The sequence below is a fragment of the Megalobrama amblycephala genome, linkage group LG5 (genome assembly GCF_018812025.1).
Source record: "Megalobrama amblycephala isolate DHTTF-2021 linkage group LG5, ASM1881202v1, whole genome shotgun sequence".
In the NCBI taxonomy this organism is placed as follows: Eukaryota; Metazoa; Chordata; class Actinopteri; order Cypriniformes; family Xenocyprididae; genus Megalobrama; species Megalobrama amblycephala.
Window position 1 is genome coordinate 32,634,150 of NC_063048.1, and position 68,298 is coordinate 32,702,447.

The following is a 68,298-nucleotide window of genomic DNA, read 5'->3' on the forward strand; positions in this document are numbered from 1 at the left end:
GAACAAATTAAAAAATAATTATAAGCCAATTTTGCAACAACAACAACAACAACAACAAAAACTACATAGGCTACAACAGGGAAAAGGGTTTTCTGCTTATCCTTAGGATGGTAAGTAGACTGAAATCATAAAGCGACACATTCAAACAATAACAAAAACAACACTGATTTACACTTTTACTCTTCAGAGTAACTTTTGGACAGTTAAATATATTTAGGGCCCGAGCACCGATGGTGTGAGGACCCTATTGGAATTGCTCAGCCAATTATTCTTCTTCTCCAAAATGAATCGCATTTTTGAGGGCCTAAACATTCTCAAAAACTCATGAAACTTTGCACACGCGTCAGAAGTGGTGAAAATTTACATCTGATATGGGTTTCAGAATTAGGTGTGGCAAAATGGCTCAATAGCGCCACCTACAAAATTTAAATTAAGCGCCCTTTGTGCTACGTTTCACGTACAGTTATGAAATTCGGTAGACAGATGTAACAGCCCAATACCTACAAAAAAGCCCCTGGGTGCAAAGTTTGTAAACCCAACAGGAAGTGAGATATTTTGAATTTTCTCTACAAAATTTTGGCAGTTTTTGCCATTTCCACATGTTGTACTTTAACGAACTCCTCCTAGAGCTTTAATCAGATCAACATCATATTTGGTCAGTCTAATCTAAAGGCCTTTGAGATGTTAAATTGCGAAGATCTAGAGTTTTCGCTGAAAGGCGTGTCCGTGGCGGCCTGGCAAAGTTCGATGTTTCGCCATGAAACAGGAAGTTGTTGTAACTCGGGCATACAATGTCTGATCTGCCCCAAACTTCATATGTTTTATTAGAGTCCTGACCTGAAGACATCTATATGACAATATTCAGTTACAGTCATAGCGCCACCTGGGGGCAACAGGAAATGACATATTTTACACTGTGATTAACTTCTCATAGAGATTAAAGCAGAAGCACATCATATATGGCCAGTCTAATCTTAAGGCCTTTGAGATGTTAAATATCAAAGATCTTGAGTTTTCGTTGAAGGGCGTGTCCGTGGTGGACTGACAAAGTCTGATGTTTCGCCATGAATGATGAAGCTGTTGTAACTCAAGCATACAATGTCTGATCTGCTCCAAATTTCACATGTGTGATAAGAGTCCTGGCCTAAAGACATCTATATGACAATATTCAGTAAGCCATAGCGCCACCTGCTGGCAACAGGAAATGGCATGCTTTACACTGTAATTCACTACCAGATTCACGTTTCATTATACCACGTAGTACCAAACATGCTAGAAACACGTTAAATTATGCAACACTTGGCTGAGTGCTAATGTTTGCAAATAACGCCACAAAAGGAACAGGAAGTTGTTGTAACTCAGGCATACAATGTCCGATCTGTTTCAAACTTCACATGTTCGATGATAGTCCTATTCAGTGACGGCAATATTCAGTGACGGTCAAAGCGCCACCTGTTGGCCACAGGAAGTGTGGCATTTCGAAATGACTTTGCCATAATTCTCCTGTATTCACTCGCTTACATGCATGTCGCCCACTGTTCACTGTTTTCCTAAGGCCAACGGGTGGCGGTGAGCCCGGGTGCGAGGGCCCTTTCATCGCTGCTTGCAGCTTTAATTTGTTGTTGTTTCTCTTCCTCACTGTCAAACAGTTTTTCGTCTTGTTTTTTTCAGAAGGTTAAAGAGTCTTAAAGGGATAGTGCACTCAAAAATGCAAATTCTGTCATCATTTATCCTCATGTTATTCCAAACCTGTACGAGTTTGTACTGTTGAACAAAGAAGAAGATATTTTGAAGAATGTTGGTAACCAACGTAGCCACTGACCTCCATAGTATTTTTTTCCTACTCTGGAAGTCAATGTCTACCATCAACTGTCTGGTAACCAACATTCTTCAAAATATCTTCTTCTGTGTTCAACAGAACCAACAAACTCACACAGGTTTGTAACAACACGAGGATGAGTAAATGATGACAGAATTTTTGTGTGAACTATACCTTTAAAAATGTGTTCATAGTAGCAGGACAGGAAGAAACTGTGCATCTACAAACTGAACATGCACACTGAATGCCCACTCTCAGCTACAAGATGTTTGCAGACCCAAAAGATCAAACCACATCTCTGTAGAAAACTGACCGCAGACCACTTTCAGTTTGAACCTCGGAAAACTGGTACTGTGAGGTGGCAGAACAGTTATATTGTGTACTTTTCAAAAGGTACTAATGTGTACCATGTAAGTACAATGTAAACTTTAGGCACTCATATGTACCTTTGTGATACTCATATTAAAGGTGCCATCGAATGAAAAATTGAATTTATCTTGGCATAGTTAAATAACAAGAGTTCAGTACATGGAAATGACATACAGTGAGTCTCAAACTCCATTGTTTCCTCCTTCTTATATAAATCTCATTTGTTTAAATGACCTCCGAAGAACAGGCGAATCTCAAACATAACACCGACTGTTACGTAATAGTCGGGGTGTACGCCCCCAATATTTGCATATGCCAGCCCATGATTGAGGCATTACACAAGGGCAAAACGTCTGGATGTGCACAGCTGAATCATCAGACTAGGTAAGCAAGCAAGAACAACAGCAAAAAATGGCAGATGGAGCAATAATAACTGACATGATCCATGATAGCATGATATTTTTAGTGATATTTGTAAATTGTCTTTCTAAATGTTTCGTTAGCATGTTGCTAATGTACTGTTAAATGTGGTTAAAGTTACCATCGTTTATTACTGTATTCATGGAGACAAGAGAGCAGGCGCTATTTTCATTTTTAAACACTTGCAGTTCTGTATAATTCATAAACACAATTTCATTCTTTATAAATCTCTCCAACAGTGTAGCATTAGCCGTTAGCCACGGAGCATAGCCTCAAACTTCATTCAGAATCAAATGCAAACATCCAAATAAATACTATACTCACAGGAATCAATGTATGCATGATGAACACTTTGTAAAGATCCATTTTGATGGTTATATTGTTTGCTGTTTAAGGCAGTTGAGAGCTCGCGGGGGCGGGGGAGTGGGAGATTTAAAGGGGCCGCATGCTTAATTGGTGCATATGTAATAATGGCTCAAAATAGGCCGTTAAAAAAATTAATTGAAAAAAAATCTATGGGGTATTTTGAGCTGAAACTTCACAGACACATTCAGGGGACACCTTAGACTTTATATTACATCTTTTGAAAAGGGGTTCTAGGGCACCTTTAAGGGTAGAGTACAGTACAATAGTCTACATTTTGAAAGTGTGCCAACCCACATGTAAGAACAGTTACAGGGTTAGTTCACCCAAAAATGAAAATAAGCAACAGACAAGTGTTCTTGTCAATTTATAATATTAAGGTTGAACCACTGTAGTCACATGCAAGTGTTTTAAATATGTTCTAGTAATTTTCTGGGCACTGAAAGTGTAAATTAACTTGCTGGAAATAGAGGCCCGCCCTCGGCCGCTGACTGACAGTCCTGCAAAACCATAGTTTCCACCCTCAGCCCCTTCGTGATTCAGCTTTCCTGGATAATATTTTAATGGCACACATTTTTGCACTTGTGTTTTATTAAGCTCTTACTATGATTTTCTGGAGTGTAAACAGACGATGTAAACCTCTGTGTGAAGTACAGATGTAAACTCATAAAACTCATAAGTTATAACCATAATTAAACTCCATGGAGACAGAACTATACCTGGCATATACTCTCTAGCCCTGTAGGCATCATTGTCTGAATCTGGTTCAGACTGAACCATAGACTGTAAAAGACTGAACATTATTACTGACAGTTTCTGACATTATTAGTGTGTCCTGACTCCTGACACCAGAGAATGAGCTCTTGAAGCTCCGCCCTCTTAGGCCTGCATTTAAAGAAGGGACACACACTAAAACGGCACATTTTTGCTCACACCCAAAAACTGACAATTTTAACATGCTATATTAAAAAAAAAACTTTGCGGTATTTTGAGCTAAAACTTTGCATACACACTCTGGGGCAATCAGAGATTAATTTTACATCTTGTAAAAAAAGGGCCATAATAGGTGCCCTTTAATAACAGCCAGATGAACTAGTGTATTGTGCACATGCAGGGTGTGAATAGGAGGGTCAAACTCTGTGGTGGGAGGATTCACACTTTAACAGTTCTTCTGCATGTTTCACAGGTGGTTTTATTATCAGACACTGAACTGCTGAAGAAAATGTTTCACACGTTTGTTTTGTTCTGTTTGTGCTGCTGGAGTCTGATCGGTAAGTTATGACAGCATTATTATGGCTTATTTTTTGTTCCATTTTAGAGTAATAAAGCTGCTGCTACTGAATTTTATTTTTATTTTTATTTATTTAATTATTTTTTTACTAACTGATCCATGGAAATCTATAAGTCAGGAAAAAAAATCCAACACAATTAAACTTGTATAAACTATAATTATCATGTATTTGTTTTATTAAATTATGTTACGTTTTCTCTACAGCAGAAGAATTTTTTAAATTAAGGATGTTTTGCACCATAAGGGTTAAGCGTAAATTAAGTTTTAGCTAATAAATCAGTAATGTAAGAAGACTTACATTAAAACCAATCATGTTAATTTACATTCAAGATAGATTTACCTTTGACACTGTTACTTTAATTTACTTAAGTCTTATGACTGAAAAAGTTATTTTTATACTTACATTTTTTTAATGTATTACTGCATGTTGGGCCGTGTGCTTGTTTAAAACTGACATTTAAGAAATAATAACAATATTAACAATACTAATAATTCTTGCATAACAATATAGCATTAAGCTTTTTATTTTATTTCTTTTTTTCATTAATTCACACTGCCCTCATTCTAATAATTGCTGGGTTATTTCATAAAATATGGACCAACCCAGTCAATGGGTTAAACATTTAATTAAAAAAAATTTAACCCAATTTATGTGTTTGTCAATATTTTACACAATTTTGGGGTGCTTTTTTAAATAGTTTTACTATATTAATTGAAATTATAAATATATTTCCAGGCAATCCTTTTCTCTGTCTGCTTGATTCTATCAGTCATGGTAGCAGTTATTAAGACCGCTGACATTTTCCAAATTTATTTCAATCCTTATTGGTGCAAATCTGTGGCTCTCACACTTTTGTCTGTTCGTAAATCTCAGCTTTAGGTTTATTTCACCTTTCAGGCTTTCTAAAGTATCAGAAGCTTTAATCAGTGTAAAATCGGTTTGTTCTCCAGGTGTGTTTGGTGATTCAGTGTCAGTGATGGAGGGAGATTCTCTCACTTTATACACTGATCTTACTGAAATACATGAAGACGACATACTGTGGACATATGGAGCTAATAACTCTCTCATAGCTAAAATGAAGAAAAAGAACCAAACCTTCCACACATATAATGTTACTAATGACAGACTGAAGCTGGACAATCAAACTGGATCTCTGACCATCACAAACATCACAACTGAACATGCTGGAGTTTATGAACTAGAGATAAGTGGAGCGAAAAAATCATCAAAAACATTCAGTGTTTCTGTGAATGGTGAGTAGAGATGTCATTTATCCAAACATGAACATATTTACATACTCATATGATAAATCATTTTATAGTTTGAGATGACAGACACAATCCGTGGCCATCAACACACTAAACACTCTCAACACAAAATATATTACACCAGTTCACTATAACTCAAAACACTAAATACTGATTTTTGTTCATATGTTTTTCAGCTCGTCTGCCTGTTCCTGTCATCAGCAGTAACTCTTCGCAATGTTCTTCATCATCATCATCATGTTCATTGGTGTGTTCAGCTGTGAATGTGAGTCATGTGACTCTCTCCTGGTACAAAGGAAACAGTTTATTGTCCAGCATCAGTGTGTCTGATCTCAGCATCAGTCTCTCTCTACCTCTGGAGGTGGAATATCAGGATAAAAACACCTACAGCTGTGTGCTGAACAATCCCATCAGCAACCAGACTCAACATCTGGACATCACTCACCTCTGTCACACATGTGCAGGTACGACAGTGATGATATATGTGATTATTTACACATTCACTTACATTAATGACTGTCTCTCTTTTCCTCTCCTTCAGTTCCTCCAGTCTCTCTGATAGTGTTGATCTCTGCTGGATCTGTGATAATTATAACTCTATTCGGGATCTTCTGCATCTGCAGAAAATGTAGAAAAACTGATCAAAAAGGCAAGTGTTACTGCATTTAACAAGTGTTATAACAAATAATAATTATTTTTATTACAGTAAAAGTATGTTTGAAAAAATCTACTCTGCTGATAGTCCATGTATTAATGTACTGTAATTCATGTAAATAAGTCTATTTAGGTCCTAAATATTTTTTGTATATAATGTGTGTTAATATGTGTTACTGGTTTTTGCATTGATCTTCCATGAGCAGACACACACACACACACACACACACACACACACACACACACACACACACACACAAACAGATTCTGTATTTATTCTTTTACTTTGAGATTGTGTGAAAAAGTAATAGTCATAATAAATTATCTTGTAATTTTTAAAACTGCAGCATTAAATATATTTAATTAATTGTGTGCAGTAACACTTCAACTTTGACAGCACTAATAACACATGTTGTTCTTTTCTTGATCTTTTGTGGTTTTCATCTATTTGTTCAAACAGTTCAGATTTGTGAAGATGAGAAAACTTCTGCTCTGTTTCATCATCTAATGTTCTACGAAAGAAACTCACATAAACCGGTAAGATCATTTATTATTAATTTATGTTGAGTGTTTTGTTTGTTTGTCTGTATAATAATCATTAAGAGAGTAACACATATTTTCCTATCCAGCTTGTGTTATGACTATAATTTATCATAGTTAGGCCTGTGCAGCTCATGTTAATATTATTACATTTCAATATTGATATCAATTATTTTCCAAAACCACTGATATACTTTATTTTCTTGTGATCTTGTGTGTTTTCACAGAGAGCTGAAGAGTTCAGTCACGTTGAGTATGTGTCTGTCAGCATGAGAAGATGATACTGAACATGATTTGATATGCAGAGCTAATTTAAATAGTTATTTCCAGCAAGAGCACAAGTTACACAGTTATTATTAGGAATTATTCTTGATATCACACCATATATATATAATTTTTTTTTTAAAAGATCACGTCTCGCCTTTATCTGTCAATGTCTGAGAGTCATTTTAATAATAAATTCAATATTTATGGCATTATGCAGATGTTCAGTGGTTGTATTTAGTTTTGGGGAGAAACAAATTAAAGGAGAAACGCTGCTAACTTCATTTCTTATCCCTGCTGAAAAAACAAACAATAAATCCATCAGAATGTGTGTTATCTAACAAAATATAAGCCACATGTTTTTTGTTTAACTTCAGTAGGAAAATACTTTTTGATAAATTATTTTGCCTAATTTTATACGTAGTTAGTGTTCTGTCAAAGTCAGTTGAAAGTGTTCTAGATTCCAGTACCTTTTTAGTAGGCCTAACTATGCTAGTGTGCGGTTGTTTGCTAGCCAAAAGAGCCAACATCTCTATTCTCAGTCTATGCAAGACTTTTCACCTGATTCACCGTAATAACAGCACACCTCTCCTCAACAACAGACGGGAAAACTGGATGAGGAATCGATCATGTCTGGAGCACAGGACTGAAAACAGTTTAATTCATGTGGGACACAGTAGTTTGGTACATGCTATCCATCGTTTGACCTCCAGATGGCCACAGCCAACACATTTTGAAAATCTTCAAATGAAAACAGTTCACACAGAAATGAAAATTACGTTGTTCCAACACTCTATGACTCTTTATTCAGTGGAACAGAAAATAATATATTTTGAAAAAAATAAATAAATAAATAAATACATTGGAAGTGCATAATGTGTAAATAAATTGCATAAAACCTAGCAAAATATTATGCGATAAAGTTCTTTGGCGTAGGCCCCCGTCAGTAGCACACATCCTGAGGGACTTGGGTAAAGTTGGTTTAATATTCGCACATTCGGACATCCGTATTCTATAGCCTTGTTAATCACACTACATTGGACATTCAGTGGACATTCACAAGTAAATATGCCGTTAAAACAATACTTGCCTATTTTGATCGACTGTGAAAAATGTTGTAAGTTGACAATCGTTGGTTGTCAATATCATGTCGCTGCTTAAAATTCGCAAACATTAATTTATTGCACATTTATTGAGAAGTCTGAATTTATCAGAAGTCCGAATGTGCGAATATAAAACCAACTTTCCCCAAGTCCCTGAGGGTTGTAGGCTCTGTAGTTCCTGCCTGGAGATAAAGGCAGGGGTGTAGCCGACCTCCTGGGAGGTATGGACAGGGACCATCCTGGGGTGGTGGTGGGGAGAATGGAGGTGAGGTTGGCGTCAGTCAACATCTGCAAACTCGGATGTGTACCAATGTTTTATACTCCAAGTGTTACATAATGATTGGTTAGATCTAAAATAATAAGTGACGTAACATTTGAGTCTTCCCTGCAGAACTTAAGCTAGAGTTTTCATTTCAGCACAAAGTTTTCCCGAAACACGGTTGTTGTTGACTAACAGTTACGAAACTATTTTCTGTTGTTTACTTCAATATCCCACATCCAGCTTTATATGTTACTTACAGCTAATATGCTTCTGTCATGTAAATATCCTCTCGTGCATTTCTCTCCCAAAGATACATGATGCCATTGCGTTACCTCACTGCATGGTTTACAGCAGCACTTCTCAAAGTCCGGACTCCGGTCCGGATCCGGACCCGCCTCCATTTCGTATTTCAACAGCAGTAATTTTGTGTAAGGGATTCAAAATCTGGATTTCCTACTTTGATAAACGCATGTCAAAATCATTTGTTTAGTGTTTTATGTCTTTTTGGAGATGGTCCGAAATTAAAGCGAAGGCGAGATATTTAAAGTTTTCCTCCGTGATTCAGTTGCCATGACATCCAGTGAGCATATAGCCTACTTTTGATGTAATTGGGCGCGAGTCGCGCGACGCGACACTTCACGCGCAGTAAGCGTTTGAATGGGTGTGGAGCAGTGGTTCTCAACCTGCGGCCCGTCACAAATCTAAATTAAAGTGAATTAAAAAATATAGGCTAAATGAGTTATAATGCTTTATTTGTCATATAAAATAATTTTGGTGAGCATTTATTATTTTCAGACATCAGCCAATGTAGGCTAATGACGCAATCACTCAGTTAACGAGACAAACACAAGTGCGGGCTTAGGAAGAATTCAAACAGTAGCCATTAATTTTGTAAATTTAAGCCTCAAAATGGTCAAATTTGTTATTAAAGGAGAAAAACTAAATGTGGAAGATAAAATGAAGGAACACATGCAAACAAGAAGAGTCGCAGCATCAGCAGTAAAGGTAAGAAGAATGGAAGAATCAGTTTGCTGTTAGGCCTAATGAGCGAGATGGGCAGCCTTCCTGTTTGCTCTGTAGTAAAGTACTTGACAAGCAAAACCTACAATTTCAAAAGATTGAACTGTGAATTCGATGTGTTTGTTTGATGTATTTTAAATCAGTAAAAATAACCGCATCAGCGCACCCGCGGCTGGATGCAGGGTTCGAAATGACTTAGGACTCTTGGGGGGTCCCCTAAAATTTAATTATTAAAGGTTCTGAAGGTTTTGTAAAGTTCTAGGATGATTGGGGTAATTTTGTAGGGTGGGCCTAGTGCCTCTGCATAGAAAATAATAAAGTACAAGTATATATAAATGCAATAGAACAAAAATACATGTGAAATAAAGCAGTGCTTTTGGTTTTTCAGGTAAATTAACTGTATTAAGTTACAGACATCGAATAATCAAATGTAAAATAACACTGCCTTCACTGTATACATTAAATATGATTCATATAATTAATACAGTTTATCTTTAGCTACAAAAGCGTTTTTTCTCTTTCTCTTTTGTTGTTTGATTAACTTTGGTGACACAAACAGCTGCAGGTATATTGGGTTGCTTTCCCTTTAAGACGAATGCATGTATCTAATGCCGCGTTCCAAGCAACCCGTAACCCGTGTTTTTATCTTCTACCCGTGAAAGTGCACTGGAACGGCAGTCAAACCCGTGACTTCCCACCCGTGAACTCGTACTAGATCGATGTACTCCCAGTTCCGAGCTCTGACGTCACATAGCCCGGGAAACAACAATGGCAGCCCCTACGGATAATATTGCCTACGGATGCAGTGTTTATGCAAGTGGTACACGTTGAAAAATTGATTTTAGGACAATATAACGTTGCAATAAAATTAAAAATCTAGCTACAATTCCTTGCGCTCAGGAAACCTGGAACGCAGCATACCGGGAATGACACGCATCCGTTTTCTTTCTCTGACTGCGTTTACGGGGAAACTCGTTGAGACGGGCACTTTGACTTATTTTTTCGAGCACATCGTTAATTTGTTTTCGTTCAAACACAAATAGATAAGAAAGACAAGGGAATTCGGCGTTCACGAACTGCGTGGCTCTGTGCGCCGACAGACAGACCAGTCTACATTTGGATGTTTAACATAAATATATAGCCTACTGATACAGCAAAGACAACGTCGGCAGTATTGACGGCAAAATAAGCTACAGCATATTTCGTTCTGTATTGACAGGGAGTTTTTTTTAAGCAGAATTTGATGCCGTTGCAGATACCATAGAGAGTAAAAGAAACACTAGGCGGGAGGCGCCGAAAAGCGCGCTGTTTTTGCATCCCTGATATCTACAATTTCCCCCAACAACAGCCATGCTATCACGTACGCACACTTGAAAAAAGTCGGTGATCTTTCTTTTTCCTCTTTTTCTCTCCATGTGCAGGATTCTAAATTAAGAAAATGATATTAGCTTCCTAGATATCTTACCAAGCTCTCATGTACTGTACATTCATGCTCAAATCACATTCACTTTAATCAACTCACAGACTTGAATTAAGTCCTGATTTATCTTTCGTAATCACTGACTGGACAAGTAGGTTGTTAAGCTAGCTTTGAATAACTAGTCTAGCTGCTAGGTCTGCTGTTAGCTGGCAGATCATTTGGCTTCATACACATAGGCCTAAGTTACAGCTAGCAAAAAACGTTGACAAACGTACTCTTCTAATCATTACACTGGGTATCTAGTTAATGCAACTTTTGATATAGGAACTCGAACTCCTAATATTTTACTATAAGCAATTTTGGAGATATAAACACAATCGAAGCCCTTTTTCATTCAGGATTTCACTCTTTGTGATGTCTCGTTTTGCCGCGTTTATCTAGTATGAGTCTGCGGGAGCACCGCAACAACAATCTGTGACGCTGTATAGGAACTCACTCGGCTAATAGCTGCCCTGATTGCTGCCTCGCGCTAGGAAATAAATTAATTACTGTTATAAATACAAAACGTCACTAAAACCTATAATTTTCACAATCATTTTTAATGTTAAAATATATTTGTCAGGGACCCCCCAAAATCCAAAAATGAATTCTTATGGGGGGTCCCTAATGACTTATGGAGGGTCCGGGACCCCCCCAGACCCCCCTCATTTCGAACCCTGGCTGGATGAGCCCAACTCTGCGCGCGCTCGCGGATCCGATGCTGCGCGAGGGATTGCGACATGACAGAATGTTTGATATCGTCAGAGATTGTAATTAGCCTACAGTGCGCTCAGTGTTGTTTGTAAAAAGAGCTGAGTAACATTTGCTTATTAAGGCGTTTATGTGATTGTTTGGTGACTATTGCGATGATGTTGAAGAGAGTCATAAAGTCATACAGAATTAAATAGCAACTTAAAGTGATTGTATATAGGCTACAGTTTGTGTGTTCATTGAGCATTACTGATTATTATGGCTAATGTCAGTAAGTTAGTTTTGTTTGTTATTTATTGTGTGCAACATCTTGGTAAAATAATAGTATTATCTGCTAATACCATAACATTAAATCTGATTGGTTTGCATTGGTGACGTCATATGTAAATTATATGCGGACCGTGAGACTTGCACTTGGACCATTGTGCGGCCCACTGGGAAAAAAGTTTGAGAACGACTGGTTTACAGTATCTCACACGTTCCTCTGAGTATGTTGTCAAATTCATCACATTATCGCTCTCTAGTGTCCACAGCAGAAAGCACATCTCTCTAATAACAACGCTACTTTTAGAGCACATATCAAACTGCCAAAGTCACGCGATTTCAGTAAACGTGGCTTCGTTACGTCATAATTTATCATAACTGATAACAAATTTCACTTTTCCGGGTTCGCCGCTAGGAGGCGATGATCTCTGTGAACCTATACTTTAACATTTAATGAAACATTTATATAATAAAAAGAAGTTGTAGTCTCTAATCAACACGGTCTCACTCCCAACTCGTCACATATGGACGCTTGGTCAGGACCCCTTGGCGTCACATATTAACGCACTGGGTACCCCCTTGGCGTCATTTTTCAACGAGCAGGGCAGTCCGATAGACTTCAATGGAACTCTGAACCGGAGCCTGCGGCGTTGAAATTTGACGTCTTGGGTAAACACACCGCAGCCCGTTGTCTGCTGTGGATGGATCGAGACTACAATAAATAAGAATAGATAGGAATAGGCTGCAATAAATGATCTATGCCGAGTGTGGTCAAATGGCGGCCCCCATATCATCTTTATCTGGCCACCCAACTGGTTTTTAATGTTAAGAATTCCCTCGCAGTCTGATATTAAAGTGCCCTCTGAGAAAAAGGGGGAGCGTTCACAGAAAATGAACAACGGTGAGTTTAACAACGGTCATCGTGTGTGCGACAGCATTCAGCGGTGAGTTTAACAACGCCCCACTGCAGCTAAAGCATCATTCAGAGGTGAGTTTAACCAAAACAACGCTCAACTGCAGGTAGAACAGCATTCAGAGGTGAGTTTAACAACGCTCCACGGTGCGTGTAGTAAGAAGTTTAAGCGTTTTCTGGTCACAGGGTAAGTGACTAATTAGGGTGCATGCTGGATAATGTATTTTTATAGGACTCTGGTATTGATAAATAAATATGTATATATGCTTGTGTTCGATTAATCAATGTCTTGTTTGTTTGTTTGTTTGTTTATTTATTTATTTATTTATTAAAAATCCTCAAAATTAATAACGCTGACGTCATTGTATGGCGCGATCGCGATCCCAAGGTCCATTGCGATTTTCCACTTGGTAAGTAGAAAAGTTAATTAATAGAGATCGAGACTATTCTTAAATTCACACACTAAAAACTGTAGAATCAGGTCAAGTTGTGTTTAGAACTTTTAGAAGTGTAAGGCAGCAATTTATTAGGACGGTTAATGATAGAAAACTTTTTTATATATATATAAATTACTTGCTGCACCAAATGTGCAGTAGGCTAGCAAAGTTAGCTAATTAAATTCAAGTTAATTTTTTTCGCATATAATCATGAAGGTGCAATCATGGGGAATACAAGATTTTCAGTACTGATGTGTTTCCAGTTACCTATTTTACATACTCAGACTGCCACTTTAGCCAACATTATATAAATGGTCCGGTAAAAAACAGGGTTGCCAGATTAGTTTGTTTTCCAGCCCAGTAATTGTTTAAAATCCACAAATAATCTGACAATAAACGCCTAAATATTATCTATAATAAACAGTAGAAACAAATTCATAACAACAACATTATTGTGTCTCAGCACAATTTCTCAGTTTTCTATTTCTTTCTTTTGTATTAAAATAACAAAATTCCACCTGCCCAAGCCCATTTATTCACACATGGTGTAACCCAAAATCAACCAAATGGGTGGAAAACTGTCCAATCTGGCAACATTGATGAAGAATACTGGTGTAAAGTGTAAGGCACAGGTGTCAAACAGGGTCGCAGCCCTGCAGAGTTTAGTTCCAACCCTAAATAAATGCACCTTACTCAGCTAATCAAGTCCTTAAGGCTTATTTAAAAGTTAAAGGTATGTTTGTTGGAGCAGGGCTGCGGCCCTCCAGGAACAGAGTTTGACACCTCTGGTGTAAGGTATTCAATTCTTAATATATTTTTTTTCTCTCTCATCAGGTCTTTCGAATTTGCCTGCTCCTTATTCTAAACCCGACCACACAGACAAACACACACTCACTCACACAATAAAGGCACTTATAAGAGCCACGTCTGTCCTGTTTACCTGTCTGTGCTGTAGTTTACTTGTCAGTCTCTTTTTAGCTCTCTCTAATCTTTATCTCTGTTTTTATCTTTATTTGTTTTATTTGATCATCTCTCCAGTTCTCTTAATAGTTCCTAAAAATCCTCTTTATTGTAACAGTTTGTCAATCTGTTGTTTGTTTGTTATATTTCTTGTCTAGTCATGACAAGGCCCAAATTCAGGTCCTGCCCTTCTTGCCAGACTCCCAATCAGGCAAGCAGGAAAACCTGTCATGTCTGCTTTGGAAGCCTGTCCACCAAAAAATAAATAAATGAAAAAGTGGCATCACTGGATAGCCAGTGGGGGAAATCTGTCCTTAAAAGCAGAAATGCTGGGCGTCTAATTGATTCTGCCCGTATTGCAGTAAGTAAAAAAGGTTAATATTTCATAAATTAGTGTGAAGTAAAACTGAAAGGCCATGTTTTTCATATACTGAATATCATACTAATATGATCTGGCCTTTACAAACATAGTCTTATTTCATACATGGAAGAATCCATCTTTACTTATAAATTTTGCTAAAGAGTTACAAAATTGTATTCTGTGTCAAGTATTAAGTAAGTCATGATGGCAATGGCAGAAACTAGCAGTACCTCTGGCCTTACCTTATATTGATGATCGATTGTATACAGTTCAAGAGTAATGTGTCTTCTAAAATAATCTTAATGAAACGGGTTATGGCTCATTTTATTGCATTGTTTTTCATTAAATAAAATTGCTTTTAACAGTGCTAATGTTTCTAATACTTCAGTGGGTGTTGCTAACTAATGTGTGATAACTGCTTTTGTTCATTTCAGGTGCAGAAACTTGAGGCTGTTGGATACAAGCCAATTTTATTTATTGGGAAACAGGACAAAAGGGCTTCAAATAAGTGGGTGGCAGATATTATTACACATCTGCACCACACTCCTGTCACCAAAATTCTTTTGGAGAAGATGCGGAGGGCTTATGAGTTTATCTTAACAAAAGGTAAGAGTAATGTTTTTGTTTAGAAATTATGGTTATTTAAAATACATGTATATTTCTCTGTTACTATGTACAAATTAAACTTGTATTTTAGCAACCTCCACAGCACAGCAGCCAGAGAGTGTTGCCGCGGAGCAACCGGAGAGCGTCGCCGTGGAGCAGCTGGAGAGCCAAACCATGGAGCAGCCGGAGAGCCTCACTGCGGAGCAGCCGGAGAGCATCGCCGTGGAGCAGCCGGAGAGCATCGCCGTGGAGCAGCCGGAGAGCCAAACCATGGAGCAGCCGGAGAGGATCGCCGTGGAGCAGCCGGAGAGCCAAACCATGGAGCAGCCGGAGAGCGCTGGAGCAGCCGGAGAGCCTCGCCATGGAGCAGCCAGAGAGCGTCTCCGTGGAGCAGCTGGAGAGCCTCACTGCGGAGCAGCTGGAGAGACAAACCACGGAGCAGCCGGAGAGCCTCACCAAGCAGTCTGAACCCGTATTTGTTCTGAATCTTGTTCCTGTGTCTTCCTCACTCTCTCCAACCTTTCTCTCTCCTCCTTCCTCTGCTACTCCTACAACTGTTCTTCCTTCACTTTCTTCCCCTCCTCCACCTCCACTGCGGCAGAGGAAAAGAAGGTTAAACACCTTTACCGCGTCACACTCTACCACCCCTGTCTCTACTCCATATCCATCTCCCTCTTCCATTTCCAAGCCTTTGAGTCAGGAGGTGCCACTGGTAAAGAACAGAAGAAAAGGTAACTTTTTGCATGGTACATCTTACTCCACACTATTAATAAATTTGCTCCCAGTCAAAGCTGACTTCATGTAAATTGGATTCATTCAGCTAACCAGGACATTGGTAGCCAGTTCACAGTATTTTGTTATTTACGTAGTTGTTTAGCTGTGGTTTAGTGGCCAATGTCCAAGGGTTGAGGGAAACCAATCCAGTACATTTTGCTTGATTGACAAAAACGGGGACAAATTCACTTTGACACAAATGGAAAAGACTGCATATCACCTCACATGTGAAATTATAAATATGGGCTTGTGTGATTCAGCTACAAAGCATGGCATTCGTGGCTTAATAAACTTGTCTTTTCATTATTTCAGGTTGTCGAAAATGTAGTAGGCAGAAGGTTTTCCTTTTTGATAAAATAACTGGGGAACGGATAAATGAGGTAAAATGTCTTATTAGGCCATGTGCTGGACTCAGTGACTGATTTGTGACTGACTCTGACCTTTAAAAGATAATATCCAGTGATTGCTTAAACAGTTAAAGTAATTATTACGTGTGTTTGTTTGTGTCTGTGTAGGGGAAAGCTGAATTGAAAGTTCACTGGTTGCCTTGCACTGTGTGGTAAGTCATGTTTTATTTCCTTTTTAATTCCATTTCAATGCAATGGATTAGTCCATTCCATGACCCAATACAATGTTGGCAAAGTTCAACTGCTGTCTTAAAAGCAGCATGGAAGTTCATGTCAGTGATGTCCAGTGTTGGCAAAGTAATGCATTACAATATTGCATTACTCCCTTAAAAAATAACTAATTGCGTTACTTAGTTACTTTTTATTTGCATTACTTTTTTCACCTGGGCTTGTTTGTTTGTATTTAATAACAACAAAAAATATATATTTTGGCAAATGTTTAAGGCTCTTTCACACCAAATGTGAAATTAATAAGCCTTAGGCAGAAGGAAATGCATATCCATTCCTGTACAGTGGAGGGCGTAAATGTGAGTAAATGTTCACATTTAGTCTAGATCAGGGGTGGCAAACCCTGGTCCTGGAGAGCCTCAGTCCTGCAGAGTTTAGCTCCAACCCTGATTTAAAAACTCACCTGATGTAGCTTTCTAGCAACCTTACAAACCTTGATTATCTTGTTCAGGTGTGTTTGATTAGGGTTGGAGCTGAACTCTGCAGGACTGTGGCTCTTCATGACCAGGGTTTGCCACCCCTGGTCTAGAACTACAACATCCATGATGTTCACACAGCGCACACAACACCTCTTTAGCACTTTATTTCTCTCAACTTTAGGACAGGAGAGGTGTCAGTCAATAAATGTGAAAAAGTAACTTGTGTTACTTATTTGAAAAAGTAACTTGGATATTTTGTTATAAGCTCCCTGATCTTGGCAGTAAATAATCCTCTGAGGTAGCCTGTAGAGAAACTGGTGTGAGGTCGATGGTCAGTACTCTGATTTAAATAGCGATGAGGCAGAGGCATTGGGAAGAGCTAGATCTGGCAGGCATGCCCTTGAAGCCTCTGGTCTTGCATCCTGAGGATGAGACAGAAAAACAAACAGAAAGGTATTGGTGCAGGTGCCATTCACTTAAAAAAAAAGAGTTATAGTATGTAAAGTGTGTGTGTGTGTTCTTGTATACATGGTTGTATACAAGGACACAAATGTGTATAATGACATGGGCATTACAATGTAAACATGGTTTATGAGGACACACTAAACAGTGTTTTTTTGAAATTCAAAAATGCAGACAGTTTCCTGTGATGGGTAGGTTTAAGCCAGGCACACACTGAACAATTGTAAGGCTTATTATGACTGTAATTTGATACTTACGACTGATCATGCCCAAGTGTGTCAAGTCATAGCCAGTTGCGTTTAGTCAGCGTTTACAGTCGCATTTAAATTCCTTGTGTAAGTATTTAAATGTGCTTTAGTCGAAGAAAATGTCTTTGTGTATTGAGCTCAGAATGTTTCAGCTAGTAGTTAAGTGTGTCCCTGGCTATAGGGGCAGAATATACAGTTTGCTAATGTAGAATATACAGTTTGTACAGTATAAAACATTACGCCTATAGAATGTCCCCACAATTCACAAAAATAAACGTGTGTGTGTGTGTGTGTGTGTGTGTGTGTGTGTGTGTGTGTGTGTGTAACTGAAATGAGTCTTGAGTTTGGTTGTAAACTGACTGTCTCTAAATTTGGAATGCTTGGAAGACTATTCCATAGTTTCAGAGACAAATGGGAGAATGATCTACCTCAACTTTATTTAGAATATTATATGAAGATCTTGGAATTCTGTGGTTGAAGCGGACACAAGGTATTGTTGGTAATGAGGAGCTGGAACATCCAGTGCTTTTCAAGTAATTAATATCATTTTAAATTAGTTGACAAGCAGCCAATGTATTGACAATAAAATGATGCTGATGTGATCATATTTTCTGCTTCTAGTAAGTGGTCTAGCGGCTACATTTTGAACTAGCTGAAGCTTATTGAGCCTGCAGGACATCCACCCAATGCATTACAATAGTAGCAGTGATTCATCCCCCAAATTTTTCAGCATCTGAAACACTAAGCATGTGTCATATTTTAGCAAAAGTTCTAAGATGGACAATCCTGTTGTACATGTGCTGGAAATGTGATTTTCAAAGGACAGATTGCAGTCGAGCATAAGATCTGTGTTCTAAACTGTTCTAGTACAATATTTAAATCTGAGATGTAATGTTGTATAAGTATAAAACTGTGTAAAATGAAAATATGCCAGTTAAGTCCAATTACCTCAAATTTGTATTTAAGTAAATTACTGAGTAAATGTGCAGTTACATTCCACCACTTGGGTTAACCAGGATTAAAGCTGCTTTAACAAGCATCGTTAAATGTCATCTCTTTAATTTAAACATGACAGTGATCTTGATTTTTGCTCTGTGTTCTAATGACATTATGTACACTTATGATGTTTTACAGTGGCAAAACCTGGGATGACACATGGGAGCCTGCGAGTGAATTCCAAAACATTGTGCCAAAGTCCCCACATCCCAACCAGCTTTCAGCATGACAACATCACCATAAACACCTGGACTCATCAATCACCCTTCAATGCAGTTTATTTTTGAGTGTTTTTGCTGTTCTTCAGTAAAGTTTTTGCACAGTACCCAGTCTCTTTTAGCGTTTATTTTCTTACAGTTGTCTTTTTAAAAACTTTTTGCTTTTGTCATGAACTGCTTAACAGTTAACAGTGTACCTTGCGAGATCATAAGTTTGTTGTCTGTGAGCATAAGCTCATAAATACCAAAAAATACTCCAAAAGCTACTAAAATGTCACTCAAATGTTGTAGTCATATATTAGATATGAATTACTTTATTATTTATAATCATAATTGTAATTACCAATTTATGTTTTCCTTGCATTTAGTTTAGTTTTTTGGCTTCTTTAAAGGGAAGAAAATAACATGTTTCCTGATGGCAGACTTGCATCTCCTGGTTTGTAAAAAAAAAAAAAAAAAAAGAGAGAGACAGAGAGAGAAAGGCTTTAAAAAGTTTTTTGTTTAAAGCATGTTGGGTCACATACCTGCAAATGTTACATAAGTATTTTATGTTTAATAGATTAATTTATCTATGTTAAAAATTACTGCATGCTAGAATAACTATCACAGTCATTTTCTTTTTGTAATAAAAAATGAAATATTTTGATATATTGTATTATTTATTTCACATACAGTGCACAGCTGCAACAATTATTTAATATTAGTTACCCTCTGCTTCATGCCATGGAAACCAACTGGCCTTTGAAAAAAATTTTCAGTGAATTGTATATAAAATAAAACTATTTTTAATATTCTACTACGTAGTAAAGAAACAAAAGGGCACTGTACACCTGCCAATCACATCTAATTCCATGATGCCCGCAAGTCAACTCAACGGGAAAGACTGAGGAATACAGCTACGGCAACTGGACATGCGCACATCAATATTGCGTCATTTAATATTTATTTATTTAATTTAATAACTATATTTGCAGTATTGTAAGGGTATGTTTAGGGTTGGGGTAGGGTAAGTGTTAATAAAACTCAATTTGATAAGTAACAAGTTTAATTCACCATTATTTTCCCTGAAACTTTGCATCACTTCCGGCAGTAACTGTACTGTAATTACCATATATGGACAAGTATGACGTGACACAGCTCTAACAGGACACGCTGTGATTGGAGTAACTTTTAGGCCAAAATAAAGAGTGATTAATGTTGCAAACTATGTTTTGATGTCTTTATTACGTAAGTAATACTGTCATTTATCAATGAGGTATTGCTATGTTGAAAGAAATTACCCGTTTACAGAGATCCTAACCCTAACCCTAGTGTAACTTCAATGAACTACAATTTACTGCGCCATTGTTTTCCGTTCCATTGATAGAATTACAGAGGCGTATGGGTAATGCAGTTTAAAAACATTTAGTAATTAAATCAAATAAATACAATCTTTAATGAACAAATGGGCATCCAGATATGTTCATTGTACAAACCTCTATGACATATTTGAGAGTCAGAATGAAATTTGGTATTTTACTGTGAGCACTTTTTAAAATGCTTTTATAATGCCTTTCCATGCATGTCAGAAATCTCTGATCAATATTATTTAATAAACATAGCATAAATAGTTGTCCTACCAATTTTCTCTTTGATATGCTTACCAGACTTTGAATTACAGCCATTTGAAATGTGCATTTGTTTTGCTCTTCCAGGGGCCGCTGCCAGGTCCCTGGGGGAGGTAGGACAGTAAAACTTACACAGATAGGCTCTCTTCATCATGAACAACAAACTGTTGATTCACATTTATAACTGAATATTGTTTTCTTTTCCCCATTTTCTATATTTACATCATGCTTGTGTTATGTTTTGCTGATATTGTGAGACTCTGACTACAGTAACATAGGCACAGGATGGTGCACAATAAAAAGAATCACAGTATAAAAGACAACAATAGTTAATTATTGTCTCAAATGTCATTAATATGACTAAAAATGTTTATGTAAAAGAAGCATGGTAAGTAATTACAAAGTTTTTTTTAAATTTTTTACAACATCATGAAATTAAACAAACTCATATGATGGTATAGTGCATTTTTATTTTCAAAACAATTAACAATTTATTATACAATACACCATGTAAAACATTTTATTGTAGACTATAAAATAGCATAAAGACAAACTGGATTCAATAGAAATAAAAAGGGACTTCAAAATTGCTATCATCATGCTGTTTATCAGGTCACAGCTGATGAAGCTACACAAGTGGTGAAATGTTTTGAGCACCACAGAATCAAATCAGTTGACTCCAATACTTTTATTAGATGACACATAAGCGGATGTAATATTATACTGGGAAATAATGATTCCTCCTTATCATAATGGTTTTCTTCCTCATAATTTGCTTTTTATGTCTCTAAAAAGGTTTCAGTTGTTATGTAACACCTTACCGTTAAAGTAAACTACACTTTCACAGCCACGAGCTGAAGTTCTAACATTTCATTTTCCCCTGTGAATCATAACCTTAAATTATTATTACTCATGCAAGATTATTAATTATTTTGTACACAACCTAGACTAAAGATTATTTTCATAATAAATTAATCTGCTATTTATTTCTCGACAAATGAAGAGTTTGGTTTGTGATAAAGTATGAAAATGAGAAAATCAGACACAATTACACACAACCCAAAAAGATACATTGATAAAAGCTGTGAACAGTTCAAACCTCAAATAAAAAATACATGCTGGAACCATTAAATGTTTTTGCATGAAAATTATTAAAATTAATTTTCTGCCAATCAACTAATTGTACTGTTGAGAAGTTTCTTTTGCAACAAAATGTCATTTTATAAGCTCTCCATGTGCTGTCAAATGCATTTTTTTTCTCTCAGAATTTATAAGTAAAATGTATAAGTAAAAAGTTGGATGAGAAGAAACAACTCATACCTCAAATCTCTTTAATTAATGCACTTAATTTCCACCACAGACTGGTTCTATAGGCATGCAAGCACACATTTCTATGTAAGTGAAAGAAGAGGCAACACTTTTGGTTCCATTTATAAAGGTGATGAAAAGCAGATTTTATTACATTCTTAATATCCAGAGTTAAGGTCATTGTCCAGAATGATGAAAGGTGTCACAGTCTTGTGGATTACAGTCCGTCATCAGACATTTCACAGTCACTGTCGTACTCATCAGCTGAAGCACTGTACAAAAAGTTGATGTTGCCTTCTCCAGACAAAACTTGCAGGTAACAGTCTCTTGCTTGCACCTTCATTTCTCTGACTTTATGTTGCTTTCTGAGGATGATGCTCTGCAGACCTTTCAAACCCTCTTCACTTAGGCCACATGGTGAATCTTAAAAGAGGAACAAAATAACATTAAGCATGCCTTAGAAACTTTATAAACAGACATCATTGTTGTGTATATTTATTAGGGCTGCCCCCAAACAGTCAACGAAATGTTAGTCAGTCAGAATAACCATAGTTTTTTCCTGCATACAACACAACCAAACAAAGCCACAGGACTTTGTAACAATCAGACAGTCACGAACAGATATTATGGATTACACGGCTGGTCCTCATGTTCACTAAAAAGTAAATGTCATGAAGGAAATTCAAAGTTTGAGCATTGCGAGGGCATCAAGGACAAGAAAGCAACATTCTCTACTTTCAGCTACCAGTTGGAGTGAGATTCAGGCCAAGTGTAACGACTTATAGAGCTAAAAGCCACTTATCGTTAAATAAAATGTTTTCATTACTAGGCTACTTACTTCAATGATTAGAGAGGACATGTCCTATATGTAGTTATGGGAATATGTACTTTAGTAGATTTTAGTTAACAGATCACTCTTACTAACTGTATAATAAAAATATTCCCATAGTTGTGATGGAGCGCAGGGAAATCTAAGGTCAGAGCAACCCTAATGTTTATGCCATTTCTTACAAATACATACTTCTCATTGTCTCACTGGCAAACATGCGGGACAGCTCTCTGAGGTTATCAGCACGAGTTGAAAGAGATTTCCAGTGGTGGTCCATCTCTGCCACAAGAATCTTCAGCTCTTCCTCAAGTCTTCTTACTGACATGATGATGTCAAACGCTCTTCTTTTTGTCCTTAGATCGACAGAGTCTGGAATGCATTTATGAGAAAGACTTAAGTCATTTGTATCAAACATCAACCTTTAAAGAATCACAGAAAAAGTCACAGAATGACATTTGAAGCATTGAGGGTTATGTGTCATAATGTATGTATCAGATTTGTCAGAAGCAGTCAACAGACTAGTGTACACACCATTGTGTGGTAGCTGCCATGGCCAAGCTGTTTCACCAGACAGAATGGTTTCCATGCAAAGACTTTCTGTGCTCGGAACCATTCTGTTGTATTTCTCCACAACAGATGTCAGGATCCCCTTCTCCTCCCTGATCTTGCGGCGGATTCTGGCACGACCTTTGTTCCCATCGGTATCTTTATAGAGACGCTGGGAACGTCTCTTGATACTCGCTACCAGGACCTCAATTCTGCTGGCCAAGCCATCAGCATCATTTGTGGTTGTTACTGTTGCTGCTGAGAAGAAATAGGTAGTTTGCAGTTTAAATTAAAATAAAAGTAACAATTACAATTATTTGTGCACTGTAAAACCAAACAGTGAAATTAATTAAATGAAATGAGTTTGTTTCACTCAAATAATAATGGAAGTTCTATGTATTTAATAGGAAAAAAGTTTTGTGAACTCAAAATTTCATTTTAGTAAGCATAACATAATATGATTTAGTTTAATTGCAGCAGATTTCTAATTCCCAGCATGCTTTGTGTCAGACAGTATAAATAAATGTTAAAATTAAGTGTTATTTTGTGTGTTTTTGCAGATTATCATAGGTTATTCTTTAATATTGTTTGATGTTGGGATTTACAGGAGGTTCTGTTATGTTAGTTTTGTAGGGTTATACCACTGTGTTGAAGAGTAGAGCATGTGTTTTGGTTGAGGATTGGCTGCTAAACATTTTAAACCACATGTACTGTATGTTGTTTGATTATATACATATAATGACAGTCTCTTTGATAGTTATATTAGCATGTGTTATTTGCTATCAAACATTTAACCAAGATCTGAATGTGATATTTATGTAAATGAGCTGTTTGTAATTAACACTATGATGAGTGGGGTGAGGCTGAGAACTGTGGGAGCGAATGGATGTCGGTGATTCTGAACTTTAAAAATGAGTTTACTTAAATGTTTTGAGTATTCTGAGCTTGAGGTTTAACAGTAATCATTTCCTCACCATCTGCCCACTCCTTTACATCACTGACCCAGTCTTCCAATTGGCTCTCTGTCACTGCCAATTGGGCTTTCATGGACTCTAGGTTTCGTAACTGGCTTTGCAGAGCTTTTCTGGTCTACAATGACAAGCAATCACAGAACCAAGAAACAAGAACCAAATGTTCAATGCACAGCTTCATACACTGCAAACACACAATACTGACCATCTAAAACAAATTCTACTGATGTCATTACCTTCTGATATCGGCGAGACAGTGAAACTGCCAAATTTCTGAACTTTTGCTGATTCCAGCGCATGGCCATGAGAGTCAGCATGTCTGTGCGTCCTGCAAACACAGAAAATATGATGTTACCATATAATGTATAAAATATGATGTTATTATGTGATTATGTAACTAGAGCAGTATGTGGTCATCTTACCTGCTTTTGACATATGTTTTGTCGTCACTGCAATCCTAGAGAGGAAGGCATTGCACTGTTCCACCTCCTCCCCTAGTGTTAGTCCAGCCCCATCCTGATACGCCCCACTCCATTTCACCTGAGTAAGAAAACATAAATAAACAAAGAACCAGATGTTTGCAGATGTTCGGTTTAAGATAATGTGGTTCTGTCACATAGTAACATTTTCTTACCTCGCATTTAAAATCATGTGCTTTGGCATGAAATACCGAAAGGAATGGCCTCATGTTCAGGAGGTGCTGGAGCTCTGGGCAGCTTTTTGCAACTCTTTGCAGGTAGGGCCAATATTTGCAGGTCACATCCATACAAAAAAAAGTGACTTGCCTACTGGCCAGCTTTTCTTGAAGGTACAGGGGATAGGCAAAAATTTCACCCCTGTACATATTTAAAGCACAGAGCAGCACTCCGTGTCCGACAAACCGCAAGCTCCAATCCCTCTTCGTCTACCTTGCTGGCAGATCTTTGGGAGGTCTCTCTGGCTGCTGACCACTCGCCTCCACAAACACCTCTCCCACCGACCTACAATATGGATAATGGTCAATGAAAACAAGACTCTTCTAAACAAACTCTTCAGTAAGAGGTTACTGTAGTATTGTAGTTTTATTTATCATCATATACACTTTTACATGTTTGGTTGTGCTGTGAATGTGGTCCACAAATCTCGTAACATCTTCATCCTTGGCTATAAAGATGCCTTCAAAGATGGCCTGTTCCTCAGATCTAAAAAAAACAAACAAAAAAACAACAACAAAGGTACAGAACAATTTATGATAACTTCTTAGAGTTGTCATAAGTACCAACTTCAGTACCAGTCTAAAATTTAAAAAATGTAATGCTTTGAGCACTGTTGAGCGGATTTGTAAACACCTCTGATTGGCCATTGTGTTCACACACTCATTGGATATGTCTGAGAATGGCTTTAATGATCAGCGCTAAAAGCATTAGTCACATTTTTATAATTTTTAATAATTTTTATACGTCAGTACTTTTGACAACTCTATAACTTATAATTTAAGATTACTTTGTGCATAATAAAGAGACATGTTTTCTTAATAATATGTAAGAACACTGTGACACACAGTTTGAAGTACCTAGCAGCATTCTTAAAACGGTAGTGCTTGCGGTTTCCATCTACGGAAACGGCGAGCATATTTGGGGTGCATGCAGGGCAGATGAAGGGCTCTTCCTTGCATATACTGTCCACCTCAAATCGTACAGCCTCCCACTCAAAAAAACTCTTCTGAAAACTGTCTGCAGAGATCTTGCCAGTCTATTAAAAATAAAGAAACCAACAGCTAATAATATACAACAAATACATTAGCATCAAACAGGTTTTCAGCCCACAATTCAAATACATTAACAATACTGCAGGATTAATAAATTCAATACTCACACGACCAAAGCGAACAGTTCGCTGATCCAGCATTCTTAAAAATGCTTGGCAGGACAGTCCTGGTGCCACCATCTTCATTTCCTCAAATGAGAAAAATATATCGGTAGTATACATTGTGGCAAACTGAAGGGTTGCCGGCCAGTAGTCACTGCCGTTTAGGTCGGCCACTGCAGCAGTCCAAGTGGCTTGGCATGCCTCACAAAATAACTCGGGCATGCTTAGATCATATCGTCCTGGAAAAATCAAAAACACATCCACTGTAATGCAATTCTTTGCTGGGTCAATCAGGGTTTGGGTTCTTAATACAATTTATACATTACTTTGTATACTTCATAAGATGCTTCTCAAACAGGACAAAATAAAGTTCTTTACATTCTTACCATTCATTGTGACCACAGCAACAGTCTTTCCTGGACTGACCCTCAATGACTCTGGTGAACAACCACAGATTTTTTCAGGCATTTCCACAGGTACAAGCCGCACTGAAAAAGATCATACAGTACATGTGAATTAACATAATTTGTATTGACTGAGTAATATAAGATTGTAATGGATCAATGTTATTGAAGCACATTGCTGAAAAAGAACACAAGATATGTTCAAAAAGCCAACTGACACAGAGTATCTACATAAATTCAAGATCAAACAAAAAGAGAAAAAAGGGATCATTTAAATAATAAAATTATGAGCTTAACTATTCTGAAAATGGGATACGTTGTACAAACACAAGCCAAAACTTACCACATTGGGAAAGAGCCTTATCCACCACAACAGTTGTTGGAGGCAATGGCTGGAAGAATCCAGCAGTCATGGCATCTCTATTGTGGAGGACATGTCTGGTGTGCATGCTGATGTCACATTCAGCACAGAAGAAGGGGCGTGGTCGACAGTCACAACACCGGATAACTGCTGGACTGCTCCTACACTGTTGGCAGATGTGTGTTGCCACACTTTCTTTTGCTGCAGCCGTGTTTACCAGACGGGGTCTCTCTGCCCTCCACCTCTCTGAAAAGAGACTCTGACGTATGCTCCAGTTCGAGGATGCCAGAAGAGGATCTCTTGGGGTTCCAAGAGGTGATGCCTCATCACCTGAGGAATCGCTCAGTGAGTGCTGGAGATCTTGTAGAAAACACTCTGTTAAAATAGTATGGAGTTTTTAGAAACAATAGCAAATTTTAAAATACAAACATTTATTTACATTCTAACCCACTGTCAGATATAAATGGAAACAATGAAAATGGTGTACAATGAAGTACAAACCAACAGTCTCTGGAGCAAAGGCCACCTCACAGTTAGTGTCAGGAGCATTGAAGGGAGGATCAATGTTCTGAATGTGATCAGCTGTAGAGGATTAAAACAACACAAATCAACATTTACATATATCATTCAAATTTACAACTGAAATTACCAGCCTGAAATGGCACAAGATCACTGTTTAAAGGGATAGTTCACCCAAAAATTTAAATTCTGTCATCATTTACTCACCCTTAAAGAGTTCCAAACCTGTATTAATTCCTTTGCTGAACACAAAGGAAGATATTTTGAAGAATGTTTGTAACCAAACAGTTGGTGGACCCCACTCACTTCCATAGTATTTATTTCTCCATACTAAGGAAGTCAGCGGTGTCCCACAACTGTTTGGTTACCCATATTCATCAAAATATCTTCCATTGTGTTCAGCAGAACAAATAAATGAATACAGGTTTGGAACAATTTGAGGGTGAATAAATGACGACAAAATTTTTAATTCTGGGTGAACTATCCCTTTAACATACAGCTGGAGAGTTTTTTTATTTCCCAAACCCTAATGTGGACAGTCCAATTACTCTTGTTTAGCTGCCTATAAGGTGTCTTATAGATGATAACAGCATATAGGAATGCTTATATAGAAGCAGATTAAAATAAAACAAGCTGGCTGGCCATTGACAACACACTCAGAAGAACGCGTCGTTTCAAACACAGCCTTCCCAAGACCAACACCTTGCAATCGATTTACTATGATGGTAACCAGGCAGGCACATTTTACTGCATAACCATAATATTGACAAGATTTCCTAAAATGTCATAACAGCCCACAAATAAACATTTTTTTATGTGCTAATTTTGTAGTTCATACTGCTTTACAAAAATATTTAATAGTACCATTAATGTACCTCTTTCACTTAATTTTTCACTTTCACTTAAGACTAGTGACATCTTTAATAAATCTACTTTTTATGTCAAAAATCAAATGACTGGTTCTGGTTTGATTGTTTCCCTGACATATCAACTAAACATATATTCCTTCATTTCCTTAATTCCTTTATTACAATATTAAGTGCCTAAACAATGTGATTTCTCAAAATATCTTTAATGAAAAACAATACTGACCCTTTTTTGACTGATGCCTGCTTGATCTTGGCCTTGCATAGACAATATTTCCATGCACGTCTCTTTTTCTCCAGTGCACCCTTGGTTGCCTTGGCTCAGGCATCTTTGCTGGTGCTGCTGCCGCCTCCTCTTCTTGCAGCTCACCAAGAAAGTCATCAAGACTTTGGAGCTCATCCTTCAGTTCTTGATGATCAACCAAGTTATCCAAGACCATTAGATTTTCTTGGATTTCTGAATCATTCATGGTTATAGTGATGGGCAGAAAAACAAACAGACAGAAAGACTCACAACAAAGAGATGGACAAATAAAACAGGGAGGGGGGGACAAAGAGAGACAGAGAGAGAGAGCTGAAGAGAGTACAGGTGATGGGTACAGGTTAACAAGATGGACGTGGCTCTTAAAAGTGCCTTTGTTATTTATTTGTGTGTGTGTGTGTGTGTGTGTGTGTGTGTGTGTGTGTGTGTGTGTGTGTGTGTGTGTGTATATGTGGTGGAGTGTTAGAATAAAGATAATTTTTGCTTGCAAATTTGAGGGACCTAATGATGAAAAAGAAAAAACAAACACACAAACAAAAAAACAGAATTGAACATTTTACATCAGTATTCTCTTCACCTGTGTTGCCAGATTGGGCTTGAGTGTACGTAAAATTGATTTTATACAGTTGAATAAGCAAAAAGTTAATACTGTTAAATACATTTTACACAAAAATTGTTAATAATGTAAGTTTTTCTGTATTTCGCCAACAAAATTAGTTCCAAACAAAACCACAGCAGAACTCACTGTAAAAAGTACATGAATCAATTAATAACTTATGACAACATAATTTATTACTACATTAATTATACACATGGTTTTATTTCATAGTGAGAAATTGTGCTGAGACACAATAATGTTGTTGTTATGAATTTGTTTCTACTGTTTATTATAGATAAGGCGTTTATTGTCAGATTATTTGTGGATTTTAAACAATTACTGGGCTGGAAAACAAACTAATCTGGCAACCCTGTTTTTTACCGGACCATTTATAATGTTGGCTAAAGTGGCAGTCTGAGTATGTAAAATAGGTAACTGGAAACACATCAGTACTGAAAATCTTGTATTCCCCATGATTGCACCTTCATGATTATATGCGAAAAAAATTAACTTGAATTTAATTAGCTAACTTTGCTAGCCTACTGCACATTTGGTGCAGCAAGTAATTTATATATATATAAAAAAGTTTTCTATCATTAACCGTCCTAATAAATTGCTGCCTTACACTTCTAAAAGTTCTAAACACAACTTGACCTGATTCTACAGTTTTTAGTGTGTGAATTTAAGAATAGTCTCGATCTCTATTAATTAACTTTTCTACTTACCGAGTGGAAAATCGCAATGGACCTTGGGATCGCGATCGCGCCATACAATGACGTCAGCGTTATTAATTTTGAGGATTTTAATAAATAAATAAATAAATAAACAAACAAGACATTGATTAATCGAACACAAGCATATATACATATTTATTTATCAATACCAGAGTCCTATAAAAATACATTATCCAGCATGCACCCTAATTAGTCACTTCCCAGCTAACAAAAAAAGGTCCCCAGAACGTCCCCTGAATGGCCTCTGCGAACGTCCCCGAACGTCCATGTGTAGGGTCCTCTAGCTGTCCCGGGGACGTCCGCAAAGACGTCCTCCGGACATTCACGGGACGTTCACAGGACGTTCAGCGGCCATTCGGGACGTTTAGGGGACTTTCGATTAAGTCCTCTTATTGTTTTTTATTTTACTTCTAGGTTAACAAAAGAACACAAACACGTTGTAAGGAGAAAAATACATTTATTTATTTATAATAAATGAGCAGTTTCATAATTGTTGTGCTCTTTCCGTGTGTGTGTGTATTATGCAGTTGTGCACGCGCGTCTCTCGTTGTCAGCTGTGGTAGTCCGATGGCAGTTTTTTTCGATGGCTTCTAACCTAAAACGACAAAATGAACACATTCAATAATGTTTCAGGTATCGTTTGTCTATTAAGAAACATTTGTTACTGACAATTTGGATTCGTGAGACCAAGATTAGCGTACATTAAAGATAGGCCGTAACGGTCAGCCGCGACGGACAACAACTTCAGCAAACGTTTGTAAATGTAATCTTGTCATATAATTTAAACTTTACAAGATAAACAGTGGTTATGGTAGCTAATGTCTGCTAAACTAAAATTTAAAATACCTTTTCGACCGACGAAAGAGAAAACTCAAGGCCTCATCTGAGAAAATCACAGGCAGGACCGTTAACTGTCGACGCAGCCGAGCGTTGCCATGGATACATGCGCGTAACCTAAAGAATGACGTCACTCGATCGTCACTTGCTTGTATCTCACAGTGTGGCTATATTACACTTTTTGCCACATGCTATACCTTTCTTATGTGTAAAAATTAAAGTAATTTTTTTAAAATAACTTTTCTTTAATAAAACCATGTTTGACAGGTATTTATGGGTATAGGAATTGTCTTACCTGTGTTATTTTCCAATTTCTTTGCCAGCAAAGTGCTTTTCCATTCTTCATCTTTTCTTTGGCTGCATTCATCAGTTGAAGTCAATAACATTATTTTAGAGCTCCAGTTCAGGGTGATTGGGACACTTTTTACCATTGAGATGACTTGGATAAAATGTCCCATTCTTATATTATCCCACATCTTATTCAGTAGCCTACTGTTGGGGGGCATCATGATTTTGATGTTTAAAATGATAACTGCTGAAAGCACACATGATCTGATGACATCTTTAATTAGTTAGTAGGTTGAAGTTCGCAAATTCAATGTCAGCAGAAGTAATTTGTTCTGGCCCTCTTCCTGTTCGTCGGAGTGATGAGATAGTTAGCAGGTTATCATCACTCAATGGCTGGCTGTCTAAGTGGTGTCCGCAGAATAATATAGGTTTCATAGACAATTGGAAAAGCTTTTGGGGCAGACCTGATCTGTTGAAAAGAGATGGTATTCATCCCTCCCGGGATGGTGCTGCTCTTCTATCTAGAAATTTGGCAAATAGTCTTAGAGCTAAACCATGACAAACCAGGGCCCAGATCAGGACGCAGACAAACTGGCTAAACCGACCGTCTGCTAGCCGCCTCACGTCACAGAACTCAGATAATTCACAGCACATAGAAACTCTTTCACCTAGATATTATCACATAGAGACTGTGTCTGTACCTCGAACTAGTAAATACAAAAAACTTCCGAAACCTTTTAAGGGTAAAAATGTAATTGATGTTCAAAAAATGAAAATCACAGATAAATCAGATAAACAAATGATAAAGCTTGGGTTACTGAATATTAGATCTATTTCTTCAAAAGCACTTATTGTAAATGAAATTATCACAGACAATAAACTAGACTTGCTGTGTTTGACAGAAACCTGGCTAAAACCAGATGATTACATTACTTTAAATGAATCTAGTCCTCAAGGTTATGATTATCGACACAATCCTCGACAGAAAGGCAAAGGGGGAGGTGTTGCTGTAATTTATAGTAATATATTCAGAATCATTCAAAAGAATTTCAAATATAATTCCTTTGAAGTGATGGTGCTTTATGTAACATTATGTAAGTTGACATTTGTGCTGGCTACTGTATACAGGCCACCAGGGCACCATACTGACTTTATCAAAGAATTTGCTGATTTTCTATCAGAGTTAGTACTGGCTGCGGATAAAGTCCTTGTTGTTGGTGATTTTAATATCCATGTAGATAATAATAAAGACGCATTTGGATTGGCATTTGCAGACATTTTAAACTCTATTGGAGTTAGACAACACGTGTCAGGACCCACTCATTGTCGTAATCATACCTTAGATCTAATACTGTCGCATGGAATTGATATTGATGCTGTTGAAATCCTACCGCAGAGCGATGATATATCAGATCATTATTTAGTCTCGTGTATAATACAATTAGCCAAGGCTACAAAACCACCACCCAGCCATAAATATTGTAGAACCATCACGTCTACCACTAAAGATTGCTTTATAAATAATCTCCCCGAGCAGTTTCATCGCCTTAGTATACCTGACAACTTAGAAGAACTCGATGCTGCAACAGAAACTATTGGCTCTCTCTTTTCCAGCACATTAGATGCAGTCGCTCCTTTACGTCTAAAGAAGATTAAGGAAACTAATCCAACGCCGTGGTATGATGAGCACACTCGGGCTCTAAAACGAGCTGTTAGAAAAGCTGAACGTAGTTGGAAGAAAACAAAACTAGAAGTTTTTCGCCTTTCGTGGAAAGAAAAAATGATTGAGTACAGAACGGCTATAAGAAATGCTAGATCTACTTATTTTTCAAATCTCTTAATAGAAAACAAACATAATCCTAGGTATTTATTTGACACAGTGGCTAAATTAACTAGAAACAGAGATTCAACTGCTGACGTTTCCATAGAGCACAGCAGTAATGACTTTATGAACTTCTTTACTTGCAAGATTGATAATATTAGAGAGAAAATTAAAAACACGCAACCGTCTACAGTTTCGCTTCAGACAGTGCACTGTAGTGTCCCTGAGGTAAAACTAGAATCATTCGCCGCTATAGGAGAGGAAGAATTATCTAAACTTATCAAATCATCAAAATCAACGACATGTATGTTAGACCCAATGGCGACTAAACTACTGAAAGAAATGCTTCCAGAGGTCGTAGGTCCACTTCTTGATATAATTAATTCATCGTTAACACTAGGATACGTGCCAAAAACCTTTAAGCAGGCTATTATTAAACCTCTTATTAAAAAACCTCAACTAGATCCGAGAGATTTAGTAAATTACAGGCCAATCTCGAATCTACCTTTTCTGTCAAAGATACTAGAAAAGGCAGTTTCATCACAACTGTGTTCCTTTTTAGAAAGAAATGGAATCTGTGAGGATTTCCAGTCAGGATTTAGACCGTACCATAGTACTGAGACTGCTCTCGTTAGAGTTACAAACGATCTACTCTTATCATCCGATCGTGGCTGTATTTCTCTATTAGTGTTATTAGATCTCAGTGCTGCTTTTGACACTATCGATCACAACATTCTTTTAAAAAGACTTGAAAACTATATTGGCATTAGTGGAATTGCTTTGGCATGGTTCAAATCGTACTTATCTGACCGTTATCAGTCTGTAATAATTAATGAAGAGATGTCGTATCGATCACAGGTTCAGTATGGAGTACCACAAGGCTCAGTACTAGGACCGTTGCTTTTCACTCTGTACATGCTGCCCTTAGGAGAGATAATTAGGAAGCATGGTGTTAGTTTTCACTGCTACGCTGACGATACTCAGCTCTATATTTCCTCGCGCCCTGACGAAACCTACAAATTCACAAAACTAACAGAATGCATAGCTGACATTAAAAACTGGATGACAAGAAATTTCTTATTATTAAATTCAGAAAAAACTGATATCCTAATCTTTGGACCAAAAACTTCCTCACGAAAAAACCTTGAATACTCTCTAACACTTGACGGGTGCTCCATTAAATCTTCGTCCTCAGTTAGGAACTTGGGTGTGCTCTTCGATACCAATCTTTCATTTGAAAGTCATGTTTCTAGTATCTGTAAAACCGCCTTCTTCCATCTAAAAAATATATCTAAATTACGACATATGCTCTCAATGACAAATGCGGAACAGTTGGTTCATGCATTCATGACCTCAAGACTAGATTATTGTAACGCTCTACTGGGTGGTTGTTCTGCTCGGCTTTTAAACAGACTACAGTTGGTCCAAAATGCGGCAGCTAGAGTTCTTACTAGAACCAGAAAGTATGACCATATTAGCCCAGTTCTGTCAACATTACATTGGCTCCCTATTAAACATCGTATAGATTTTAAAATCTTGCTACTTACTTATAAAGCACTAAATGGTTTAGCTCCCCAGTACCTAAGTGAGCTCTTAATGCATTATAGTCCTTCACGTTTATTGCAATCTCAGAATTCAGGCCAGTTGATAATACCCAGAATATCAAAATCAACTGAAGGCGGCAGATCCTTTTCCTATTTAGCACCTAAACTCTGGAACAATCTTCCTAGCATTGTTCGGGAAGCAGACACACTCTGTCAGTTTAAATCTAGACTAAAAACACATCTCTTTGCTCTTGCATACACATAACACATTATCAATACATTAACATTTTTCAAATCCGTTAAAGGATTGTTACGCTGCAATAATTAGGTCGGCCGGAACCGAGAACATTTCCTATAACACTAGATATACCTGTACATCAGAATAAGAATGGCATCTACGCTAATATCTGTCTCTCTGCTTATCCCGAGGTTTTCCGGGTGCTGGATCCAGGCCGTATCCAGATCAGATGGAGAACCTGTGTCTGGACCTGACTACAACGCAGCCCAGGAGACAATGGGCCTACAGATCCAGTTCTGGCTGCATAGATTTTTAAATCCCCGTATCCGCTTACAAATATATATATATAATCTATTTTTAATCTCTATAATAAAAATGTATAATTCAGATTTTGATCTCCATATCCATTTACATATATTATATATATCTTCCAAGGGGTTTTTTCCCTCCTAGGACTTTTTTCCCACGCTGGGTTTTCTCCTAGGGGTTTTTTCCACCCCTGGGAGTCAGCCGACATTGGCTTAATGTAGCACCATCTTGTATATGTTACATATTACCACGCTTGTTTGTACAGCTTATTTTTAACCACTTCCCTTTTTTTCTGTGCTTCTAATATGTAAAGCTGCTTTGAAACAATTACCAATTGTAAAAGCGCTATATAAATAAATTTGACTTGACTTGAAGTTACTCCATTATTTTTTCCCATAGGCTAACATGAAAGTTGTTCATTTTTAATATTTACTTCATTTTACAATGAATGGGTCATTCTACAGAAAAGTCAACTTTTCTGTCCCTTTACAGAAATATTACACTTTTTTTTATATTGAAAACAATTTTTTTTATATATTTTAATATGAAACAATATTTGAACAATTAAACCTTCTTGCGCATCAATGTGGCAGTATTTGTTTTTTAATTATAAAAATTCCAAACAGCACAGAAGTGCTCGTCCCCACAGTCATGTGGGAAAGTGCTTTATTTTGAGCTCAGAAACAGGGTTTAAATACAATAATGTATGCATAACTGTCAAATATATTATGTAAATGACATTAAAAAAAACAAAAACAAATGCTGAATAAATATTATAAAATATATTTTAAAAAAACCCTGGTGTTGTGTCACTGGTGTTACCTTTAACAAAAATCTCTTATTTTGAAATAAAAATCACACTGTTGACATCAGTTGACTACCTTCTTCCTATTTCCTGAAGATCCATGAAGAAAGACACATGGAAAGTCCACTATCTCTTTTCAGTTATCAGAAATTTTAATTAGAAAATCATAATTTCATATGAAGCTTTTAGTTGAAGTCACTGGTGTGACCTACTTTATTATTAGGGAATTTTAAAAAACTAGAATACAAATGGATTAAACTACTTAATTTAGTGAATATACCATGATTGACAACATGTGGATTGATACCTTGCAGCAGCCATAAAATGCATTTTTCATGAAAAATGTCACTGGTGTTACTGTCACTGGTGTTGTTTATAGAAAAAAAAAAAAACTTTATTCAAAGCTATTTATTTAGTTATTTTGCATAAAATAGCACTAAATAATGTGATTCTAACTTTTTTTCCTATTGTTAATCCTCCTTTGGTCAGATATGGCTAAATTGAGGGTATTTGGCTAAACTGAGAAGCTGAGAAGCAGCGACTTTACGGACAGCGTATTTTACAGACATTTTTAAAATGTTGTTTATGATCTTTTACTGACTGCTTTCACTAAGTGTCAATGAAAAGTCTTTGATTGTATAAAAAATTTTCTCCTCTCCTTGATTATAGTTGAAGAATAAGTAGGCTATCTTTGGTCCTACACTCTAAAAAATGCTGGGTTGTTTCAACCCAAATTTGGGTCAAATATGGACAAACCCAACCGTTGGGTTACAAAATGCATTTAAAAATTTAACCCAATGGTTGGGTTTGTCCATTTTTTACCCAAACTTGGGTTGAAACAACCCAGCATTTTTTAGAGTGTATGTATCTGTCACTGGCAGTGTTGGGGGTAATGCATTACAAGTAACTTGAGTTACGTAATCAGATTACTTTTTCAAGTAACTAGTAAAGTAACGCATTACTTTTTCAATTTACAACAAAATATCTAAGTTACTTTTTCAAATGAGTAACGCAAGTTACTTTTTCACATTTATTGACTGACATGTTGTCCCCATGTTGTGAGAAATAAAGTGCAGAGATATTGTGTGCGCTGTGTAAGCATGATGGTTATTGTAGTTCTAGACTAAATGTGAACATGCATTTACTCATCTCACTTGCACAAAAACATTCAGTATTCCTCAAAATGAATAAAAACAGTGAAATGCAATCTCAGAATTTTTGCAAACCTGTAATAATTCACTATATTAAATTACACAAATATACCTTATGTATTTAATCTCAATTATTAACCAATGTCTCTGCTGCTGACCTTCAATATATCTAATTCAGCCATACTAATAAGCAGAAATACTTTAGATTAGATTTAGAAATAAGAACTAGAACTTCCTTCTCCTGTATCCTATTCTTCTTAAATCCAGAACGGCAGCACATCTGAAAGGTTTGTTTGAGCTGCGCCCTCTACTGTACAGGTGTAAATATGCTTTTCCTTCAGCCTGAGGCTTATTGATTTCACTTTTGGTGTGAAAGGGCCTTTTTTGCCAAAAATAGAACTTTTTTGTTGTTATTAAAAAACAAACAAACAAGCAAGCCCAGCCCCGGTGAGAAAAAGTAACGCAAAAGTAAAGTAACGCATTACTTTTCATAAAAAGTAACGAAGTAACGTAATTAGTTACTTTTTTAGGGAGTAACGCAATATTGTAATGCATTACTTTTAAAAGTAACTTTCCCCAACACTGGTCACTGGTGATTCATTGTGTCACTGTTGTTACTGTTTTTCTCATTAAATAAAATGTGTCATATGTGACATGATAATACTTTTACATTCATTGAATTCTGCTAAACTCAAGAATTAAGATGTAAAGGATTGCATTACTTGTTTATAACTGTTTTTCAAATATTTCCATTGTTATAGCAAATACATGCATAATTAAATTAGCATAATTCAATCACTTTTAACTAACCTGATTGAAAAAAAAAAAAAAAACACAATCTCCTTATTTTTTTCATTATCTTTTTTTCTGTAACTCTGACTGCATGTGCTGAAAAAAATTGAGAAATATCATTTCATAAAAATGTTTAAAATGCCAGAGAAGTATGGTAACAGTGACAAAAAAATGGTACATGCTGTCTTTAAATGCACAAAATAATAATAATAATAATAAATCATAAAGCTGTAATTTGTATTCATAAAGTCAATCTGTAATATAATAATGTGGTCTAAGTTTAAACGTTAGAAAAAGAAATACATTTTAAGACATTTTGTCATACCAAAAGTGGACTTTTCTGTAGAATGACCCGAATTCAATTACTATTTTTACTTGAAGTAAAACCATAATATCAACCTGCACAACAAAACAATCATGGTTTCTGTAAATCCATTATCATGTTTAAAGGGATTTTTAAGGAACACAACCTCCTTTAAATCCAGTAGGTTTAGTTTCATTTGCCCTTGTCTGAGTTTCAAGGTGTCAGGTCTGTTGATAAAAGGCAACGCTGTTTTTTTTTTACAAGTGTTGTTATGGAAATACCAGATGAGGGACGTCAGTAGGACTTTCGCAAACTGGCAAGGACTTGAATGTCCTCCGAACGTCCGTCAGCGAACGTTACAAAGCGGACCAAACGCGGACGTCCGGCGAACGTCCGGCGAACGTTAAAAACGAACCAAACACGGACGTTAAAAAGCGGACCAAACGCGGACGTCCCCCGAACGTCCGTCAGCGAACGTTACAAAGCGGACCAAACGCGGACCTTAACGGACGTTCACAACGTCTGGGGGACGTCCCTTGTTTGCTGGGTTACCCTGTGACCAGAAAACGCTTAAACTTCTTACTACACGCAGCGTGGAGCGTTGTTAAACTCACCTCTGAATGCTGTTCTACCTGCAGTTGAGCGTTGTTTTGGTTAAACTCACCTCTGAATGATGCTTTAGCTGCAGTGGGGCGTTGTTAAACTCACCGCTGAATGCTGTCGCACACACGATGACCGTTGTTAAACTCACCGTTGTTCATTTTCTGTGAACGCTCCCCCTTTTTCTCAGAGGGCACTTTAATATCAGACTGCGAGGGATTTCTTAACATTAAAAACCAGTTGGGTGGCCAGATAAAGATGATATGGGGGCCGCCATTTGACCACACTCGGCATAGATCATTTATTGCAGCCTATTCCTATCTATTCTTATTTATTGTAGTCTCGATCCATCCACAGCAGACAACGGGCTGCGGTGTGTTTACCCAAGACGTCAAATTTCAACGCCGCAGGCTCCGGTTCAGAGTTCCATTGAAGTCTATCGGACTGCCCTGCTCGTTGAAAAATGACGCCAAGGGGGTACCCAGTGCGTTAATATGTGACGCCAAGGGGTCCTGACCAAGCGTCCATATGTGACGAGTTGGGAGTGAGACCGTGTTCGATCATCAGTCTGGAGAAGAAGCCGCTGGATGAGGAAGATCCAGAAGAAACAGCTGAAAGATGGAGTTTGATAAAGACATGAGAGACTCAGAAACATGCAGAACGACAGATGAAGAAAATGAGGAGGAAGAAGGTAGGTGTCCATTATTGACTCTTCATTAGAGAAGAGAGTAAAGCGTCGGCCAGAAAAAACTCAGTTTTCATTCATGACTTTAATCTCAACTTTACGTGCGTGGATTTGCCGAAGCACTAACGAGAACGATAGTTGCTCAAAGTTGTACGTTATCTAGTATCCTACTTTTCTGTTTTTCTTCCTTTATGTGACATTATGGTATCAAACTAATAGTAAAATCAAATGTTTATAAAAATATTAATATCAATTGCAAAAACAACATATCTGTACATTTGTAATTATATCTTGTGTACAGTCAATATTTTTCCTTTAATATTGTATTGTACTGTATTATTAAATGTAGGTTCGTCGATTATTATTGTTGTTTTATGTTCCAGTTTATTGACTTTATTTGTCTGTTATATGCAAATTTCTGTAACCAATACAAAACAATAAAAAAAACAATAAAGCTAAATTTAATATAATACAATACTATACAGTAATAAAACATTAAATAATACAAAATAGATGTAATTACTAAAGTACAGATATATTGGTAACACTTTACAACAAAGTTTCATTAGTTAACATGAACTAATAATGAACTGCACTTTTACAGCATTAATCTTCGTTAATGTTATTTTCAACATTTACTAATACATTATTAAAATCAAAAGTTGTATTTGTTAACTTTAGGCCTATAGTTAATGCACTGTGAACTAACATGAACAATGAATAGCATATTTTTTATTAACTAACTCTGATGTGTTGTGCTGTTAAATTGAGGGTCACTTTGATTAACTAGATCCTGTTTCACCTGTATTCTGATCAATTTGATTTTTAACCATTTAATTTGTTTCATTCAGACCTGATGAAAGAAGAAAGTAAAGAAGAAAGTGAAGATGAAAGTGAAAAACTGAGTGAAGATGAAAGTGAAGAACTGAATGAACAGGAAGGAGAACATCTAAAGAAATCTAAAAAGAATTTGTCACGAAAGAGAACAGGAGCTAAACATTCATGCACCTGCCTTCAGTGTGGAAAGAGTTTCGCATGTAAAGCAATCCTTAAGGATCACACAAGGATTCACACTGGAGAGAAGCCTTTCACATGCAATCACTGTGGAAATGAGTTTAGATTCAAAGTAACCCTTAAAGAACACATAAGGATTCACACTGGAGAGAAGCCTTTCATATGCGATGGATGTGGGAAGAGTTTCAGACACAGATCAAGCCTTCGGGAGCACACTAAAATCCACATCGGAGAGAAGCCTTTTACATGCCCCCAGTGTGGGAAGAGTTTTACACTTAAATCATACCTTAATACTCATATAAAATCTCACTCCAGAGAGAAGCCGTTCATCTGTCCTCAGTGTGGAAAAGGTTTTAGTCGGGCTGCACTCCTGAAAATCCATGAGAGCATCCACAGCGAAGTGAAGCCGTATCACTGCGCTCCATGCGGGAGGAGTTTCAGCCAAATAGCTGCCCTTCAAAGACACTTGAAATCTTTCATACATAATAAATACAGGCCCCTAGAAAAATTCATGCTCCAAGCTGTAGCCTCAGGTCATGGTTTGCCCTCAGGAGCAAATGTGTTTGAAAAGAGCAATTTACTAAAACACATTACCTGCAGTGAGAACGGCAGTACAGGGACATGAATGTATTAGTTCAGAATATAAACAATTAAAACACGTCTGGTGCTGTGAAGGTCAGGATTAGCAACTGTCATGTTTCATTTGGTGTTTTGTTTTCATTTAATAAATACTGTTTTACGTCTAGATCAGGATTGGGCAACTCTGGCCTTCAAAATCCACTTTCCTGCAAAGCTTTCCATAGTTACTCATTTGTTAATTGATTAGCCCTACCTGTTCCTTGTTCCATTTAGGGTGTGTATTTATACCCTGCTTGATTTGATTATTAGTTATTATCTATATGTTTTGGTTCACTGTGCTTGTGCATTTTTCCAGTGTTACTGAGTGTTTTGTTTTTTTATTTTATAAATACCACTTTGTCTCAAGATCTTCATCTCTCCTTGTCTTGCACCAACCGTTACAACAACATTTGAGGAACATGAAAATTGTGCAGAAATATTTTTTGGGGGGCCAGACTGTCATACAAGAACATTATGAATAAACACATGCAAAAACAAGAGAGAACCAACAAAATATTGCACTAAGAACTGAAAATACCTGCTAATATTCAGAGCCTAAGTGTGTGTTATGATGTTGGAAGCTAAATCAGTCAATTCTAAAATGTTAATAAAACATAAAATATTATTTTTGGTCATTTTGTCATCAATTTGTCTTCTGGGGCACAATGCCAATTTATGTTTGAAATAGAAATCTTAACATTATAAATGTTTTTACTGTCACATTTGATTATTAATGCTTCCTTACTGAATAAAAGTATTTTTAAAAAATCCACTTACCTCAAACTTTTGAATGTAGTATTATGGTTTTCACACAGAAAATTGTGCAGACATAATAATGAAATGAGTAACATTGGTATATAGAAAGTTGTATCACTTTCTACAAAATATGAAGCAGCATGACTGTTTTCAACACTGATAATAATCAGGAATGTTTCTTGAGCAGAAAATCTTCATATTAGAATAATTTCTGAAGGATCATGTGACACTGAAGACTGGAGTAATGATGCTGAAAATTCAGCTTTGATCACAAGAATGAATTACTTATTTTATAATGTAAGACTATTAACTGATTTTGAAGCTTTTTTTTAATAAATAAATGCAACCTTATGAGCATAACAATCATTGCTGTTATCATCAGTGGTGTTGAGTCAATATGAATGCATTCGTGTAGAATAAAAAAAATCTTTCTATAAAACTAAAATGTCTATATAGTTATCCAATGTGATTAACTATTTTTATTGTAAAAACATAAAACCCTTTTAAGTAGAAAAAAAAAAAAATCACACAGTGCATCTTAAACAAAACGGGTTTGTCTGATTGGCGCAAATCAACCTGGCACTAGGACCGCGCGCCAGCGAGCAGATCGCGCACTTCCGGGTGTCACGCGCCAGCGGAGCAACTGCCATTGAACTGCATCTCAATCTCTCCATATATTATAGAAGGCGAGAGGAAATCTGGCGTAACGGTAAATGAATTCATGTTTTACAGTAGTTTACACATTCTGCAGATGATCTGGTATTAGTTATGGCAGCTCTGGTGAAGCCAGTGAGCGTTAGCCTGATCTGATTATAATTATCCTCTAAAATATCTGTTTATGGCGCCAGAATATGAGCTGAATAGATATTATAGATAGGGCTATAGAAAGTGACAAACACTGAAACGTGCTGTCTTGACATCTTTAAGCTTAAATAAACACGAGACAGTGCATTACAGCATTACAAACAATACTGAGTTTAGAAATAAGATTTAGGGCGATTTGATCATTTAAAATTAATTCAGTAATTGTATTTGTAATGAAAATTAAAATATAGTTTTTTTTTTATTATTATTATTATTTTTAACTCCAAGCACATATCTGTGGTGACAGTACATTATATTATTATTAAACATTATATTACAGTTCCTATACAGTGATAGTAGATTTTTTATAGGATATTGATGTAACATACAATATAATCATTTGTATTTATTAAAAAAATACAATATACTGAATATGCAAGTTCATGTTATAATGGAAACACTGAAAATCTTAAAGTCTCATCAGTGATTTATTTCTAACACAGCTGAGGTGTTTCAGTGTTATTTCACACAAGCAGCTGTGAGTTTATGGTTCATATCTTGTCACGTCACACACATTTTTAACCCTCTACCGCATAGTGTTGCCATATGGCAACATACATTTTGTGTTCATTTCCTTGCCACTGACTCTTTAACAGAATGTGATGTGTACATGTGTCTCACCTCTGAAAAAAAAAAATGCTTTTTGAAGTTTCGTACAGAAAAAAGGTGACGTTTCAAGGATTATGGGGGGTTCATGTTCATAACCTTCCTCTCATAAGATTGCGTAATGTTGAATTTTCATGAACTACAATATTTTTGGTTTTATGTCAATGTTTTATGATAAATGATGAACAGTATTAGATTTGTTTTTAACTGTCTACATTTGCAATTTAAATAATATTCACGAAAAACGTAATGAAATTCAAAGAATATAAACCATTATTCAGCAAAAGAATAAATTCCAAAAATAAAAGCACAAGATGTTGGAAAATAAGTATAAGGTGTTGTTTATGTTTACTGCTAAAGCTTATAATAGCACCAATTTATTCAATACAAACAACAATATTATTAACAATATTAACTATATACATTTACACTTATTTTAAGTTATTTCCACTATTGCGCGTTGTTGCCATATGGCAACATATCATAAAGTACCTTAAAATTATATATTTTTTTTTAATTTTTTTTTACAGCACTTCAAGTTAAGCCATTCTAAGAAAAGAAAAAGAGTCAAATATTTTTTTTTTTATAAATTTATCATAATGCGTGCGGTAGAGGGTTAAAATTCATGAGTGACATGTGACCATCGTATGATGAATTCAGCACTAAATACTAATAATGACTTTCTGCTCTAACAGTTTCCAGGTGTAGAAAGTGAAGAGTGCGAGTGACACTATTGTAAAGATGGAGTTTATTAAAGAGGAGAGTGAAGACACGAGTGATGCAGAAACATGCAGAATGAATGATGAAGAAACTGAGGAACAGAGAGGTCTGTGATCATTCTTGACTCTTCATTAATTCTGTTTGGTGTCAATCACAGGAGCTGTTAAATGATCTCTCTTTATCTTTGCACCATGTTGCATTATGATGCATAAACAAACAGCATATCTTAACTTAAACTAAAGCAGATGATCATTAGTGATGCACCAATCATGTTTTCATGGATGATTCTGATGTTTTTTCTAAGCAAATTGGCTGATTCAAATACAGATTGCTTTCTATTTTTCTTTAAGCAAATTTATTTGCTGTTTATTTGCTCTATAACAGGCCAAAATAAATACCTGTAGCCATTTGAAATTAGAGTCAACCTCTGCATTTTAATCATGATCCAAACAAAGATGCTGCACACATGTAGCATGAACAGTTGTTTTTGATTTAAATTAGATTATATAATTTCAAGATTTAAACTTTAGATGTGTGGAATCATGCTGCATAAAACATACTTGCAGAAAACAAAAACAGCAGACGGACTGAATGAAAATGCAGATTCACTCTCTGACAGTAGGTGGTGCTAATGGAGCAGACTACCGCTGAACACAAGGCAGTTATAAACACTACTTTTTTTTTTTTTTTTTTTTTTATCAAATTGCTTGTACATTTTTAAATTTCCATTTACAATAATAGTCATGAACCATGATTTGCTATTTGCTAATGCAAGTCAGTGGTTTATTTGTCCTCTTTTATAAATAAATTATCATATTAAGTGACCTCAAAGCTGACAGACATGGACTAAAAGCCACAAAAGTCTCATTTCTATTTTTTTTGGTTCTTTTATTTTATTTATTTTTTTTTTTTATTATGCAAACAGACAATTACAATATTTACAGAAAACAAATTAAATGCAGAAAACAAATACAAAGACCAACAAAACATACATAACAGTACAATTTGGGTGTGTTTGTGTGTGCGAATGTAAGTGTAACTGGGTGTGGTAGTGGAAATATATATGAATAAAGGAGCATGTGGGAAAGTACAACAGACTTAACCAGAGTTTAAAAATATATATCAAAGAGGAGGAAAAAAAATAAAAATAATAATAAATAATAAGAATTTTAGCGACAATAATAATGATAAAGAGGGTAATAGTATCACACAAGATAAACTGATAAATGAGGGATGAGAAAGATGACAAAAGCAATAGTAATAGCAATAATAATAATAATAATAATAATAACTATAATAATAATGATAAATCCAATTAATAAGAAATGACAAATAGTAATAATAGTATTAGCAGTAGTAGTAATGATAAACTTATTAACAAATATACTCACTTCATCCGGAATGAGGGGAGAGGTTAAAGGATCAGGAAGAGGACCAATAAAGATAATAGTAGTAGTAATAACAGTAATAATAATAAATAATAAGAATTTTAGTGACAATAATAATGATGAAGAGGGTAATAGTATCACACACAAAAAAAAAAAAAAAAAAAAAAAAAACTGATAAATGAGGGATGAGAAAGATGACAAAAGCAATAGTAATAGCAATATTAATAATAATAATAGTAATGGTAATAATAATAATAATAATAATAATAATTACAGTAATAACAATAATAATAATGATAAATCCAATTAATAAGAAATGACAAATTAGCAGTAGTGGTAATGTAAACATTAACAAATATACTCATTTCATCCGGAATGAGGGGGGAGGTTAAAGGATCAGGAAGAGGACAAATAAGATAATAGTAGTAGTAATAGCAATAATAATAATAATAATAATAATAATAATAATAATATTGATACAGCCATTGATAGTAATGATAATAGTAGTAATTATAATAGCAATAATAATAATAATAATAATAAAGGAAATATTGATACAGCTATTAATAATAAGGTTTTATAAAGCTGCCTCTGACACCCCTCATGGCCATGGGATAGAATAGACCCCCGCCAGCGTCATGTTGCAACAGGCTATCAAGGTGAGGTGCTGCGAGGGCCAGGGTCCCAAACTCCATACTCAACCCCAGCCGTCCCACACATGCCACGCTTACCCTGCCTTTGTTTTTTTTTTTTTTTGTTTTTTTTTATAAATATGGCAGCTTTCATTGTTATACTCATGTTTGTCAACTTGTGTATAATGCATTAAAAAAGTATGGCGTGCAACATGGGACCAGCCCAGTGCAAAGCCCAGGTCACCACGGCCACGCCACACTTACCCTGTGTGTGCTTTTTTTTTTTTGCACTTTAAACTTGTTTTATATTCCAAATGAATGTGTGTGTGCACCTCATCTAACATGTGAAGCATTAAAACAGCGAGACAAGTGCTGAGCCAGCCAGAGACAAGAAAACCCAGGTGAAAGTACAAGCTGGAGGGCGAAAGCCCAAGGACCCTGGCCCCACACCACACTAACCCACAACTAATCAGAACCGCACATGGCAGGGGCTAGTATGCCACAGCCGACCAGGATCCAGAAGCAGCGAGAGAGAGAGAGAGAGAGAGAGAGAGAGAGAGAGAGCGAGAGAGATTTAAATGTAATCTTCTAAGTAATTTATTTATATTTAATATCAATCGGTGTTGCTATCTCTTCCTGACCCCCACCCCCCAATCATGTGTGAATATTAATGGTGTATCATTGAGGATGGCTTCAGACAAAGAAGGTGAGTGGATTCATGACTGTTGGAAGTTAAACAGAGATGACCAAGAAGGGTGTAATTCTGGTGTATTATTGTGAGTGGAGGTAGACAAGTTTTCCATGGAGATGTACTCTATTAGTAAATTTTTCAAGTTGTAATGTGTATGGTGTTCCTTGATTTCCAGTTCATGAGAATAGTTTTCTTGGCGATAGTTAGAGCCACCAGGAGTAATTGACTGTTTGTATTGTTTAAATTGATTATGGATATGTCACCTAATATACAGAGGGAGGGAGACAGCGGGATGTGACATCCCATAAGATTGGATAGTGAGTCAGTAACGTTTTCCCAGAATTTTTTAACTGAAGTGCAATCCCAAATAGCGTGTAAATAGGTGTCTGGAGTGTTTTGTGTGCAATGTGAGCATGTTTCTGAAGCGAAACCCATTTTAAATAATTTCCGTCCAGTAAGGTGAGATCTATGAAGTACTTTATACTGTATAAGTTGTAAGTTGGCGTTTTTTGTCATGAAGTAGATATTTTTACAGATTTGTGTCCAGAAAGCGGCATTAGGAGCAATGGATAAGTCAGATTCCCATTTAACATCGGGTAGGCTTATTGAATTGTCTGATTTGGATATTATTTTATATATTTTGGAAAGTAGTTTTTTTGGAGAGGTTATATTAATTAGCTCTGAGATTGGAGGGGGAAGGTCTAGATTAATTGTCTGAGTGTCAATTTTTGATTGAATAGATGATTTGATTTGTAAATATTCCAAAAAACAATTACTCCCAATGCCGTATTTCTGGACCAAGTGGGAAAATGGTGCCAGGTTGTTATTAAGAAGGATGTGTTGAAGTTGTGTGATGCCCTTATCTGCCCATGTGCGTAAGTTGAGTGGCTTCTTGTTAACTATAAAATCTGGGTTATTCCAGATCGGGGTGTATTTAGATGGTGCAATAGGGGTGTTTGTGATTTGATGAAATTTCCACCAGGCTGTCAGAGCTGCGGCTATTGTTGGTGTTTTAAATCAGAGATGCTTTTTGATTGTCTGATTTTAGAAAGGTAATTCTGAAATGTTAATGTCTTTACAAATTAACTGTTCAATATCTAGCCATGTGCTTTCTGATGGGTTTGGGTGAATCCATTTGTATATGTTTTGGAGCTGGTTAGCCAAAAAGCAGTGGTAGAAATGTGGTGCTACCAGTCCTCCTTGTGTTTTTGGTTTTTGTAGTGTAGATAATTTAATTCTTGGGGTCTTATTTTTCCAATAGAATTTAGTGACAATTGAATCTAGTGATTTAAACCAGGTGAGGGTGGGTAGTGCTGGGGTCATTGTAAATAAATAGTTTAATTTAGGGAGTATAGCCATTTTAATTACTGATATTCTGCCCATAATGGATAGTGGTAAATTCATCCATCGATGAAGGTCATCATTTATTGTTTTGAGTAATGGAGTAAAGTTGAGTCCAAACAGCTCTGACAGCCTGGGGGAAACCTTAATGCCTAAGTATGTGATATAGTTGGTGCACAAAGGAATAGGTGGTGTCTGGGATGTCACATCCAAGCTATTGGAATGTAATGAAAGCATGGCTGATTTACTCCAGTTGATAGAGTATTCAGAGATATTTGAGAATGAATCAATGAGTTTAATCGTTTCTTGTAATGATGATGTGGGGTCTTGTAAATATAGTAATATGTCATCAGCATAAAGACTAATTTTGTGCTGCATGTTTAGTGTTTGAATTCCTTTAATGTTGCTGTTTTGACGGACGACTGCTGCTAATGGCTCAATGAAAATGGTGAATAATGAAGGGGAGAGTGGGCATCCTTGTCTAGTCCCCCGTTGCAGTGTAAAGATACGTGATGTTAGTCCATTGGTGATGACAGTGGCTGAAGGTGATGTATACAGAATTTTGATCCAATTAATGAATGACTCCCCAAAACCAAACCTCTCTAATGTGGAAAACAGGAATTTCCATTTGACCCTATCAAAAGCTTTTTCTGCATCGAGAGTAACTATGATGGTTTTGGTATTTTGAGTTGATGAATAATGCATTAAGTTAAAAAGTCTGCGTATGTTGTTGGATGAAAGTCTACCTTTGATGAAACCGGTTTGATCTGGATGGATTATGGATGGTGTGATTTTTTCTATTCTATGTGCTAGTGCCTTGGCAATGATTTTAATGTCTACATTGATTAGGGAAATCGGACAATAACTTGACGGTGATGTTGGGTCTTTATTTGGTTTAAGAAGAAGTGAAATTGTGGCTGAGTTCATACTATCTGGGAGTTTTGATTTTTGTTTTGATTCGGTAATCATACGGATGAAGAGTGGTGATAAAATGGACCAAAAGTGTTTGTAGAACTCAGCAGGGAATCCGTCGGGGCCTGGTGCTTTATGGTTTGGCATGAGTTTGAGAGCATTAAAAAGTTCATGTTCTGATAAGGGAGATTCAAGAGTATTTATTTGATGTTTACTGAGTTGAGGTAGGTTGATATTGTTGAGAAATGAGTCAATGTCTTTCTGATCTGGGTCTTTTTCAGAGGAATATAATGTACTGTAAAAATTTTGAAAGATTTGATTTATTTCCTCTGGTGAGTTGGTGGATTTCCCTGCTGTGTCTATAATCACTGGTATTGTAGCTTTTTCCTTATTTTGTTTGATCTGATTTGCCAAATATTTACCAGATTTGTTATTATGATGGAAGTTTTCTTGTCTTAGCCTATGAATTAGGAATTGTGTATTTTTATTGATTAATTCGTTCAATTTGAGTTTATATTTTCTTAATGAATCCTGTGTTTCTTCTGTTCGGTTATTTATGTTAATGTCTTCTAGTAATTTGATTTTTTGTTTCAGTTCAGCTTGTTGATCCTTTTCTTTCCTTTTTTTGTAAACGGAGAATGAAATTATTTTTCCTCTTAGTACTGCTTTTCCTGTTTCCCACAGAAGAGATGGAGATGTTTCCGGGGAGTCATTCATCTCCAGAAAGCATACCCACTCTCTTTTGAAATAACTGTCAAAATCATGGTCTTTCAGAAGAGATGTGTTAAATCGCCATCTGGTAGTGGGTTTACGTTGATTAATTGTGTTCCATTTTAATGTTGCCGGGGCATGATCACTAATGACTATTGGATGGATCTTCGATTCAGAAATATTTGATATGATAGAATTACTGGTGAGAAAGAAGTCAATGCGGGAATATGAGTGGTGAACTGGTGAGAAAAATGAGTATTCCTTACTGTTAGGATGCTGTAGGCGCCAACTATCGCCAAGACCAAAATCACTCATGAACTGTTTTATGGTTTCTGCAGATTTGCAAATGCGTTTATTGCCTAAACTATTACATCTATCTATAGTTGGATCTAGAACTGTATTGAAATCGCCTGCGATTATGATAGGACAATTAGAAAAATTTGAAATTGAAGAGAAAAAGGTCTGGAAAAAGGATGGGTCTTCTGTGTTTGGGCCATACAAGTTGCCAATTGTGACTGGGTTATTATTAATGGAGATGTTTATGATAATGAAACGTCCTTCAGGGTCTGTAATGGTGGAATTATGAACAAAAGAGATTTTTTTATTGATTAGAATGCATACTCCTCTTTGCTTTGTATTGTAGTGAGCTGAGAATAAATGACTGAAATTTGATGATTTAATTTTGTTATAATCTGATAGATGTGTTTCTTGCAGGAGACATATGTCAGCTTGTAGTTTATTTAAATGGTTAAAAACTTTGACCTTCTTTGTCTGAGAACCGAATCCACGAATGTTCCAGGTTACAAAAGTGATAGATGACATGTTTTAAAAAAAAAAGATAAATAAATAAACATAAATGTATGTTAATGTGTGAGTCTGTTAGTACTGTACAAATGTTAGTGTATGAATTCAAGTGAGTGTAGTAGTGTATATGTGTGTGTGCATAACAATACAGTGTTGCTGGCATACTAACAAAAAAACAGATACACAACTGACAGGATATACACAGCAAAACGGCAACAACAAAACAGAAACCATTAAATAGAAACATATGGTGGAACATGGGAAGGGGGACACGAGACCTAGGTGCAAACGTAGGACCACATTTAATATATTAAAGGAAAGAAAGAAAGGAAAAAAAAGAGTGTGTTTAGTTAAGTTTATGATTATGGCAGTTACTGGCTTAGGAATGGGAGTGAGGTGTTTAGAAAAGCCAAGGAGTAATGTCCTTATCACGATATAGTTGTCCATCTATGTATAATTTGTCCACTGTAATGATTGCCTTTTTTCCTTCATTTATTTTCTGTTTTCGGATTGGGAAGAGTTGTTTCCGGCGTTCGAGAATGTCCTTTGGATATTGTTCATTGAGTCCATAATTTGTGCCTTTGAGTTGTCTGCCTTGCCTCTGAACCAGTTCTTTGTGTTTATAGTGTTCGAATTTTGCGATGATCGCTCGTGAACGGTTGTTGTTGTTTTTGGATCTGATACGGTGAACCCAGTGGAAGGTGATGTTCTGTACTGTTTCCGCTGGTAATTTGAGTTGTTTTATCATAAAGTCCTTGACTGATTTTTCGGGGTCGTCTGGAGTTTGTTCCGGGATGCCTGTGAAGAATTGTCCCTCATGCTGCGCGATTGTAAGTCCAAAATATTTTCCTTCATGGATTTATTTTCGGCGACAACGGAAGTGAGTTGAATGGTAAGTGCGTGAACGGAGTCCTTTAGAAAGTTATTTTCTTCAGTGAGAGTGTCTATTTGTTCTTGACTGAATTCTAAGCTGTGCCGTAATTCCTGGAATTCCTTGTGTATAACTTCTATAAGTGCAATCCTGGTATCAAGTCCGGTGAGTTTGTTTTCAATTGAAAGCAAGATGTCGCTTACCTCAGTGCAGCACGGCGGTTTGGGTGATGTGGATGGCGTTGTACTTGGACTGAAAGGTGATTCGGGACGAGGTCTCTTGGAGTTTGGGGTGAGGTTACTTATACTTTTTTTGTTGTGATCTGGTTTGTCCTTGTTCATGGTGCAGCAGAATGTGTTGTAGTGTGCGTCGATATATTCTTCAAGATGATCCAGATTGTATATATTATAAATCGGTTTTGAAACTGAGAAAAAAGACGAAATGAGATAAGTGTGGAGGGAAAAAAAGAGAAAAAGAAAAGAGAAAAAAAAAACCGAGAGAAAAACAAAAACAATCTAGCAGACGGGAGCCGCCATCTTAGATCACGCACCGGTCTCGTGAGGTCTCGCGTTACTCAGCCATCCAAAACTCTGAAGTCCAGTTATAAACACTACTTTATAAAAAGATGTCATTGAAATTTCTGATGTTGTCAATGTTAACTTCCTGTTTACAGACTTCCTAATATTTTCACACAAATGACATTTTGGGAAATAACTGCAATGCAGTTTGTGCGCAAGTCCAGAACAGAGATTGGCAAAAATAAAAATAAAAACCGAGACGAGGAGACTCAAGTCAGAGATCCCCTGCTAACACAAATATACCAAAATAAATGATCGGTGATCTATGCTCGTCAGCGGTGAATTTTAAATTAAGATCGGTTCGTGAGAGCTGCCAAATTTAGTCACTACCGATCGTGTCATAGAATATGATTATCGCCCGATACCGATCTGTGGATGATCGATCAGAGCATCTCTAGTAAACATTATTGACCGAACTGATTGTATTGGTGCAGTACAATAATAATTAGGGGTTCAAGCACAAAGTTTGGTCGTAGACTCTCAAGTGTCTTATATCATTGGAATCCTTGGCTCAAGACAAACAAAACATATATCTTCATTTCCGCTATTAAAACTTTTCTGCGTTTTGAATTTTTGGAAAAATCTACTTTTTCCAACTCCTCATAGGCTGTTTGTCCGATTCACTCGAAACTTGATATACATCATCTAGAGACCTTCCTGGCAAAATGTCATTAAAAGAATTTCGATTAGGGCTGGACGATTAATCGAAAAGTAATCGAAACCGAAATTCAGAACCTCTAACCGACGTAATTTTCCCATATCGGTTATTTTGGTTTCTTAATCCTGTTAGGAGCCATTGGCCTAAGAAGTTTGAAAACTAGTTTGACCAGGATAATGGAGGCCGATCAAAACGAAACTTGGTGGACCTATTTGACTCTTGACTCTAGCAGCCTGTGTGAAGTATGAAAGAAATCAGCCACCAGGTGGCGCTACGTATCACACATAAACTATATTCAATGCATATGTTGAATCTCCTCATTCTCTATAAGTTTATCTTAAGGTCCTATGTATTTCACTCAACCTCAAAACCACTGTAGTACAATTCTCTAGATTTTTTAGGACAATAATTATCAAAAACGGTTGAACTTTATCATTTGGATAGCCATAACAGGGTCATTCAGAAATGTATCTCCATCCAAAAGCCTATAAATCTTAAATGCTTTCGTGTCGGCCTAGACCCTAACACCATAAATGGCATAAAGGTCTTAAATGTTACGCTCATAGACACACTTCAGAAGTCAATCGATCACCCGTTTATTCGTGTACAACATAAACATAGCTTTTCTCCCGCCTTAGCGCTCAAACAACAACTACCCCTGAACTTCCTGAATACTTCATAATAAGAGTCCCTTATTTTCCGGTAAACAGTCATGTGTAATCTTAAACAATATACAGCACTGAGGTATAAATGTGTATGAACATATTTTTTTGATGTCTTAAACTTAACAAACTCACTCTCTTTAAAAAAAAAAAATCTCTTTCAATTGAACATGCCAACAGAACATATTGAACAACAACATCCTTGAACAAAAATATGATCTAGTACATTTCAACAAGCTCTCGTGTGCAACTCAAAGACAGACTTTGTTTTAATTCAGTTTCCACTGTCCTTCACTCAGTGCCTTAAGTAACTGATAAGCTGATGCCCCCTTTTTGGTAAGGCAGTCCGCAAGTTGTTCTCTTGTGTTGTACCACAGTACTCGTTCAACTCTCTGTGTCTGGACAAGTTCTTTAATACTACTTATCTCCAGCCGAAGTCTTTTCTCAGAGACTGACTTTGTGGACTTAATTGCATCAGCAAGTGAATGATTGTCTATGACACAGATTATTGGTGGCGCATGTTCAACATCACCAGTAGTTAATTCTGAGAACAGTGTGGACAGGAAAATACTATTGTCAATTCCATCAGACATTGCCAATGTTTCACCAGCAAGTGTGCTCCGCACAATTCTCTTGACTCTCTTTGACTGCCAAGAAAGGGGAGAGAATTTTCCATTTTCTCCCATTAGAAGAATCAGATGCCCTCCTTGGGTGCCTCCATCTGAAAGATTTGCAAATGAGGCATCGCTGAACACAATCATCTTAAGAGCACTGTCTCTGCCCAAGTGCTGGAAGCTTAGAATTACCTTCTTGGACTTAAGTTTGCACACTATCCTGTTTGCTTCGTGGATTGTCTGCACAGTTGCATTTTTTATGTTTGAAGCCAAATTGCTAGCATCAAATATGACATCTGGCCTGCTCTGCCTTGCTACCCAGAGAATCTGGCCTATTTTGGACCTGAGCTGATCCTTTTCCTCCTCGCAGAGAGATGAGTCTTGTTCCACAGCTCGTGAAGGATCCATATGTATGGGCTGCATGTGTTGAATGTAGTTTTCCTGGTGTATCTGTACTTTTCTGTCAACAGTTACAAAATCCATTCCCACATAACAGAAGTGATCATGTTCCTCACGTCCAACTTGGAAAACAGATCTGAGATGTGGTATTACAGTTGTGGAGAAACTTTGCGTGCCCCCCCATATGAAGTCGTCCACATGACAGGCAAGCACCCCAGTTACAGTGAAGTCCTGATCTAGCCAATAAAAAACAGCTGGATCAACCTTGGACATTTTTCCTCCTGCTTTCAGCACTATTTCTTTCACTCTGTTATACCAGTAAAGTGAAGCATCTGCTAGACCATACACACACTTTTTGAGCTTCCATAATTTTCCTTCACAGACCGCCTCAGGGGGAGGCCTGATGTAGATGTTGCGTGACAATTCTATTCCCTGCAGAAATGCAGATTTTATATCCATGGAATGAAGTGTCCACTGTCTTTGACAAATAACTGCCACAAGCAGTCGAAGAGACTCTGAACCACACGTGGGTGAATCCTTTTGTAGCTCCAACACATCAAACTCCTCAAAACCTCTGGCCACTAATCGTGCTTTCGGTACTAGTCCAGTTAGTGTTTCCTTAAAAGTGCACACCCATCTGGTGGAGATGCACTTTTGTCCCTCATCTTGAACTTCCTCAAACACACGGTTATCTTTCCAACTCTTAATCTCTTCTTGTTTGGCTAGGTCAAAGGATAGATCTTTTGTTACCAATACATCCTCACTGACGTTTGTGGTATTAACATCAGTAACAGCGGGTTCTATTTGAAGACTCTCTAAACTTGATACGTCGACTGAATCTTTACTGCCTGCAACATTAGTGGGCCCAGTGAGCAGAAGATTATACCAGTTTTTGTATTTACCAGTAGCTTTGCCTGCACGCCCTAGTACTTTTGCTGTATGCAAAGCCCCACTGTCTCGGTCTCTGTATTTTAGAACTTGCCCTGTTTTAAGGCGGACATCAGTTCCCTGCTCTGTATCACTTTGTGTCCTTATGTCGTCACATGTGGTTTGTGCAGCTACATTCTGCCCCATAGTGGATGCCCCTGTGTTCTCAATTTGCATTGAACTCTGCTGCATCTCGGTTACAGTTTCTATTCCCTCCGTGTTGTTGACAGCAGCTCCTGTCATCTCTTGTCTTTGCACACTGTTTGTGTTAATTTCAGCATCATCCTTATTGACATGTTGATCTCTGCTGTCTGTTTTTTCTTTTCTTAGTCTGAGGTAGTGTACTCTAATGCAGGTTCCTCCATGTCTGACAAACACCACCGCACCATCCTGGCCAATAACAACTCCTGGTCCTTTCCACTCTGGACAATCAACTCTCTTATAGTACACTTTATCACCCATTTTATATTTCTCATCTGTGTGACGTAGTTGTTTACGCAGTGCTCTCCGTATTCTTTCTGAGCATTCTGCTTCTGTGAAAGCCTTTCTTGACGCATGTAAAGCAGAGATGTGTTTTGCCACCCATTCACTTTTTGTGGTGCCCTCTAAAGCTGGGGGCTTGTCGGTTAATACAGAGGGCAGGTTGGGATTCTGTCCAAACACCAACTGATGAGGACTGTAGCCATGGACATTTTGCATGGTGTTCTTTGACATAAGAGCCCAGTCCAATGCAGTATCCCAGTCACAGCCGTTACTTGTCTTCACCTTCATGATGATCTCTGTAAGTGTTTGGTTGTGTCGCTCTGTAAGTCCATTGCTCCACGGGCTGTATGCTGCTGTTGTCTTTATTTCTATGTTAAAATTTTCTGCCATGTCTCTAACCTCATCATTATTAAATTCTCCCCCATTGTCACTGAACAGTTTCTGAGGTGGACCATGTACACTTATCCAGACATGAACAAAGTGTTTCACTATTTCAGAAGATTTCTTTGTGGTCAGTATGCTGCCTGCACTAAACCTTGTGAACTGGTCAATAATGTGGAGATACCACACACCTGGTTCAAGTTCATGCAGATCTACTGCAACAGTTTCATTGTACTGAGATGCCAGTGGTAGGCCGACAGCAGGCTTTGGTGTGGTCTTACTGTATCTTTGACACGTTTCACATTCACTCACAATTTTTTTTAGAATGACACTACATTCTGCATCTTTATTGCCTGAGCTAGCAAGAAGTTTCTGCAGTCTGTCAGCAGACGCATGACCAAATTGTCTGTGAAGCTTCATCAGGATTTTGTTTTTTTCTGCAGAGCTAAGTTTTTCTGAGATTGTCAGTATTTCCTCGTCACACTGACTTTGTACATCCTCAATCTTTGGTTCCGTTAGAGTGACATCTTCAGCAGCTACCAAGACACAGTCATCACTTTGAATGTTTTTTTTTCCATTGTTCATTATGTTTACACAGTAATGACCAGAGCTTGTAAAGTCAAGTTTTACAGGTTGACTGAACATTACAGCGCTGTCATTCTCCATATCCAGCACTGTCCCTGCTCTTTTCATGGATGCCTTGCTCAAAAGTAGTGGAATCTTTGCTGGGACTACTTCAGTTTCAATATGACACTTAGTTTGTCCAATCTTTGCAGGAATTTTCAACTTTCTGCTGGAATAGACCACTTTTCCATCACCAAACTTAAAGGGTCTATGACTGTGTGTTTCTGTCTTCCTCAGGTTCTTTTTTTCGTCTTGGCTTAGTTCATCGATGTAGCTATTTAGCCATTCCTGTCCACATACAGTCCGTGTACATGCAGTGTCTATTATTGCTGAGCCAAAACACTCTGTCATAAATATTTCTGCTTCAGTGGGTGACTCTTTTGTATACAGAGTAATGTTGCACTCCTCTACATCATCCGTTTTACAATCTTCTGTAAGTTTGACTTGCTCACCTCTGTGTGGACAATCCTTGGCCCAGTGGAACGTGCTTTGACAAACAGCGCATTTTGATCTGCGTCCATACCTGTCCAGAGGGTTAGTGCCAGGCAGTGGTGTCTTTTGCTGAATATTTTGCATCCATGGCTTGCTCCTCTGTCGCCTTTGTTCCGTTACATATGCTGTTTCCTGGTTAATCCCCACTGTAGAAGCAGACTTTCCTCCGAAAATCCTCTTCAGTGCTGATTTCATTGACGCAAAGGTCAAATCTGTACATGCTGTCAGAGCTAACTGTCTGTCTTTCACTTCTAAGCACGCAGTGTCCAGCAGTTTGAATGCTAATACTGCATCGGGAAGCTCCATCTTATATTTACGCATCCGTGAATACCGCTGTTCAAAATCGATTATATAGTCTGTCATGGAAACACCGCTATCTTTTATAATCCGATCAAAGCTCGTGTAAGCCTCATATGTTTGGTCCTTTTCTTCTTTGAGAAACAAATCATCGAGTTTTAGAAGTAAAGTGTTCATGCCAGTGTCCTTATTCAAATCATCTACCGGTATTTCCATCGCTGTTTCTCTCGCTCTTCCCGACAGCGCCAAAGCAACAGCAAGCGCCTGTTTCTTTTTTTCGAGTTCCGTAACCCTGGTCCAAATTGCGACTTCATTCTTCCAACTTTCATATGGTTTTCCTTCATCAAAGGGCGGCGGTACTCTGTAGTTGCTAACCATCCTCTGCTACCAATGTTACGCTCATAGACACACTTCAGAAGTCAATCGATCACCCGTTTATTCGTGTACAACATAAACATAGCTTTTCTCCCGCCTTGTGCTCAAACAACAACTACCCCTGAACTTCCTGAATACTTCATAATAAAAGTCCCTTATTTTCCGGTAAACAGTCATGTGTAATCTTAAACAATATACAGCACTGAGGTATAAATGTGTATGAACATATTTTTTGATGTCTTAAACTTAACATTAAAAGCTTGAACCCCGATAAATGTTAATATCGGGGTTACTTTAATATGACTATTGTAATTTTAACTGGTGCCAGGATCAGTTCATGTGTTCATCTGGAGCCCTGATGATTGACCTCTTGCTTTCTGCCATGAAACTGTGAGTCACTTTTGTTTCTTATTTGTCTGAATTGATTCTAGACATGATGGAAGTGAAAGTGGAGTGTGAAGAACTGAATGTAGTGGAGGAGGATCATCAGTATCAGAGACCTCAGAAGGTTATAACGGGAGAAAAGCCGTCACAGTCCGAAAGCAATTTCTCCCAGAAAAGAACAGGAGCCAAAAAAGCACCATTCATCTGCCCTCAGTGTGGGAAGTGTTTCACACTCAAAGTGAACCTCAAAAGCCACATCAAAATTCACACCGGAGAGCGTGATTTCACCTGTCTGCAGTGCGGCAGCAGCTTCTTCAAAAACGCCGATCTGAAGAGACACCTGCAAACACACACCGGAGAGAAGCCGTTCAGCTGCCCTCACTGCGGGAAGAGCTTCACACGCAAAGAGAGCCTGGAGAATCACATCCGGATCCACACCGGAGAGAAGCCTTTCACCTGCCTGCTGTGCGCCAAGAGCTTCATACGCAAAGGACACTTTAAGAACCACATGCGCATTCACTCCGGAGAGCGTCCGTTCACGTGTCACGAGTGTGGGAAGAGCTTCACGCAGGCCACCATCCTCAAAAACCACCAGCACTCGCACTCGGGAGAGAGACCGTTCAGCTGCGGCCAGTGCGGGAAAAGCTTCATCTCAGCGAAGCACCTGAAGATCCACCAGAAAATTCACCAGAAGCTTTTCTTGTGCTCTTTCTGTGGAAAGATGTTCTCACAGCTGGGCTACCTGAAAGAGCACCAGAAAATACACAGCGGCGAGAAAGCTCACATGTGCTCGGTGTGCGGGAACAGCTTCTCTAGAGCCAAATATCTGAAAGAGCATCAGAAGGTCCATACGGGAGAGAAACCCTACAAGTGCTCACATTGTGACAAGAGCTTCAGTCAGTCAGGGAACCTGAAAATACACAAGAGAGTTCACACCGGAGAGAAGCCGCACCGCTGCCCGCCATGTGGAAGGAGTTTCGTCACATCCAGCGCTCTGCTGTCTCATCGAAGGAAATGTCGCCAAAAGTTGTCGTAGAGAGCAAGAGTCAATAGTGTGAAATTCAGATGAACTGAAGTGTCATTGTGCTGAAGATCATTTGCGTCTACATCTTTGTGCACAGCTACATTAAACATGTTAACTGTGTGTAGTGGCATTCGTTTACATCCACATATTTATATGCAAACTTTGGAATATTGCAATAAAAAGTGTTGTATGGAAACGCCAAGATGCACATAAATTCTGAAAATGTGCATAAAAAACATATGAACTCAACTGAGGCGGATTATTGTTTTACCTGATAAGAAGACTATGATGGAAGCTATGATGGAAACGCATTTATCGAATAAATCCCTTGATGCGTAACAGAAGCTCACATACCTTTGCCTCAACAGAAGCTGTGATTGGATAACTGGACTAACCAGCAGACCAATCGCTTCTCAGCATCTCAAATGTTGGTTTGGTGGTTCTGAAATGCCTGAGCCAAAATCTGTCATCAGAATGATTTGGTTTAATTCCCTCCAGAAGTGTCTCACATGAGCATCTGAATGCAAGAGAACATGACAGCATTTTTTGTGTTTCATCTGCTGCTCTGAGACGCAACTCATTTATGATGCAGGAAAAAAAAGATGAATGGAAAAGACCTGCAGTGAGAATATGAGGAGATCAGAACGGAAGCCTAACCAGTCAACAGCTGCAGTGTTGATGAAAATATGAAATAAGGATCTTTGCAAGTTCATTTATGGCTGAATAGAGCACATTAATATTATTTTCAAGAACACTATGGTGTAGTATTATATGTTATGAATTGAAATGTCCATAAATGAGAGCAAATATTGTACAGAGCTACTCATCTAATGAGCACAGAGGACAGATGTACTTGTGTTCAGTATTGTTCCAACAATGTATCTCAGTTCTGTGGTAATAAACCTTTTTTCCCCACAACACTCCATCAGATCTTTAATTTCACCAGCAGATACACACACTACTGAGAAAAGACTTTCTAGAAATCTTCCATGTTCTCACTTTGAGTTGCCATTTAAACCCTAAGGACTAGAAACATGAAGTTTTCAAAGAAAATACTTGACACCATCCAAAGTGTTTGTCCTTTTTTGCATATTTGAATTTAATGTCATCAAATCTTTAACCAAATGCTACAAAAACATGACATGAATCTGTATGTATTTATCAATAAGGTAAGTGAAAATAAAGCAAGATGCCCTCTTAAAATATCTTTATAATACAGTTATTTTTGGGTTTATTGTGAATATGGCCACTGACCTGACTTGCCTTAAAGGGATAGTTCACCCCAAAATTAAAATTATCCCATGATTTACTCTCAAGCCATTCTAGGCATACATGAAGTTCAGATGAACACATTCAGAGATATATTTAAAAATATCCTGGCTCTTCCAAGTTTTATAATGGTAGTGATTGGACTGAAAATAAGACTATGATCTCTACAATCAACTGAGCTCACAATGCTTTAGAGAAACGCAGCCCAGCATGATTTCTTCTCCAACAATTCTAAAGATCGCTCATATGATTTTATGTTTAACATCTACAACTTCACCTTTATTTAAGAAGGAAAATCTCTCTGCATCTGCACATGTAGCTTCAATAATACAACAGAAAGTGAACTTTTCAAACAAAAGCAATTGTTCTTAACTTTGAAAGACACACAAATACTGTTAACTGGTAAAAATGTTTAGTTGGTCTGACTAGAAGAGACTCCATCCACAGAACAAAGACAATATACTGTATATCTGTGCATTAACAACAGACACAGAGATAACTTAATATAAAATAAAACAGAATAACAAAAATAAACAAATACATTGTGTATAAAATGTAAGAGATCATGTAAATGTTTGAAGTAACATGTAGACTTTATCTCTTTTCATACATTTATGTTACTTGACAATCACGTTTATGATTAGAAACATTTTAATGATTATGGATGAGTTCAATCCAAACATTATTATATTTGTAGGCCTGATACTGAAGAGCCTGAAGATTTCTGCTGACAGACTCATCTGAGCTTCTTCCTCCTGTTCACCTTTAAAAAAACTAAACCATCATTTGTCTGAATACTAAAGCAACATTAATCATTCAATATCACATGTTTCTGACACACATGCTGCTTTATTTCATTGTAAAGTCTGAGTCTCTTCCATCTGTATGAAACACATTTACACATTAATCACAAATTTATTTCTCCTCATAGACACAGTAGTGAGACTCTTCTGTGGATCACCTGATGATTTCTGCTCCTCTCATGATGATTTCACACTATGATATAAAGCATCCATCAGAGGTGTTTGGAGATTTAACTCATTTAGAGACGTCTGGCTATTGATCTTCATCTACTCTGTAAGGTGAAACAGAAGAAAAAACAATCAGTGTTCAGTGGAACAAAGTACATATTAATTACTATATTTCAATTTCAGTTGTTTGAGTAAAACTTTACATGATTTTGCAGAGTATTTCTGTTTTAAATATAATACATTAAAACATGAATCATGTTGATATGTTTGTGTGTTTGTGTTGGTGTGACTCCTATTGAGTGACTGTAAAGAAGAAACTAAAGAGTGTACGGCGTATGGAATAAACCACAGGGAGCAAATACAAATGATATTCTGAATGAAAATACAAACCTTTAGTTAAAGCTGTTTGTCCTCTAGTTTAAACATGTTTGTAGGACTCTGTAGCGATTGTACAGTTATTAATCAATTCATGGGTGGAATATGAATATAATAATTAATAAAGCTTTATGAATAATTATTATGCACATACCGACCCAAGGGGGAATTAACCATATATGGTGAATTAATTACAACGAATTATAATCAATTATATATATGATTAGTTCTGGTTTAATAATTATTTAGAGAAACTGTTGGTTTGTTCATCAAACTGAGCTCCTCATAGAATATTATCAAAGGAAGGTTTTTCTCTGGCCACGAGAAAGACTTCCTATTCTAGCATCCAAACGTAAAGCAAGGATAGGATCTAAACTTTAAAGTGACTTGGTTTTTGTTGAATGAGTAAGAGAACAAAAAGCATGGATATAATGTATTTAATATATGAAAACTACTAATACAGAGGTTATACGTCCAAATACAGAATATACAAATATATACAAAAGGGAAAGTAGAGACAGGAAAGGAAGGATGGTCAAAGAATGGCAAATTACGACAGTTAACCCTTTTGAGAGCCAGCACAGAAATCAGTTTAAATAAATTTCAGAGAGATTAATACTTGCACATGGTTCAAGCCGGTGTGCAGCAGAGTTTCAATGCGCTTGGCTTGGTTGGTCCTTTCTGAGAGGGTTTCTCCGGCGGGGTTTTCAAACGAGGTTTAACTGATGCGTAATATGACAGAGAAGAAAGAAGAGAGAGAGTCCAAGGAGATGGTCGTCCCGGAAGGAGCTGAGGGCGTGATGACAGCGCTGTCGCCTGAGGCAGTTCAGGGGCAGTCGAGAGACAATTGGGAGACAAAGGAAAAGTTGCTTGTTGATGCATTTATGGAAAATCAAGCGAACACGCCTCCTGAGTTGGAGTAGCCAATAGGTGCGTAGCCCTGTTTGGCGGGCTCCGAGTTCCTTTGTCTGGTCTCCTAGCTGAATTTGCATACTTTATGACTATCAGATCGGATTTCGAGATGGAGTACTTTCTTCACAGCATCATTAAACAAATCGAACAATGCATTTGACAGCCATGTAATATACATAGATGAATGAGACGTGGAAATAGCTTTAAAATGAATCTAAACTTGACATATAAGAAAAGCATGTAGAAGAAGTTAGGGTTTACAGACAAATTTATCATTAAAACTAAAACTAACTCAACTTTAGTTATTTAAACTAAGTCTAAACACTAGGAAGCATACATGCAACAAGCACTACAATGGCAGATACATTCATATTTGCAGATACAATCATATTTGTGCATACAGTCTTTATGCAGGTCTTTGAGTGTGTGTCTGCGGGTGCATGTGTGTGTTTTCTCTTTTATTGCTGTTTGTCTCGTAGTAACCCGATCCGTGGTGTCCGCATCCCCTTTCAAGTCACGAAGGAGATGCTCAGGAATCTATCGAAGCAGTCATAAATGGAGTCATGTGATCCATTGGTGTGCGCCAGGTTGGAGCTAATTTGAAATTTATGGACCAAAGTTTCTTGAATTGAGGCTTACATGCAGTTTATGGGGGGGATCTGCTCACTTTCGACACTGTGCAGATGCTACAATTCCCCCTTTCATCCAGCGAGGTCCCCGTGCGGATCTCGTTGGACGGTAGCGAGGTCGGATGGCATAGATGTCGAACAGCAGGTGGTTCCCACTGGTCCTCTGTCCATCTTGATGAGGCTGGGCATATTCTCTGACTTAACACTTCCTCTCCTCGGTCTCCTTTTGAAGCCTTGAGGAAGGGCGGATAGGCACTAGTATTCCTTTGGATAGGATGGAGGCCAGGCCCAGGGTGAGGGCATACTCAATTACCATGGCGAGGCAAAGGGCTGTGTTGGTAGCAGTCCACGCCTGGGCTCTAAGTGAGCTGGTCAGGACAGGCTGTCGGGAAAGTGCTCGGAGGGCTGTATCGACGGGAGTGATGTCAATTAGCTGGGAACCCCGTTTCTCAATCCTTGGTTCCAGTTCTGGATCTAAGGTGTGATGGTGATTCCTGGAGGAGGATGGGATTTCCAGTTCTAACTGGTCCTCTTTGCCTGAGAGACAGTACACTGCCAGATTGTTGCAGTGAAGGATGGAGCCCAGGGGCATCTGGATCCACATAATTGGAGTGGGCAGGCTGACGTGAGTGGCAGTGTTGTGCTGATTGTGAGTTAGGGTGGCAGTGTGAGTGGGGGTATGGACGAGCCGTCGATCGCCCACAATCTCGGCTTGAGTTCCGATGACCAGGGTGCGAGGCTTGGCCTTGGCAGGGCAGCGTGTGTTGCTGATCATGGGTTGCAGCTGGTAAATTCTTTCAGTGTGGTTTCAGAGGGAAGGCTTGTTAGAGCCAAGGTAGTGAATGGCTTTGGTCAAAATGCACCTGCTCAAATGGGGAGCCAGGTACAGCTGTGGGTTGCTGTAGTGGTAGACTACCACATCTGAGGTATGTATCTTGGGATGAGTGTTACCTTGCCACCACCTGACACTGACCTTGTCTTTGGGTCTGGAGATGTTATCTGGTTCACCGCAGGGTAGATTGAGAAGGACAGCCACCTCATTCTGCTCGGGGTCGACGTGCAGTAGGATGGGCGCGCCCAGAGAGTCAGCGAGGTGGGCTGGAACAGTCTTGGTGGGTCTGCCAGTAGCAAAGTCCAGCACAGTTTGCATAGGATACTGAGGAATCCTATTCATAGCCACTCTGTCCATAGAGAAACTAACTTCTCGCAGCAGGTCTGTCATCAGAGCCCTAACCAGCTGATTTTGGGCAAAGGCATTTTGGAAGACTGTAAACAGCTGCTTCATTGAGTTCACCGTTTGGATCAGCAGGAAACTGTGAGTACAGAGAACCACCACAATACCTTTCCGGGATTTGCAGGTGGTTTTCAGGGTTTGGCTCTGTGTTGCGAGTTGTTTTCTCAGTTGTAGGCGGAGCTTGTTGCGATGCTGATGAGTGGAGCAGGCTGTGATGAGACTCTAGTCTCCTGGATGGTACAGGTGCAACGGCAGTGTCACCTGCCATGCCGTCAGTAGTTCCATGGGGAACACCTGAGTTGACTCCTGTATGGTGTCTGTGATGGCCATGAGCATCAGAGGAAGTTCTACAGTCCAGTCTTTCTGGTCGACTGACCATGGAAACGACTCCTCTGCGTTGCAGTGGAGCTCTGTGATTTGGGTTTGCAGTTTGGACTTGACAGCAAACTTGACATCCTCTGGCATACTCTGCCACATCTTGCTGCATGCTGGGCCAGTACGCCACTTGTTTCAAAGTCTCATAAATAGTTCTGGTGCCATGGTCTCTGGCACATGGTGTGTCATGGGTGTATATTATTTCACCCCTCTTTTGGCCCTGTGACATTACGAGGTTTGGCGATGTGAGGTCATCAGGGACATGTTTTAGGATGTTCAGTCCCACACGCAGCATGTGGTTGATCCCATGCAGCCGTTTGTGGTTAGGGGCCGCCGTGGGACCAGATGACGTGATCGGGAGGTTGGAGGGGTCTGAGTGGTGGTTTAAAACTGTTCGTATGAAAGGGTTGCGGAGTGTGGTTGTCAGTGAGAGTGGCAGTAAGGCGGGAACTGTTGCAGGAACAGTACGCTGTCTGCGGGTTGTTGCTGCCACACTAAGGGTGGGTGAATGGGGTGGGTGTGACCATAGATTATTATGCAGCATGCCAGTCTTGGCAAGGGCATTAGTTTGGTCGTTCACGCCTTTGTCACGCCCTGGTTGCTTTGAGCATCTTTTCACCTTTTCCCAGTAAACGGGGTCGTCGGCCATATGACGACCCCGAGGCCTTCCTTGATCTCTTTGAGCGGTCAGCCGAGGCGAGTGGTTGGCTGCGGGACCAGTGGTCCATGAGGTTGGTCCCGCTCCTCTTGGGGGAGTCGCAGGTGGCGGCGCAGCAGCTGCCAGTAGAGAACCTCCTGGTCTTCGACGACCTTCGGCGGGCCATCGTCCAGCGGGTCGGCCGGACCCCAGAGCAGCACCGTCAACGCTTCCACTCCCTGGACCTGGGCGAGTCTGGCCGGCCCTTCGTGATGGCCCAACAGCTCCGGGACTCGTGCCGCAAATGGCTACTGGCTGAGGGAAGCGACGTGGACCTGGTTATCGATCGCATGGTACTGGAGCAGTTCATCACTCGGCTCCCAAAGAAGACCGCCGAGTGGGTCCAGTGCCACCGCCCCACGTCACTGGACTCAGCCATCCAACTGGCAGAGGACATGGTGGCGTGCCAAGGGGTCGGCGAACCCTTACCATCTGCCCCTCTCTCTAAACCTGTGGAACAGTGGATCAGTGGAACTGAACAGGGCCCGTACTGCCAGGCCGGACTCCGCTCCTGCTTCTCCCCTCTCTCCGCGTCAAGCATTTAACCCGCTCTCTGCCACAAGAGCGGCGGCAGGTTGGGCCGGCCTGTTGGCGTTGCGGGGACCCGGAGCACTTTGTGGACAGGTGTCCAGTGATGGAGGTTGGGACGTTGATCCGGGTCCCGGACGACCTGCAGGCTGCCCCCGGTCAAGCTGACGGGTACCAAATACCTGTGAGTATCAAGGGGGTACCTATCAGGCTTTGGTGGACTCAGGATGTAACCAAACCTCTGTAAATCAAAGCCTGATTTCGTCCGGGGCATTGGATGCAAGCCGCTTGGTTAAGGTGAGGTGTGTGCACGGGGATGTATTGAGATATCCGTTAGTGCCCGTCATTATTCCATTTAGGGGTCAAAGCATAGTGTGGAGGTGGCAGTTAATCCGCACCTCGGCATCGATAATTTGGGTACAATTGGCCTGCATTTAATAAATTATTGGGGGTGCTTATGCTCGGATGCCTCTTGGGAGGAAAAATCGCGGGATAGGAGGGTGCTAGACTGATCAGAGACCAGTGAGTTCAGCTTCGGGGGAACAGAGCGAAATTGGAAGACTTATTCTTTCGGATCGCGATGACTTTCCCCTGGAGCAGTCTCACGATGAGACGCTAAAACACGCGTTTGAAAAGGTCAGTACCATCGATGACCTCTCCAGCCTGGACGTCCACTTTCTTATCCATATTTAGCGATCATAAATGATAGGTTGTATCGAGTGACCCAAGACACTCAGACAAAAGAAGATACGACCCAATTGTTAGTTCCAAAGAGCCGCAGGGAAATGCTTTTCCACGCGTCTCATTCTAATCCGATGGCTGGGCATCTAGGACAAACGGCACACTAAATCGCCTCATGACCCAGTTCTTTTGGCCGGCATATGGTTTAATCGCATGCTTAAATCCATGATTCGTAAATTCGTTCAAGAGGACGGCAAAAATTGGGATAAGTGGTTGGAACCTCTGTTATTTGCAGTGCGAGAAGTCCCGCAAGCCTCCACGGGGTTTTCCCCCTTCGAGCTTCGTTTTGGACGCCAGCCCGTGGGTATTTGACGTCCTAAGAGAGACTTGGGAGGACGGACCATCTCAGGCCAAAAATGAAATTCAGTATGTGCTGGACTTGAGAACAAAACTCCACACATTGGGTGGCTGTCTATGGAGAATTTGTTACAAGCCCAGCACAGACAGAGCCAGCTGTATGACAGAGGAACTAATTTATGCAAATTTTCACCGGGAGATAAAGTACTTGTATTGCTTCCCACTTCAAGCTCGAAATTACTTGCAAAGTGGCAAGGGCCATTTGTGGTTACACGGCAAGTGGGCGAGCTGATTATGAGGTTGTACGTTCCGATAGAAGGGGAGCACGTCAGATTTACCACCTCAATCTCCTTAAAAAATGGAATGAGGCGGAATCAGTGATGCTGGCGACGGTGATTAGCGGAGAGGATGATCTCGGGCCAGAGGCGAATATCAAAAAACAGTCCCTCGCTCTGGCCCAGGGGGAGATCACCTCTCGCCCTCACAGCTCTCTGATTTATCTAAGCTACAAGCAGGATTTGCCGACGTGTTTTCTCCCCTACCGGGCCGTACAAACCTCATTCATCACCACATCGAGACAGAGCCGGGCGTGGTGGTTCGCAGCCGGCTGTATAGATTGCCTGAACACAAGAAAAATGTTGTTCAGGCAGAATTAGGGGCTATGCTTGAAATGGGAGTAATAGAAGAGTCCAGCAGTAACTGGTCGAGCCCGATAGTTTTGGTTCCCAAGACGGACGGCTCATTTCGGTTCTGTGTGGACTACCGCAAGGTGAACGCAGTGTCGAAATTCGACGCGTATCCAATGCCTCGGGTGGACGAGTTGCTTGACCGGCTAGGTACGGCTCGATTTTAAAGACAGCAAAGACAGCTTTCACGACGCCGTTTGGATTGCACCAATTTGTTACCCTTCCGTTCGGGCTGTTCGGGGCACCGGCTACCTTTCAGCGTCTCATGGATAAAATTTTGCGGCCCCATGGTGCATATGCTGCTGCCTATCTGGATGATATTATTATCTTCAGTAATGACTGGCAGCGGCATATGCAGCATTTGAGGGCCGTCCTGAGATCGCTGAGGGGAGCCGGGCTCATTGCAAACCCGAAGAAGTGTGCGATTGGGCACGTGGAAGTAAGGTATCTGGGCTTCCACTTGGGGCATGGACAGGTCCCTGACAGCAACATAGTGTTGTGCCAGATCCGACCCATCTGGTCCGCGTGTAAACCACATGTACCAGATGTGGGCCAGATCTGGGCCACACCATGTTGCTGTCTGGGGTGCGTCCCCAAATTGATAAGACGGCAGCGACTGTGACCTGTCCGCGCCCCAAGAGCAAAAAGGAGGTTAGACAATTCCTCGGGCTGGCGGGATATTTATAGGAGGTT

At 38.3% G+C, this 68,298-nt stretch overlaps 3 protein-coding genes across 4 annotated transcripts; 2 read left to right on the forward strand and 1 right to left on the reverse strand.

Annotated features, from left to right (window-relative positions):
- Positions 1 to 20,887: 20,887 nt before the first annotated feature.
- LOC125269119 lies at positions 20,888 to 24,963 on the reverse strand. 2 transcript variants are annotated; one of them, XM_048191883.1, is made up of 7 exons: positions 24,733 to 24,963; positions 24,521 to 24,638; positions 24,335 to 24,426; positions 24,102 to 24,216; positions 23,113 to 23,382; positions 22,774 to 22,950; positions 20,888 to 22,175 (listed from the first exon to the last, which is right to left on the reverse strand). In XM_048191883.1, the coding sequence occupies exons 1-7, from the start codon at positions 24,940 to 24,942 to the stop codon at positions 21,970 to 21,972; spliced, it is 1,188 nt and encodes a 395-aa protein (XP_048047840.1). In that variant the 5' UTR covers positions 24,943 to 24,963; the 3' UTR covers positions 20,888 to 21,969. The 2 variants fall into 2 exon arrangements, with proteins under 2 accessions (XP_048047840.1, XP_048047839.1); XM_048191882.1 differs by having other exon boundaries at positions 20,895 to 22,175; positions 23,113 to 23,385.
- A 14,957-nt stretch (positions 24,964 to 39,920) lies between these two features.
- Positions 39,921 to 41,303, forward strand: LOC125269122 (gastrula zinc finger protein XlCGF49.1-like). Its single transcript, XM_048191885.1, has one exon. It carries the CDS (start codon positions 39,922 to 39,924, stop codon positions 40,702 to 40,704), a length of 783 nt encoding a protein of 260 aa, XP_048047842.1. The 5' UTR covers position 39,921; the 3' UTR covers positions 40,705 to 41,303.
- A 740-nt stretch (positions 41,304 to 42,043) lies between these two features.
- On the forward strand, positions 42,044 to 59,889 carry LOC125269121 (gastrula zinc finger protein XlCGF8.2DB-like). Its single transcript, XM_048191884.1, has 3 exons — positions 42,044 to 42,162; positions 43,619 to 43,749; positions 57,915 to 59,889. Exons 2-3 carry the CDS (start codon positions 43,665 to 43,667, stop codon positions 58,901 to 58,903), a joined length of 1,074 nt encoding a protein of 357 aa, XP_048047841.1. The 5' UTR covers positions 42,044 to 42,162; positions 43,619 to 43,664; the 3' UTR covers positions 58,904 to 59,889.
- The last annotated feature ends 8,409 nt before the right edge of the window (positions 59,890 to 68,298 follow it).

Coding starts and splice junctions, on each gene's coding strand:
- LOC125269119 (XM_048191882.1), bottom strand. CDS start 24,942: ATGTACAGGGGTGAAATTTTTGCCTATCCCCTGTACCTTCAAGAAAAG. Junction 24,427..24,520: donor AAAACATATGTCAAAAGCAG/GTAAGATGACCA, acceptor CTGTGTTTGCAG/GACGCACAGACATGCTGACT. Junction 22,176..22,773: donor TGCCAGTGAGACAATGAGAA/GTATGTATTTGT, acceptor TCCTCTTTTAAG/ATTCACCATGTGGCCTAAGT.
- LOC125269122 (XM_048191885.1), top strand. CDS start 39,922: ATGAAAGAAGAAAGTAAAGAAGAAAGTGAAGATGAAAGTGAAAAACTG.
- LOC125269121 (XM_048191884.1), top strand. CDS start 43,665: ATGGAGTTTATTAAAGAGGAGAGTGAAGACACGAGTGATGCAGAAACA. Junction 43,750..57,914: donor AGAAACTGAGGAACAGAGAG/GTCTGTGATCAT, acceptor AATTGATTCTAG/ACATGATGGAAGTGAAAGTG.